Source organism: Tachysurus vachellii, chromosome 7 (assembly GCF_030014155.1).
Source record: "Tachysurus vachellii isolate PV-2020 chromosome 7, HZAU_Pvac_v1, whole genome shotgun sequence".
NCBI classification, from domain to species: domain Eukaryota; kingdom Metazoa; phylum Chordata; class Actinopteri; order Siluriformes; family Bagridae; genus Tachysurus; species Tachysurus vachellii.
In genome coordinates this window covers 8,390,809-8,460,527 of record NC_083466.1, presented here as the reverse complement: position 1 = coordinate 8,460,527, position 69,719 = coordinate 8,390,809, and the positions used below count along the sequence as shown (strand labels likewise).

Genomic DNA, 69,719 nt, shown 5'->3' with positions numbered 1-69,719 from the left:
GTGTGTGTGTAGGGGCCGGTGTTATCATGCAGACAGGTTTCGCACCCCCACATTGTAAACACGGGCCCCAGTCGCTTCCCCCGGCTTGTTAACATCATCTGCGTCACTCAGCTCACCGTTACTGTCAGAGCCTGGCTGCGCTTGCCGCAATCAGCATTAACCATGTCAGCCTCCTAATGGGCCCGCCATAAAACTGGCTGACAGGCCAGCCAGCGTCGAGCTGCGCCTAAGACAAACTGCCTTCCTCTGCCCGCGCCTCCCACCCACACACACTCACTAACACATACACATTTATACATACCGCAGATACATGCACACATAGACAACTTGCACTCCAGTTAGCTAAAACACACACATACACACACAGTGTCCTATCACTTCCTGGGCCAGCAGAGCTGCTTGCAGAATGGAATTATGATAACAATAACAGGGCCAACCAGATCCATTCTCCTGTCAACAAGTGGAAAACAACCGCTTGGCAATACTGCACTTTCTAAGCTGCCTTCCCCCCCACCTCGTTTAGTGACCCTAACTGGGTATGTGGCTGCTTTCCGGAAAACATTACTCCATCAAATCAATAATGCTCTAGCCAAGGTGGCTTTTTAAACTAACTTAATGCCATGCTTGCAGTCATTTTTCTCCACACCATCAATTCGGCTGTAGTTATTTTTTCAGACTGAAGCTTGTATCTGAATTGCTATTGATTGTTTCTATCACAGTATAGAGTTACATTCAGAAGGAAATTTTTAAATGGATTAGCATTTCAAAAAATAGAGCAGACTCTGTTGCAAGGTGTGCTGCAAAATGTATTTTCTGAATGACAACATACACAAAAAGTACAAAAACTGGTCTAAACAACGTGCAATCGATTTGCAGTATGTATTTCAGGAGAACATTAACCTTTTAATTTTTCATTTTAATTAATAAGTAAGACGTTTAACTGTAGCATTTCACATTATACCAATCCAGTGAAATCCTTTTGATTTAAATATTCAATTCCATTTGTATGTGTGTAGCACTTTTGACATTATTGCAAAGCAGCTTTACAGGAGGAATATTAAAATTCAGAACAAAACATGTTAAAGTTGAAATTTATATCCATCCCTAATGAGGAACACATTTTTTGAGGGCTAATTTATTTTGTTTTGAAACTGGCCAGTAATAGATATATAGGTCAAAATAATAAAATCATTGTCTATGTGTACTTTACGCTGTAGGCTGCTCAGTAACAATAAAGTTGAATCTAGTGTCATTTAAATTCAAATTTGTCACATACACAACACTAAACTAACCCGATGAATGCTTTTTAATTTTCTGTGTCATATAGAATAGAATTAATAAGATTAAGAATACACAAAAAATATAAATATACAAAAAGTTGAATACTAAAATACAAGGAAAAGGCAAAAAAAAAGGTAGATAGTAAAATATATATAGATATAAGTATATCTATATACATATACGTATATCTATATACAGTACATATACATGTATATATACATATACATATAAATTATGATCAGTGGAAGAACAGTCTGACTATTGAATACAGTGTAGATGTATGCAATTATAGTGCAAAAGTCCAGATGGAGAGCCTGAATGGCCTGTGGGAAGAAGCTCCTACTCATTCTCTGTGGTAAACATGATATTGTTGTATTGGCCAAAATTGTTTAAACACAACAGCTTATTAAATCACATTCACTCACTCGCTATCACGAAGATGAGATTTTATTGCCATTCACACTCATGAAGCTATACAAGAAATTATAAAAATAAGATATTATATCTTAAAACTTATCTGCTGGTGCAGTCTCATCTCTGAGAGACAAATTTGTGGCTAGGTTTGTGTCTGTATGTGTACCGCTTAGTATCCTTAAGCGTGGAATGTTCAGCAGATCAGTCAGGTGTTTTTTTTTGTACAGTATCAGCAATCAGGATATAAAAAAGGGAGAGAAAGAGAGAGATGGTTGGAAAGTTGCATGAGCACATCAGACACTGGCCTTTGTTCAGACGGCTCTCGGGGCACAGAGGCTAACTACCTCATAGCTCACAGCCAATAGTTTCTTTTTGGGCTGCTGCTCAGAGACGGAGGCTCTCCAGGTAGACTAAAACGGCCATGGCGGAGAATGTGCTTGACCTTTCCCTCCCTGCTCTAATCTGATTGTGCCTTCTTTATGTAATCAGCCGCTAAAGGTCACTGCGCTATTTAACATAGGACCCCTTTAGCTATGGAATTTGCCTTGCAGTAAATTACCTTTATTATGTTTTACTCGCATGTTGCCCATACAAAAGCGCTACTTAACTCCTTGGGTGTCTTACAAGTGATAACATTAATGGAGAATGGCTAACCTGAGAGTCTCAGCATGAGCTAAATCAAGTGATGGATTGGAAACTGACCGAAGTGATGAAGCTGTCATCTGAGAAATGACGGTTGATGAATCAAGCGCCTTGGAATGTGATTGTGTGTGTGTGTGTGTGTGTGTGTGTGTGTGTGTGTATACTCTAATGTATGGCAGTATATTTGAAAGAGTCATGTACATCTCAGTGCTGGAACTGAAAGAAAGTGTGGATATGGGGGGCATTTATCATTGCGCAAAGGGCAAATATCAAAGAATAGCATTCTCAGAGAGAGAAAGTAATAAAATGTCACACTCTGCATGGCACTTATTATCCGTATGCTTGAAAAACTTTTAAGTTAAAAAAAGTTAGACATTCTAGTAAGTTCCTCTTTTCTAGTATAATATATAAGCAGTAAACAATTTAGTAGGAAACATCCTGAAGTGTTTTACTCCTCTTTTACCACAGAAATCTGTCAATTACATTTCTTATTAAATAAACAACAATAGCATAGCTTTTCATTTCTTTACAGTGGAACATCCAGGAACAAGCTAGTTTCACTGACCTTACAGAAGCTGTAATCGGCTCGTGTTTTTTCAAATTAATTTTAGAAATTAAAATAATGTTGTAACAAAGAAGACTGTGTATGAAAACTCAACATTAGGGCTTTATCCACGGACACTCTAGACTCCTTTCAATAATGTAAAAAAAAAAAAAAAAGTCTCTTCACAGGAAACTTCTTAAACTGTATAAGGTCCAAAAAAAAAAAACAAGTTCAGACTGTTTAACAAACTAACATTCAACCTTTGATTTGTCAGAATGTATTAAAATTAAATAAAACAGCGATAATATCAAATGATCTTTTCATTCCTTTTGAAATAGGATAAAAATTAATGGAATAAACATATGACAAGCTATGGGTGTTAAAAAGCTTCTTCACTTTTCTTGTCCTTCAGGATTCTCCTAAGTTTGCGTGGTGATTTCATCCACATCCTGGCCTCAAACTACACGCTGAAACAGGGAGACTCTTTAACCCGCACACTATAATCCACCAGTTCTGAAAAACGTCCAAATGAGATCATTCATGTCTGTTTGCTCTAAATGGAAAAGCATCATTTTCTAATCGAATCATATTTCACCCAGACTAAAAGCTTCCTCAGGAACAATTAAAGATAACAAATGAACATTGCCTTATTCGAAAGGACCCGCCTGCATATGCACCCATAACTCTGGTTCGATTGTAAAACTGCCTATTTGCGAATGTGCTGCTAAGTTTAATATAATGTTGCTGTCCTTTTCATTAATCAACTGCTAATGAGATTGAAGTCTTACCACTGATCAGAGTTCTGCTTACTCAGATTGGAAAAACTCAATGGCTTAGACGTTTCTTTCGTTTTAAAATGCCTGGAACGAGATTTACAAAAGAAAGGCGACGACATTATATTCCACACCAAAAAAAAAGGGGGTTGTTTTAACACTACGTTACTATATTACTTTTTTTTTTTTTTTTTAAAAATCCACATTGCAGCACTTCATTTAACATAATTTACAGTATGGGGTGCTAAATTGAAATAAATTAAAAAACAAATTTAAAAAAAAATGCAGCGATATTATTTGCAAAATTTATATGTACACAAGCCTTTAAAATCTTTAAGAAAATGCTTGACTACAGCTTCTAAAAAATAGTGTAAATACACATTTTACTGTATGAGTTTAATATATTTTTTTTAAAACAAATTATTGTCATTTAACCTTAAACAATGGAAAAATGAACTAAAATAGCAGTGAAACTCCAGTAAAACAAGCCCTCTGGTGCTTCCCGTTGCTTAATTCCTTTTACTAAATCTAATTAAAACAGGGAAAACAAGGCTGAGATAATGTTCAGTGGTACAAATTAACCTTAAAATAATAATGTGCCTTATTCTGTGTGCTTCATCTCCTCTTGAAGTGTTTTCCCCCCGACACTCTCTTTAGGCTAAATCAGTTGCACATAAGTTCCCCACCACTTCTATGCGATCAGGCGTGGAACAGCAGTAGTAATAAAGGGAAAAGAAACAGCTAAATATGGGTTCTAACCTGCAGCTCTGGGGTTAGCTGACCCCATTTCTCAGTGGCATTATCCCACACCACTCTAAAGTACGGCTACTGGAGTGAAAGACAAGCAGTGCTGTAGGGCAGACTGGCATCTCAGATGGCTACAAAGATTCCATCTATTTTTCACCGCCTTGTAGTTTAAGCGTTTTCTTCCAGCGTGGTTTCGGCAAAAGGTTTAGAGGGAACTGCTGTTGAAACATGTTTAAAGGGTTCAAGTCGATTTTTGTCGTCATTTCTTCCTCATGCACATATGCTGGGAGACAGGAAAGAAAATGACTGAAAAATGATACTTACAGGAAAAAGGAGATAACCTAGGTACCAATCGACAATCGGAAATCGACATATGGAACTTTTTCGGTCCAGATAAACAAATGCATTATTTAATCGTCAGAAATCTTATATAAAATGAATCAGGATGCTGCTGGCTTTCAGTATGAGACATTATTTACCTCTGTTGGCATAACCTTACACAGAATTTTAGTTGTTGAAAATACTGCCTCAAATTTAAATGCTCAAGTACAAGGGCTTAGGGCATCTCAGAGTGTAGGAATGGGTTTGACATGACATACGCACCCCACAAACAGGCAGACATTTAATTATTTGGGCACTGGTATAAAAAAAAGTGTTAATAAGAAGTAACCTAACCTGTAAATAACTAACAAGACTTTGACTTGCTGCTTAGCCAAGTGATGTTAGATATTGCAGTCAGCTGCTGGAGTACTGACCTTAGCAAAGAAACAAGGCTAACCGTTCAATATTACCAGTAAATTTTACCATCAAAATATGCTTTTTCTTTCAAATTAGATGGACTCCCTGCCATTTAGGGAGAAAAAGAAATATTTTTTGCTTACTCCAACATAGCTAAACATTTTACTGAGGTAAGGCCTGTGTGCTATTATTCAGGTACACACTACAGTCTGCTGGCTTATCTATACAAGTATAATATAATTTTGGGGCTATTTATACAGTAACATGATTAGAATTGAAATGGAATAATTGCATTTTTACTTACACATGTGCAAGCATCTATATTCATTTGCGTAAATTCCTGTGACGAATAGCTTTACTACTTATACCACTGTCCACTACACATGAACTACACTAAAGAATGAGCTGGAGAAAAAACATGGAGTAAATATGCCTAGCAGACTAATGCTGTAAATGACATGGGGCTACAAATCATCATAAGGAGTTTCTTATATTAGACATGGCAATATTAAAAAGATTAAAAGTGCATTAAAAACAAATCAAATTAAAAGTTGATGACAGGCACAATAATTGAAATGAGCACTTAGATTCGGACTAATAGGATGGACTTCTTGTGTTGGTCAGAGTTCAGGTAAATACTGGCCAAATTAGGAGCCAGAGATCCGATTTCTCTTATTTAAATGGGATCGTGCATTAGATGGAACTGCTCTGGCACACACAAATGGCGCACAGCACAAGCAGATGATTTAATGTAATGGAAGAAATAAAGCATCACTAGTGCAAATTAACTTTTGTCAGCTGAGGTGATCTTGTTGGGTGCTAATGCTACTGAAGGTGGTAATTTATGCATTGGGAGGGTGTAGGGTTTAGGGTGAAGTGAAGTGCACCTCGCTGTGCTTCTACCTCCCGACTGCAGTCACAGCAGCTATAGTGCATTTTTGTCGGACCGAGTTTGAGCAGTGCCAAGCTCGAGGATGCCTATGTATAATTCATGCTGTCCATGTTTAACTCTCGGTCAGGCGTGGGTCACTCTCCGTTAATTAGTACTGAACAGCCATTCAAAAATGATCAGAGTTGTACAAGTCACCTGTTCTATGGGTTCAAGATGCAAACGTCTGCTGGGAATTTATTTTAAACTAGACTGTCTGCATCTAGGCTTATCTATGATATAGCAAATAAAAGTGCAGGTTTTTGCTCCAACCAGAAAGAAACCACATTGGATTCCACCTGTTTAATCAATTCATCTTGGTCTCAGGTGTGCCTTCTTATTTAGATTGTTAGCTCCCCGTCCCAAATATTGAGCTTTTGGTCTATCAGTCCACAGGTATCCCAATTCTCATTTTAAGCTCCATAAGGTTGCTCATGAGCTCGACAGCAGATTCTAATGATAGACACACACATGATAGCAACAAACCATTTATTTTCAATAAGAGCTGGTTACTTCAGGTGACATGAGCAACAGTGACCACTGCTGACAATAAGTGAGCTTGTCTAGCAATACAACAAAATTGAAAAGAGTTTAACTTTAGAAAGCATTTTCTTTAAGCAACTACTGTGAAGACAGTACAGCGTACTGTACTGTTCTCCTTCATCTCCTTTATGATGCATACAGTATATATATATATATATATATATATATATATATATATATATATATATATATATATATATATATATATATATATATGCATATGCTGAAAACACCAAATCTCCCACCAGAATGTTCCAATTTGGTAGAAAGAAAAGATATTTGGAAGAATAATTGCACCAGCCAATGATAAACTTTATTACTATTGCAACATGAGTAGGAACACCTACTGGTGACTTCATAGAACAGTGACAGAAAACCTTTGAATGTAGCATTACCATGACACGGTTTGCAAGAACCAATCACAGTGACTGGGTTTGTAGAGAACAAAAAAGCAACAATTTGTCACATAGCCTAAAGTTAGTCCATTATTTCATGTCAGTAAGTAGTATTAGCATTCCAACTTATGTGAAACTAATTTTAATACAATACTTTAAAATACCAAATATCATAAATACTAATTACCTGAGAGAGAACAATGAGAGAACAATAATTAAAACTAATAATAAATAAATTAGCATTATGTATCATTGACTTGCAATCCACTGCACAATCCAGGAGCAGTGTTCTATTATTATTATTATTGTTGTTGTTATTGCACTTAGTGGTCAAAATCAAAACTGCAACAATTACTAACTGCCCAGTGAGACAGGAATCACACTGCCTAATGCTCTCTCTGAACATTTTCAGTGGAGGATAAGCAGAGAGAAAGTTAAATGACAGGATTGGCAAACTATCCTAAACCTATCATATCTAGAATGCAGCATGGTCATTTATTCACCACCTTGGTCATTAAACAATGACCAAGGACAAGTTGTGGATATCCTATTTTATAAAAAAATTTCCCAAATATACCACATTTAATAAATGATGCTGCAAACACCATGTTTCACCATAGAGATGTTATTAGCCAGGCTTAAATTTCTCTCATTAGCGCTGAGAATTTCTTTTATACATGTTGCCAGAGACCTTTATATTGAAATCACATCACAAGATAAAATCTCTCAAGCCCTTCTAAAACCTGGGGAGTTGCGTATAGCAAAATCCATGTCAGATTTGAAATGAGCATATTCTACATGGATTGGTATGCAAAGAATATTTTCACAAGTGTTGGCCAATGGAAATCATGAATGTGTGATGAACTCAAGGGTTGGCTTTGGAGAGAAACCCAGTGCAGGAATGCGGTCACATCCAGTGAAGAAAACAAGAATTTCTTCCAGAGAGACATTTTTCTCAACTGTGAAAAACAGAATTAGAGCAACAAGAAAAAATTATGATTACTATTGCTGCTGAATTGACAGTTGTAAGACACAATATGCCTGAAGTAATGGAAAAGTGTCAAATAAACTCTTTAGATTATTTAAAGTCCTCATCCCAAATCCTTACTTTTTGACTTTTAAGAGCTCTTTTAAGGGTTAAGATGCTTTATAAATAACTTTTATCTTTACTAGGATCTTCTCTTTCATTTTTAAAGGAAACACCAACATTTGTAAGAATTGTCTTAGAATGATGTCACTAGGAGCAACTCTTTGCACTAAGAAATTTTATGAATACAGGCCCTGGTGTGTACCTTTCCAAACTTTGTCCAACCAATTCAGGTGGCAACAGGTGGATTTCAATTTAGTTTGAGACATGATAATTAAAGCAAACAGTATGTCATTGAATGCAAATCATTCCATTTTAAAATTATTAATAAAGGCATGCTTAATTAAAAATTGTTTTAAGAAAATGGCCACTCTGAAATGAACACTCACTCACTCACTCACTCACTCACTCATTTTCTACCGCTTGTCCGAACTACCTCGGGTCACGGGGTGCCTGTGCCTATCTCAGCCATCATTGGGCATCAAGGCAGGATACACCCTGGACGGAGTGCCAACCCATCGCAGGGCACACACACACACTCTCATTCACTCACGCAATCACACACTACAGACAATTTTCCAGAGATGCCAATCAACCTACCATGCATGTCTTTGGACCGGGGGAGGAAACCGGAGTAACCGGAGGAAACCCCCGAGGCACGGGGAGAACATGCAAACTCCACACACACAAGGTGGAGGCAGGAATCGAACCCCCAACCCTGGAGGTGTGAGGCGAATGTGCTAACCACTAAGCCACCGTGCCCCCCCTGAAATGAACAGCTTTTATAAAATTAACCAAACACAGATTTACAATTTTTTAGATTTGAAGCATTTGTTAGTTCATTTTTAACTTTTTAAGAGAAGTTGACATTTTAAATCACAATACAAGATATCTATTTTATCCTTGTTTAGCCATTTCCTATTTACTTATTACAACTTATTAAATGTTAGTTAGCACAGAGACACAAACAAGCCTTGATTTGAATATTGGATTTGGATTAAACTATTATCAAACCAATACAGATACTGTTTCAAAACTGTAGAAAAGAAGCGAGAGCATCTCTCTAAAAGATTTGTTGTGCTTTGCAAGTGACTTTAAAATTAACGTAATAGCTTTTGTTATTGACTTATGAAGTTTGTGCTGGAATTTATTCTATATTTCTATTACTGCAGTCTTGATGAAGAAAAGCTACACTAAATATGACCTATAGTCAAATAGATACACAACTGACAAAGCTCAGACATTTATTTCACAGGAAATAAATCAAACATATAAATCATAAATATCATCTGATGCCTGCCTGAGCACAGCTTTACTGTGGCCCCAGGCAGAGAGAACAGCATAAGAAAAAGCAGTCGTACATCAGTCGTAAAATGTCAATCACTGTATAGCACAGGCTGTTTGAAGATCATTTAAGACATTTTCATTTATTCATTTCAATAAATGATACCGGTGTTTAATTAGAATTGTACAATTTGTTTTATTGCTATTATAAAATTACAGTAGTGTTAAAATTATTAATAGTAGATCATATCGTAACATATAACCATATTATTAATATCCGGTAAAAAAGAAAAGAAAAGAAAAGAAAAAAAAGGAAAAAAAAAGGAAAAAATAAAGAATAGTGTATATATTACAAATTACAAGTCATTTTTACAAGTCGTTTATATAAATGCATTGATTCTAATATGCTATTGTTTCTATAGTAACAGCTAGAGAATAAATGTATTAAAAGAAGACTGTGAAGGTTTTTTTTAGCAGTTGTCAGCCCTAGCACGCTGAAACAAACCTTCAGTGTTTTACTACACAGGAAAGGACAGAGGCGTTTGCATGATTTTTTCTGTTTATTTTATTTAATTTTTTCATTTTTATTTTTTTAATATTCAATGTGAAAAAGAACAAAATAGAGAAAAAAACTGAGCCTGGCAAAGAAAAGTGTTTATACAGTTGTTATAAAGCAAAATAATGACAGGAACTAAAGGGTTCTGTCAATGTTCTATTATTTATTAACGGATATAAATAAAACGTTCAGCATTCATCCAACAAAACATTGTTTAATGAACACAAAAACTCTTAGTGTTGGCAAATACAGGAATAAAAAAATCTTTGATATGATTGATTAAATTCCTGTTACATCATCTCCCATTGTGTTTTAATCTTTATTTAACAAAGGAAAGGCAAAACAATCTGAAGAAAACAATGAGTCATAATGAAATGCTTACACCCTAAGAAAGAAAGCCAGGAGGAAGCTATGAAAGTCCAGCTCTGATCAAACTAATTCGACTCAGACATCTTAGGGTCTACTATAGATATTTGGCAACAAAGAGCTTAAGTAGTTTCAATTATAATTAGTTTTGCAACAGAAATGAATGCAATGAAGCATTGTTTCAATTAAAAAGAAAATATATATATATATATTTATATATATATTAGTGTAAATTATTGAAATGACCAAACTGACAGAAATCTGCTTTCTCACAGGATCTGTGCCAAATTGATCTGACCGGATGTCATCTTCATTCGAAAGATGAAGTGCGCTTCTGCCGCTCCTTAATGAGTCAGCAGATCATGCCAAGAAGGTCCTCATTACCTCATGGGTTAGAGAGAAATCCACTCAGTGCCTAAACTAAACACGCTTTCTCAATGCAGTCATTCAAATGTGTGCCCTCTGAGTAACACCAGTAGAAGAAAGAGCCCTTGGTGATTAGTGTTAAATATGTGCAACTTTAAAAAAAGGAAGTTAAATCCTTTCTTATAGAGGTATTTGCTTTGAGCGGAACAGCTCGGGGTCATAAGTTTACATTCTCCTTGCAATTTCACATAACAGAGGTTTACATCTGGTCTACAAGACACAATAATACCTGAACGTACACAAATAAGCCAGTTTAAAAGTTTACATACTCTAGATTCCCTAGACTCTAGTCCCTTTTTTTATCCCGAACAGTTAAACTGCCCACAGTTCTTCAGAAAATCCTCCAGCGCCTGCACGTTTCTTTTTTGTTTTTTTTTTGCTTTTCCAGCAACCTCTAGATATTTGACCCATTTCCAGCAAAGGTTATATGATTTTGAGATCCATCTATTCACACTTATGTACTTGTACTGTACACAGCCATTACAAATGTTGCAAGAAGGCACATCAAATGACACATTAAGAGCCAGGGATATGTGTAAACTTTTAAACAGCATGATTGGTGAAAATGGTTGTTAAGAAAATTGTAAATTGTTATTTTATATTTAGTCTTATGGGAAATATGAAAACATCTTAAGTAACCTCTGATGGGCAGCACTATATTAAAGTATACAGTAAGGTCGTTAAACAAAATGAAAACAATTAACAATTTCAGAATTTGCTCTGATATATATTACATGTTTTATTGCTTATCCATCACAGGATTGTGGAAGTCCTGGAGCCTTTACCAGGTGTTAAGGGCACAATTACACACACACACACACACACACACACACACTCACACACTATGGACAATGATGCTAGGTTTCTTGGTTATTTGCGCCACAAAATTCACGGTACAGAGCCTCAACCCCCAGAGGTGCAAGGGAATGCAAGTACTGCAATAAAGCTGTTACAAGAAAATACAGTTTTAGCTTTTATTATTATAATAACAATGCTGGCAGTTTGTAGAAATGTACACCTAAAGTCTTGCTCCATAGAAACAGATCTAGAAAAGCAATAATGTGTGTAATTGTTTATATGGACACATTTTCTGTAAGAAGACGTATATATAGTATATTAGGAAGGAAACTCCAGAGAATTATAACAGAGGAGAGACTGAGAGCTTTGTCGTTGCTCATTAACCTGACAAGCTGTCTTATTAACTTATTAAAAATTGTCACAGATGGCAAGTTTCGGTGGTATAAGAGGAATAAAACTCTTTGTAATGTGCAGCTTTAGAGAGAAAATAGTAACTCCATTTCACTAAGGACCAGCGTGATTATTTTCCTATAACATTGTGTCCTGTCATGTTCCTCTACACTGTATACTTTAAATGAGTTTTTTCAGACAATTTCTTGGACTTTAATACTCCTTCTTTAATTTCTAGGGTTTGTTTGTCCTTGGAAAATTTGTCAATTTTAGCTTAGTTGAGCAGTATACAGGACACATAATAGTGTAATAAGTATACAGAGTCATGACTCTCCTAAAGCTTCACAGACAATTTATTTTTATTTCAGACATTTCTACATCGTTATGTAGCACCTTTTTTTGCCGCTCTATTGAAATTATTTTCCCTCAAGCCTTCCTGTCTCATAAAAGTCACTACTTATTTTTGCTCATGTCAGTCCATATTTAGTCCCTGTTGCACTATGGGAAAGCAAAAGCAGCTTGCTCAGTGAGAAGGATAAAAGCCTTATGTGTTAATTAACCTATGATGAATAGGCCGTGCTCTTGCAAACAGTTCTCTTATGAGCCCCCAGTGTATTTCCTGTGCTGTGTGTGTGTGTTGGTGAGGTAGTAAGGAGATGTGCAGATAAACGATGTGTATCTGGGGGGCTCTCCAAAGTCAAGAATGAGCCATGCTTCAGAGAAGTGGGGACTCTCTCATCATCAGCATCAGCAGCAATAGCATTGACGTTGTCGTCATCACAACGACATATCTAAATCTGCTTAGTTAGTGAGCTCTGACTAACGAATTATCAGCCAGATTTGAGTAATAGACTCCTCATTTGGGCCTAATGCGTTTTGCATAGAGAGCAACCTCCTCTCATCAGTCTTAAAGATGAATCGGCTTCGCAGGCAAAATTCTAAAGATATTAGTCTAGCAACCACTGCATAAATCATAAGATTTTTACTAATGGGACCAAAGTTAAACACACTCCTATCCTCTTAAGGACACAAAGAAGATTATTATAATGTCAGGATTACAGATGTATTGAAGCAAAGGTTACTTTTATTTAGAGCACACATGGATGATGGCTTTTTCAAAATATTATAGATGTTTTTTCAATGTCCCTGAGCCGAATAACAAACTACACATACAGAAGAGTTTGTATAAAAATATTAGAGTCATTTCTAACCATGCCAAGTCATCGAGGGAAGATTTATTGCACTGACTTCAATAACCGGGTGTTTGAAGAAAGCTGACTCACAGTGTACAACAGGGTGGGACCATCTGAGCTTGTTTTCTGTTTTATGATATTAAAAAAAAAGATATGAAGAAACCCATCCTATTTCTATCAAAGCTCCAGTCAAATCTAATTCAATTTCTGTAACAGTAATATTCACTATCATATTTTTTTTTGTCGTTAGAACAATTGACCATGTTGTACAGAAAAGATAACAAAGGGATTTGCTTTCGGCAGGAGAATAAGGGAAGTGGCAATGTCAAGGCGCACGGTGGAATCAAAAGCCCCACTGCTTTCGTCTGCGTCTCTTTTGTGAGTCCTCCTCTCCGGAGGCCTGTCATACAAGACTACTCCTCTCCCCTTCATTAGACAGGCGTTCGCTTCTTGCACCCTATATGCGCCTCACCCCCCACTGTCAAATTAAGCATACACACACACATATATGCACACATGATCCCACGCACAGTAAGCCTCATGCCAAACTACTATTTGTGTGTGCCTGAACTGTCATACCAGCCTCACACACATGTGCAGGTAGAATGCATGCTTTCATTCTCACACAGCACATACATCGCTTTGTCATGCATGTAGCCTACATTCATGGTCGAAGGCACCGTCTCAGTATCAGCAGTGTTTGTATTTGTGTGCATGTGTATGTGAGTGTGTGAGCGTGTGTGTGTGTGTGTGCAGGTGCATGTGTGATGGCACTGGCTTTGTTTTGTAAGTCTAATTTGACAGAGCATTAGCTGGGGCCTCGGCGCTTGCCAGCTTGGATGCCTGTGAGGAGCCAGAGGTGCTTGCTTGAAGCCGCTCTGTGAACACAGTCACTTTGAACAAGGCCGCGCTCACCCCACACTCTCTCCTCTCGGCTGCGAAGTGGAGTATAAGGGGAGGTGGGGGGTTTTGTATAGAAAGCAGGACGACTGGCCTGAAAAAAAAAAAAACACAAAAAAAACACAAAAAAAATACTTGCTCTCTTCTCCGGAGTGTTCGATTCTTCAATCAGCAGTGTGCTTGAAGTTTGTCAAAGCAGAGATGACAGAGATGACCCTGTCCCTCTCACCCTCTTTCATTACGAATTCGGAGGGGGGCTGCCGGCCTTGGGCAGCTTCGGTGGGATGCTTTGCTCATTAGAGGAAGAAAGAGTGACTTGAAGCTCCATTAAACCACAGCTCTGCCTGAAAACAGGTGTGGAGGAAAAAGAGTCATCAGTGTTACAACAACCCCCCGCTGGCTTACTGAGAGCATGGAGTGGCCAGAGCAGGAGGACAAACAAGGGCCAGTGTGTGGTGTCTGTTTCCTGACACCACGCATTCAAGGCTAGGGAACAAAAGATGACACCAATGCCGAGAGAAGCTGGAAGAGGAAAACATCTCTGACCTTTAAACCTGGAACATTCTTTAAAATATGCTGGTGTGACATGACCTTGTTTTGGAAGGCAAGATCACGACCTTACACATTTTTAGCCTTTTTTTGGCATCTAGTGTATATTAACATAATCATTATAATGACCATCATCATAACATATGTTAACCTGACTAATATTACTAATAAAAAGTAAATTCTCATCTAAAAACTCTTTCTTTTCTTTTTTTTTTCATTTTATTAAAGCAAGTACTAAATGTGTTGCAGAGGGCTTCTACAGATAAGATCGCACATGATATAGGGTAAATAAGTGATATAGTTTTGCTATCTAGATATCATGCCATCAGTCCAGATTTCCTTTGGGATAAAGGATATATCAGTATCAGATCAGATGGGTTTGGCAAACGGCAGCGGGAATTTAACTGAAGGCATCACTGTGGTGTGAAGCAGCAGAGTTGAACAACACAGCCAGATCCTGCCAGAAATGTAGGACACATAGATGAATTTAAAAATAATCTATATACATCTAAAATCTAGCTATATATTTGATATATTTGACAACTAGAAATGTTTCAGTTTTCAAAAATCCCAACCACATACAGTACGATGATAGTTTTAACCCCGTTTAATGAATAGAATCATTTTCTTTTCATGGGAACTGCCAAAATTTCAGAGGTTCATTATATCCCCTCAAAATCACGCCAGGTGTACCGGACAGGACTGGACATTTCCAGCAATCTAGACCAGGTACCAGCATGGAAGTGAAAAGAAAACCAATTAGTCGTTCACTTTTCTGGGTTTCTGAGGAAGTCTCTATTTCTGGAGTATTGTTTGTCACCCTGCTCCTCTCTGTAGCTGTATCAGTGTCTGTGTGTATGTCCTTTTAGCTGCTTCTATAATGGAGCTCCCTGTTGGTAACGCACAATATGGCTAGCTGACAGTGCCATCTATTGATCAAGATTGCAGAATGGCACGAGCTTATCTTACACCGATCAGAGCTGTAGGATTAATGAGTTACAGAAAAAAACATGTCAGTGCTCTAGGATTAAATACAGTTACAAAAAATGTTGATTAACGGGGAAAATCTCAACAGAAAATACTCTCATTTATTATGTCCTGTCAAGTCCACATGGAAACATGTTTTTGAGTTTTTTGTTGATTTTTTCTTTTTTTTTTTTTTTTTGCACATTTAGCATACATATATTAGCAATGTTAGCATCAGTGTAGGGGTTTATGCGTAACAATATCAACAACTACACCTACAAGTAGCTTTAATAGCATTGCAGGAGCTGAGCTATTTACAACATAAAAGCTTTTCCATTGTAGCAGCATGGCAAAACTAGCTGGCTAGTAGAGTTCAATGCTTCCTGAAGACAGAAATGTGTAATGTCTTTTTAGTTGTGGGATATTATTGTTCGAATCATGTACATGTTTTGGTTTGGTGTGATAGATTAGCTGCATTATAAAAGGAGTTGCTTTTTCTCCGTCTGACAAAGTAGCTTCAGATATGATTAAGCTAGTAGCTTACAGTGTAGCTAGCTATTTTATCCAAAACGCTTTACAATAGCCTTACATGAATAACTATGCACTAATACCTGAATTGATCCGTAATTAAATATGAACTAATAATGAGTTTTGTACTAATGACAAGAGCCTAATCTTAACTATTCATACAAATTGCCAAATGATTGTGAGTTTGTGAATGTATTATTTAATACATAAGAAAAAAATCAATCTTGCTGTATAAGAAATACTTCAAATAGTTTATATCATTTGCCATATACAGCTGACTACACAGACATCACTGGATGTTGTTGGATTACTTTCATAATTCACACTGCTTCGTTGTAGTGAATGTAGTGAAAGAAGCTCTAATAATAATAATAATAATAATAATAATAATAATAATAATAAACAACCTCCACCTCAAAAATCTAAACCCGTTTTGCATTATTTTCCACCTATTTCTTTTAATTTTAGTACTAGTACATGCTCTGGGTGGCTCAGGTCACGGTTCCTGCTTATTAACCCACAAGAGTTACATTAAGACAGTAACATTCATTCACTTAGCAGATGCTATTATCTATAAGATTATTTTCTATAGTTTTAGTCTTGAAGCATGTTTGATTTAGTTTACCCCATGTCGTAATACATTTTTTAACAAACATAAGTAATTAGTTGGTAGTTTAACGCACTACACTTGCAAAGGAAGTTCCACAACACTGATTTCCATTTGGGTGAAGCACATTAGAACTTGAGTTTGTGTAAATGTAGTAAAGGAAAAGGACAATATATTCCTTTTTAAAACATGATCTTTTAAGATGTGTTATTTGATCATGTTTTTTGAGGTTGTGATGTAGTATATGAGTACTTGTATTTATATATTACATCACAAACAGTTATGTCTTAAACTGGTTAACCAAAATAACTAAAACGGTACATTTTGTATTTTCCAAGATGGCGCCGTGGACGGCAGCCCCGGCACGACTCTCTCTAGTACTTGATTCTGATTCTGATTCTGATTTTATTAGCTTTTTTGTCATTGGTATATTCCCAGTGTTGAAACAGATTATTCCCCAATAGCCTATATTCTGTTTTAACATGTTACACTTCCAACTCTCATACTTCTGAATCTGGCTCACACTCTCATGCTATCTTTTGTCCATGGACAAAATATTACAAATACAGACACTACAAACTAGATTTCCATTCTGGTTACTTTCCTAATCATTTTACGTTTTTGTTTTTTTTTTCTCACTCTGTGTGTAACTTTTTCCTTTTTTTCTGACATTTGACACTTTTTATTTTACAGATAGCTGGCCTTCTGAAAAAAAGTGTACACCTTTGACCATGTCTATTGATCAAACTCCTCTGACCCGATCAGACTCATCTGGACTGAGCAGAGATCTCTGCAGCAGATATTGCCTGGAATTGCAGTTATCTCTCTGAGCTTTAAAGTTACTTTCTCGCTGTTAACAGAAATATTGCAGAATTGCTCTGGCCTTGCTTGCATGCATTTAATCATATTGGGAACTCATGCATTGACAGAAGTAAGACAATTATATATACTTTTGAGTTGGATTAGAGCATTAGAAAATACTGAGGTTGCAGTAACAAAGATTTTTTTCTTATTGCAGGGGTTATTCAGTTCTCTGGGAAACTCATATCATCCAACAAGTATTGTACGAAGAAAGTCTTCTTTATGTTATTATACATTATTGTTCTATTGCATTTCAAATCTGAATGTCCTCTTTTCACTTATATAGATAAAATAAATAAAGAGAGAACAGACAAGAGGCTGGTGCAGGAGCAAGTGTTTACAGCAGTTTAAATGTACCGAATAACAGTAAATAACTCACTGGCTTTCTACAATAATTACTGTAACTAGAAATAGTTAAACATGTGAAACGTCATTTATTAATAAATTACAAGTTGGAGTTGTCAGCAAATTGCTGTGGTACAAACAAAAAAAATCAGTTTCACATCGGACCACATCACACCCCACCATTAACACTGATTATTTTCCTCTTAAACTACAAAATATCATGGTTTACTCTTTACTTGCAGCATATTAAGTGCTATGATTTAGGTAGATTCTGTGAGGTTGTGGAGGTTTGAATTTTTAGCTAATTGACACTGATAGCTTGAACATTTCCTTTTGTTCCTGAAATTTAAAATGAAAAAAAAAAAATTGAAAACATTTCATAGTTATTATTTTTTTTGATGTAATTATGTACATGCAAGCTAAATGTAATTGATTTGATAAATTAATTACATTATAGATGTATATTACATTATAGATTTATATAAGATAAATAGGTGAATCAACATAACCATCAATGTACATACATATATATTATTTCCCTCATATTTAGATTCGGTACCATGTATTATCTTTTATCAGCAGCGCTGCCCCTATAAACCATAATCCCTTAACATTACTCATCAAAAGACAAATTATTATTGCTGTATGCATCATATACGACATTTTATTCACATTCATATTCATTAGTTACCCAGTATTTTTAAATCAAAATGTAAAAACGTTGAGGAAAAAGCTTTTTAGAATAAATTAATAATAATGCTCTGACATTTTAAAGAGTGTACCAATGTATCAATTCTTGCAGGGTAAATGAAGGACATTTGGGATGCAGGGTGTATATTCCAAACTAGGTTTGGAAAGAAATCCGAAAGCATTTTTAACATCATGCTCTGCTTGAATATTGAAGGAAACAGTTTTCTGCAACATCCAATGCTTTTAAAATGAAGATAATTCTATGTACATTCATTTCCTACAACTTTTTCGGATTTTTTTCCTCTTAGCTCGTAAAAAAATTAAAAAAAAAATTTAAAAAAAAAAGTAAGCATGTCAAGAGCCACTTCTTAAAATCATTTTTCTCATGGCTAGCTCACTGTGAGAGTGTTCACTAATGTTTCTCAGCTTGACAGGAGCCATTTTGCACGGGCGAGGAGGCTGAAGAGGCCTGGTGACCCCTTTCCACCACAATTTCCCCACATCACACTGTGAGACTTCATTAATTCTGAGGGCAAATTCGACACTTTTTTCTGAGGCATTACCATCGTGGAGTGCTGTATATTACACAGCCTTGCCACATAAATGAAATTCAATAATAAGGTGTTTAGCATGAAGGCCACAGGACCGGCTTTTCACTTTAGCTATAAATTTAATGGTGTCATTCTTCTTTTGTGTGTCAGGAGTTTGACAGGAAATGACAGACAACTGTAACAAACCTTTACATTTTTTTTCAGTATGCTAGTTTATTAATAAACAGAATTTTACATGAAATATAAAAATGCTAAGCTCACATCTACCCCATGTCATATATGGCTTTTTTTATCTGGATATATCCATCATATTTGATCCCCTTCCTAATAAATAAAACTTAAGAGCAGAAAGATTTGACAATGCTTCTTATTCTGTTACAGACCTTTTTTTCAGAGGAGTACAAGATGCTTTGGGGAAGAATATTAAAAAGAGAAATGGCGCCACCTTCTGAGAATTATGCAGTCAAAGCAGCCCAGGTGAAGTCGATGTATTATGGTATAATTGATCAGTTTTTATAAACACTTGCATGTAGGGAAGGAAAAATAATACCTTCATTCCCACATAACTCTCCACTGAAAAGCCTCTTCATAGGTTAAAAAAAAAAAATCCTGTCATGTGACCTGTCTGTATTGTCATCAGGACACAGAGCCTATCAGTCTGTCCTGCAAAGATCAAATCTGAATTACCTGAGTTACATGTCCTTCCAGACAGGACAGTCCATTCCCTGTGCACTCCAATAAGCGATGTTCATCTGTCTAAGCATATCTAGAAACTCGTTGCCTTACCAGTACCTTTAAATGATACATGAAGTAACAGAGGGAGCTTTCTGGAGAGACAAATGCCAGTGACTCTCTCAGAAATGTCAAACATGACAGTTCGAGACATCTGATGGGTAGATCTGCGTGATCAATTTGAAGCGCTGCTGCTCGTATGATTGCTGGCAACGGCGGATTTGACCTGCCTAGGGGTCAAATGTCTCTCCACTGCAAGCATGAATGGAGCTGTTTACAGTCTGGACCTCTAGGTAGAGAAAAGGCATCGATAACCATGTTAAAGCCAGGACAATATATATCATCCCATAACGGTTGTGCATATATATATATATATATATACGTATATATATATATATATATATATATATATATATATATATATATATATATATATACGTATATATATATATATATATATATATATATATATATACACACATATATATATATATATATATATATATATATATATATATATATATATATATATATATATATATATATATATATATATATATATATATATATGCACCAATCAAACATAACATTAAAACCACCAGCCTATTATTGACTAGGCCTCCATTGTGCCACCAAAACATACAGCTCTGATCCCTCGAGGAATGGACTCAAAACCACAAGGAATTGTGCTGATGTTTCTGGTACCATGATTTTAGCAGCAGATCCTGTAAGTCCTGTAAATTGTGAGGTGTTGCTTCCATAGATCGGATTTATTTGTCTATTACATGTTAGCTTACCTTAAATATCATCAACACCAGATGCCAGCTTGCGAAGATGAGGTTGCCTGGACTTTCCACCTTCCTATTAGATAACAATATACAATGCTACTGTACATTACCTCTTCATTAAGACTGGACCTTCATTCCTTACACACATCAGTGAGCTGTGGGTGTTCATGAGCCGGTCACTGTGTCACTGGCTGTCTTTCTTTCATATATATGTTAGTACATTAGTACAGTATTTTCATGCATGGAGATCTTTGCACTCCTAAACACCAACATTGATCAACCACTAAATAGTTACTCCAGTGAAATTTGTTTTTATTTCAGGAAGGCACATAAGATCAAGGATGCTCAGTAGATTTAAAATAATCTTAAATTAAAATCTTTTAATTCACATTAATAGACAAATACTGAATGCAACACTTCGTTCAGTCAAACCTTATATAAAAGTCAGTCAGTACTAATTATACATGGGGATTTATACACTTTACAGTAGTTTCAGATCACTTAAAATATTTAAGTAAGAACACAATACGGTAGGTCTGGGCAATCTGATTATACACTATTAACATTGTCATTAATTACAGGAAAAACACAATATTCTTAGATAATCTGCTAATATTTTTATAACACTCACCAGCTACATGGTTAATAATAGTAATTAGTAGCTCATTCATTCATTCATCTTCTACCGCTTATCCGAACTACCTCGGGTCACCGGGAGCCTGTGCCTATCTCAGGCGTCATCGGGCATCAAGGCAGGATACACCCTGGACGGAGTGCCAACCCATCACAGGGCACACACACACACACTCTCATTCACTCACGCAATCACACACTACGGACAATTTTCCAGAGATGCCAATCAACCTACCATGCATGTCTTTGGACCGGGGGAGGAAACCGGAGTACCCGGAGGAAACCCCCGAGGCACGGGGAGAACATGCAAACTCCACACACACAAGGTGGAGGCGGGAATCGAACCCCGACCCTGGAGGTGTGAGGCGAACATGCTAACCACTAAGCCACCGTGCCCCCCGTAATTAGTAGCTAACAGGTGTTATATTATTCCATGTTAAATTCCTTTCTAGACTTTTGATTCAATTACCACTGAAATAATTTTCTTTTAATTGCATTATTATTCTGCTGGCGTGTAAGTATTGTGATGCATGTTATGCATCATGACAATATCTTAAAATCTCAGTATTGTGAGATTTTTAGATATTGTCATGATGCATGTTATGCATCATGACAATATCTTAAAATATCAGTATTGTGAGATTTTTATTCCCCATATCACCCAACCCTATCATATAATCAGTGTAGAACATTCACAGGCGTTTCTTCATTAACTCCTCACAGTTAGTCATGCAGATCTTCAGGAATGTCCGGCACCTGTTCGAATAATCATCGGGACAGTCTCGAAACAGGCTGACGTGAGCCGGTGTGATGAAGTCGAAGCTCTCCACATGGACCCCTTTCTCCTGAAGTGATTTCACCATCTTCTCTACATCTCTATACCTGATCACTCGGTCTGCTCTGGAGTAGAGGTACATCTGAGGCCAAGGCGCCGGACACTCCTTCATGGCATCGTAGTGGTTCTTGTGGAAGTGTTTGGTCACAGGGTATAAGACGACTCTGAGCAGGAACACGGTTACAGCAAACAGAGCCAAGAGGAGATAGCGCAGCAGGACATTGACCTTTGTTCCCAGTGTGGTTTTGAGAGCTCGTAGGGCACCGATGACATTCAAGTTTCCTGGTGAGCTGTCCATCACCGAGCCAACCACATACAGCGAGCTGAACTGCTTGTGGCTCTGCAGGAGCTCCACCATATAGCGGTAGAGCATGAAGCCACCGTTACTAAACACATGAAAGAAGATTGGGTTGTTCTCCACTTCATAGTCATACAGGATCTCAAGCAGTCTGTGTGCTGTGCTTCTGAGTTCCTTGTACCCAAACGATTCAGAGATGAACACCGTCTTTAAAGGGGCCGTGTAGCGGACAGTTATGCATCCCTGAATAGATAGCAAAAAAAAAAAAAACACATAAGACATTGATTATAATGCACATGTAGAAAGTACAACAGGACTAACTGAAGAGTAATCAAAGCTCACAGCTTACATGATCGTTATAAATTGAGCTGTACTTTGATAGATGCTTGTCTCGACAGCCAGCCCAGCCTAAAAGGATAACGACCGGTTGCTTCAATCCACGCCAGAATTTCTCTACAAGAATAGAAAAACATATACTGGTCATATTTCTCAACTTTACATTACAGTAAACTCAAAAGCTTAGTTTTCAGCACCGTATTAAGTAAAGGAACAGGAATTACCACAGAGCAACAAGAACAAAAAAAGGCTATTACAAAATAATGTGTTTAAATATGAGCTTCAAAAGCATTATCTGTTGACTTGACCGATTAATAATTAATACCTAACCTACACAGCACAAGCAGAGTTGCCATGGTTTTGGTTTACTATCACTAGGTGATTAGAAACGTTAAGCATCTCAATCAGGATGTGCTACTTATATGCGTCACGTTTTTCAATTAAATATTTCAACTTAAAACTCTTGGAAATCATGAAAATTTGAAATAATATTAATAATAATAATAATAATAATAATAATAATAATAAATAAATAAATAAATAAATAAATGTCACTGTGTTTTTGTGTACAATGCTTTTTTTCATGGAAAGAAAATATGAAGCTTCCCACAAAAGCACTCGAAATGTTGAGTGGACAATAACAGAGATTATTTATTAGTAAGTAAATAAATAAATAGAAGATGCATTAGGGTGTAACACACTATAAGCGGTACAACTGCACACGCAGCAGCGCTACTGTTAGCCTGCTAGCTGACACTAGCACATACAGTCTGACTCACCTGAGATCTCTGGCTCCGGAAAAACTATGTTGTAGTCCATGCCATCATCTCCCATATTGAGACTTTTATTATCCCTCTTGTCTGACTGCCATCAATATGAAATACGACATCGAGCCTTAGCTTCGCTTCAACCTCTCTGCTGTACAGAAGCACAGTAACAGGGACTGTGTTCCTTTCCACTTCCGGTTGACGTCTCAGGCTCTCAATCCCAGTTAGCTTCCTATTTTGCTTATAGTCCACTATATATTCTTCTGGTGATGTATATAATGTTAAGCAGCAAAATGAGTTAATAGAAATATCGAAATGTAAAAGAAAACTATGATACAATGGAAAAACAAACAAACAAAAATAAATGTAATTCCCGGTTACATACAGCTTTCTATGTGTGTTCATTGGCTCACGTCAGTCTTTTATAAACAGGTCCCTTGTTTTAACCCCGCCCACACATCAGTTTGATGCCCCGCCCACACATCAGTTTGTTGCCCCGCCTACATCACAGTTTGATGTCCCGCCCACACCACAGTTTGATGCCCCGCCTACATCACAGTTTGATGTCCCGCCCACACCACAGTTTGATGCCCCGCCTACATCACAGTTTGTTGCCCCGCCCACACCATAGTTTAATTCCCCGCCTACACCACAGTTTAATGCCCTGCTCCCACACCACAGTTTGATGCCCCGCCCACACTACAGTTTGATGCCCCGCCCACACCATAGTTTAATGCCCCGCCCACACCAAGTTTGATGCCCCGCCCACGCCTCAGTTTGATGTCCCGCCCAAACCCCAGTTTAATGCCCCGCCCACACCACAGTTTGATGCCCCGCCCACACCTCTGTTTGATGCCCTGCCCACACACCTGTCTGCTTTATATTAGTTTTATTTTTTTCCTTTTTTTACACATAGAATACAAAAGCTGTAGAAACTGCATAGATGACAATGGATGATATGTAGAGTGATTGTTAGCATTGTTTCTTATTACTTAGTTACTGCCAAGTAAGTCCATTGAGTGTCTGTGAAAATAAGGAGCTCAGCTGAAACTTAAGTGTTTTATTGAGGTCACAATATATATAAAATAAAACTCTGGTGTAAACAGAACAGTCAATAAATGCTTCTGGAAAAAGGAACATTTTTGTGTTAGTTGAACTAATACAACTGAATCCTACATATTAAGCCAAATTACATACATCATTTGTACAAAAAGAAATGAGGAACAAACTTTTGGTTTACACAGAAAAGCAATTTCAAGGAGAACCAAAACCCTGCGGTGGCTGTCCTGTGTCAGTTACCTGATAGGAGAACGCTTTTCCCATCAGAAAGCACAGCTCTCTCTGGTTCCAGAATAATAGAGGGCACAGGTATGCTGCTAACTCTGTCAGCCTTCACCTTTTTCTGCCCAATTCCTAAGCTCATGCCAGGCTGCTCTGGAGGAATGGCAGTGTCTGAAGAGATCTCTGTAGACACACGTCTGGCAAAAGGCAGCGAGTTGGCACTGGAACCATCAGCTTCACTGTCTGTCCAGTAGGATTCAGTGTCAGAAGCAAGGGATAGACGTGTTTTCCCCCAGCGACAGTTAGAATGCGTGACGTTGCCAATCCGGACGTCGAGTGCATGCTGGCTTGTTAGGGCTGTCTGATGAGAAGCGGTGCCACTGGTGGAGATGGAGGATGAGCGCTTATTCATTCCAACACACAGGATAAGGCGGAAAAGAGGAACATAACGCACAATGGCTAGTCGGTATTTAGGGTGTGTAATGGCATAGATTATGGGGTTGTGGATGGCAGAGGCTTTGGCGATTACCGCAGGGATGGAGTTCATATAAGGAGTAAAGGCATGAGCATAGCCAGCTGTTGCTGTGAGAGCCACCACAGAGTACGGTGACCAGGAAATCACAAATAAAAGGATGACTAAGAGGGCCACTTTAGCCATCTTCCATTCAGTCTTGATGCAGTCAAGCACCTTAGGTGTCTCACCAGAGTTAAGTCGTCTTACCTCTCTGCGGGTTTTTCGAATAGCTCGGAAGATGGCCAGGTAACACGCAGCAATGATGCTCAGAGGTATAAAGAAGACAAATATGAACAAAAGAATGGTGTAGGTGCGCACTGAAGGTGTGAATGACATGTAGTCCCAAGAGCAGGAGGTCTGCAGACCCTCTGGAACATATGCACTCCAGCCAAAGAAAGGAGGTAGACTCCAGCCCAGAGCATAGAGCCACAGCAGGGCGAGGACTGTACCAGTTCTGCCTTGACTGGCCTGACCCAGCAAAGCTAGAGGCCGGGTTATGACGAGGCAGCGGTCGACAGCTATAGCTGTTAAAGTCATCATGGAGCAAATCCCAAACAGGCCACCACAGAAGGCATACAGTTCACATGCAAGCTCACCGAACACCCAACGCCGGTGCAGGCTGGCCACAAAGAACACAGGCGACTGTGTAAGAGACATGAAGAAGTCAGACACAGCCAGGTTGACCACCAGCATGTTTCCTGGTGTACGTAGCGGGCGGCTGCGACAGAACACGTAAATGACCAGCGCGTTTCCTATTACTCCTGTGATCCCCACCATAAGGATGACCACCCCGAGAATATAGTGAGCGTGATCCGGGACGTCCACAGTGGGAAAAAGTTGCGTAAACTCATTTTGGTTGATGGGGTTTGGCCCATGGGACAATTCATGCTGCATCTTGTAGTTTTCAGCACTCAGAGACTCCTTAAACATAACAGTGCAGTTAGAGTCGCCCGGGTGGCAGAGATACACACTCTGAGTTGAATGAAGGTTCATCTTGAAAATTCACCAGGATCAGTCCAGTATATAATGTATATTTAAGACAATAAAAACAAAGATTTGGTGGAAAGTGAAAAAAAAAAACCTGCTTCAAGCTGAGCAAAATGTATTCAGCATTAGCTTTTTATAGGCATATTGATCATTACACGCAGGATGCTATTGATTCGTGTTCTACAGTCTGATTTTACCCTATGGATAAATGTTCTCACCATAGGATGGAGAATTAAAAATAGTAGCATGCTCAGAAGGAGGTTACACACCTGTCCAAAAAAAGACACAAGCATGCACACATTTGTTTACTTTTCATATGTGGTTTGCCCAAAATTGTGTGCATCATCTGGCCAATAATCAGACTCTTAGAGTAAGAGGAAAAAGTAGACCGTGACAAACTATGGATTTTAAGAGTCATTAAATGACTAACTGTCACTAGCATTTAGGTTCCAGTTGAAATTGAAGCCATAAAAAGGCACAAATGGAAAAACAATTTTCTGACCTAGAATGAAGCTAAATAGATCATTGGAGTGGCTGTGGTGAGCTGAATCCATTACAGCAGAGCATTTGTTCCTGCAATTAACATCCGTAATTTTTGTCTGTTAAGTGTGAAGTGACCTGAACAATAAAAGTTATCCTTGATTAACCAAAAATTATCAATCCTTGAACTTTACAAATGTATAATGAAATAAATCTTTACAAATGACATTTTAGATTTTTATTAGCCACGTTAAATGTTTATTGAGTAAGAATAACACTCAGCTAATTAGAAAAATGTAAATTCTAGACAAACTACAACACCATACTACACATGAATATGAATGACCTTTTATAATTAAGACAAATGTATTAGAAAGATTTTAGAAGCAATGATATTAATGATAGCAAGGATAAGGTTCATGAAAGGAGACAGACATAAACTAACCAAGAGGTGGCACCAAAACCCAGGTTATTGCTACAATGCCTGGAGAATAGCCAAGCTGATAATTTTACTTTATTATATATTATTAATACTTCAATTTTATCAGACATCACGGTTGTAGTATCTTCATTGCACATCCTCTCACACCATGTCTGCGTTAATGTCAGTACCTGAAAAAATTAACATTTTGGAGAACAAGAAAGTGATCTTAAAATCATAATTAACTTTTGTATGTGCAACATGACCTTTTATTTAGCAACATAGGAGCCCATAGACTTACACAAGCACTATTTAATTTAAAGCAATCAGCTTTACTGAAAAAATAGTCAGTGGTCTTTCTCACACTTTGATTTCTCACTTTCTTTCAATAATGATGCGTCATAAAGTATAGTTTCAGTGTTGGCCAGGCAGAATCCATTGGACCTCCGTACATCTGGAACGCAAAAGATCGTCAGAAATAATAATAAATAAATAAAATGATTGTTTGTGCTTTTATAGGAAGATAATCAATGGTAGCATGGAACAATTATACCGCAGCTCTTAATGAATTCTCCATTCTGATTGGTCAGAAGACCAAATGTGGCAGCTCTGACTTGCTCCTTCGTATATGTTTCCTATCTTATCTACAGTATAGTAACAGCTCATTTACAGAAATTTGTACGGCAGATTCTAAACGATTAAATAATGTGCTACATAACAACAGAAACTTGTGGAAATGTTAATATGGTGCAGTATTCTGTAAAGATTTTACTTAGCATTTATGAAAGAAGCCTCCACTGTTAACACTCTGTGAAAGTTAGAGGTAAAGTAACATGACAATCTGTATCTTTATATATATATCTATATATCTATATATCTATATATATATATATATATATATATATATATATATATATATATATATATATATATATATAATGTTAACGTTAACATTAATTTAATACATACATATTAACATTAAAATTAACATTTCATATACATATATATATATATATATATATATATATATATATATATATATATATATATATATATATATATATATATATAAAGAAAATAGAAATGCCTGCTTAACAAAAGTAATAACAGGAACTAGTCTCACAGAAGTTCCACAGCATTAGTTCAAAAGCAACTATAAATTATGATCTTTCACTGTTTATTAATTGAAATCTGTCATTCCTGTCATCACTGATTATTATCCCAGAAATATGAAGAGTTCTTTACAGATATCTGATGACTAACCTGCCTCTGTGACGGGACTGATAGGCTGAACCGAATCATAGGTGAGTATCATAGCCTGCTCAGATTGGGGTTCCTCAACTAATGTGAGCAATGCCTCAGACTGGGAATACTGAAAAAGACAAAATTTCATAGACAAACTGACTCTGAGTGTTTCAAAACCTTTATATTTAAACAGTTTCCATACCTTATTCAACATGCAGATTATACTGGTCAGTAATTTTTCCACCTCGTCCAACTGGCTTTGAGTCATTGTTGATTCCATGATTGTTTTACCTCCTAAGGGTCACACTAATAGAAGAAACTTTTTAAACATGAATAATTGTAGCATATTTTGATATTCATTCCATCTGCTTAAACGTGTTGGACTGTTCAGCTGAAGGGTGAAATTTGCAACTATAAACACCAGGATCCCAACTTCTGGAAATGATTATTTGAATTGCTAACTCTATTCCCAACAAGATCATAAACACACTTTACATTTTTGTTTGACTCTTTGCCCAGTTTTTAATGCCTTACCTTTGGCATGGAAAGTAGTGCGCTATAAACACTAGGACTTCACACGCCTAAAGATTTCTCTATGGATGGTTAGTGGTTCTTAAGTCCTTAAATGGATTTTTTTAGAATCCTTTCTGAGTAGGTTTTTACACAGAACCCTTAAGGGTGCTTACTGACTTTGGAAGGAGGAAAATCATTGGCCTTTTGTTCTGATGGAAAAAAAAGTGTCTCATGTGACACTAACTGGAACCATAAAAATGCTCTTATTTGTCTTATGTAGATTTACCTTAAATTAGCTTGACAAAATAAAGGCAGTGAAATCACATCTTAAGGTGCATTGCAAAATTATTCACCCCCCCTTGGTGGTTTTCCTCTTTTGTTGCATTACAACACGGGAATTAAAATTGGTTTGAATTTTATGTAATGGACCTAATAAAAAATAGTCCAAAGTGTTGAAGTGGAATGAATTAAAAAAATTTTAAACTGAAAAGTTGTGAGTGCATACCCACTTTGCTATGAACTCCCTAAATAAGGTCTAGTCCAACCAATTAAAAAAGTCTAACCAATCCAGTACAAAAAGTCACATAAGTCACAATAGTAGAAGTCAAAATTTACATAATCAGTTGATTAATCATGCAATCATGGTATCATACTGTATAATCCATCACTTGATCAGTATTAATTTTTGAAAGGCCCCTTTACTCTGCAACACAACAAAGCAAGCAACATAAAAACAAAAAAGTTATCCAAACTAGTCAGAGACAAAGTTATGGAGACTTATACATCAGTATTAGGTTATTAAAAAACTCCCAAACTTTGAAAATCCCATAAATAACCATTAAACAAAGTTATAAATTTGAACCTTTAGTCCATCATTGAAAAGGCTATGTACTGTATGGCACAAAACCAACACTTCCCATCGACCCTGAGCACCCCATTCCCACAGTGAAGCATGGTGGTGGCAGTATCATTTGTAGATCAAATCTTGAGGTGAATATTTTAGTCTGCCAAAGATTTGAAACAGAGGTTCCTTTTCCAACAGGACAGTGACCTGTGAATCCCAGACCTCAATCCAACTGAGAATCTTTTGGCATGATTTGAAGATCTCTGTACACCAAATCAATCCATCTAATTTTAAGGAGCTATAGCAGTTTTCAATGGATAGATGAGACATGCATAGAGACTCATAGAGACATGCCCCCCTCCCCAAGTGACTTGCAGCTGTAATGAAGCTCTATATACAGTACTATTGTCTTTGAGGAAAACAAACACATTTATGGCACAGGAGCTTTAATCTACATTCCACCATTGAGCAAAACGCCTACTTAAATCCTTTACATCAGATGGATTTTTTTTTTTATTGGAAGTGCATATTAACCTTTAATTTTTACATCAGATTTTTTGAGAAACCTGCCAAGGGCTACATTCTGCCTTGTAATGTACTAAAGAGTTCGATGAACTAATATCCATCTAGAGAAACTCCAAAAAACAACTTTTGCTGTAAAATCTGATCACAAATATGCAGTCAAAATAAATGTGAAAAATGAAACTCACCCAAGTCCACTTCATGCTGACTACATACACTTTTAGGATTTTTTTTGTTTAGTTTTTTTTTTTAAAGTGTATCAGTATACTAAATAGATTTTTTGTATGTGCTGTATCTTCATGTACATCTGCTGTGTGAAGTAGTGTGAAACACAATAACCAGTACTGTTTGGTAGAATTCACAATGCACCAGCCTGTAAGTGTACAGTGTAAATCTTAGTTGACTTCAGCTTGGAGGTATTCCAACATTCCCCTCCGTGTCTATGGAAAAGTGTGTTGAAGTGTATTGAAAGTTATATCCCAGTAACCCAGCTACTCATTCGGGTGAAAAACAATTTCACTCTAATTATTAAAAAACACACCACCAGGACAGCATATCATGTTTCTTATAAAATAAATATTTTTACTCTTATCATATGATTATTCTGATTCCAAATGATAAAAGTGCATTCAAAATGATATTTCACAACAATCCCTTTATAAAACACTGGCTTAAACAAGTCCACTTGGAAGTGCAAATATTTTAATAGCAGTCTGTCGGGATGAAAAAATGATACTTAAATATTATTCAATTACGTGTGTAATTAATCAGAAAAATATTTTTGGATAAATGACATTTTTAATATCAGTAATCTGTAACCATTATTACCGGTTATTATAACAACCGATTTAAATTACAGAAAAGGAATTTGATATTTCTATGAACAGGAGATGGAGTTTGATTTTTTTTTGACATTTGTGGATTTAAACAGATCTTAATCTCTCCCTCTTAATCCAAACTATATTAAATCACAAAATAACATAACTGGCTTCAATAATCAGTGAAATTGCTACACACTCACTCACACACACACTCAATCACACACACACTCAATCACACACTCACTCACACACTCACTCACTCACACACTCACTCACTCACACACTCACTCACACACTATATATATCAAAATTGTGTATCAAAATTGTCATGTCCACATAAACCTTTTCTCACATTTGCTCTGATGAGCTTCTTGTTACATAATCAAGAAACCAATATGTTGCAAATAAAATCTTTCCTGTGCATGATAGCCCTGTGTAGTACAGTACAAGTCTCTGCACTACTGCTGCCCCCAACGACTACACCTGGTATTACATTCCACACAAAAATAGACACACATGCTCTCTTAGATTTGTCATTGGTGAAGTAAATTAAGGTATTTTCCACAAAATGTTCCTAATCACTGCAGTAGCCTGTGTTATTTGGAGGTTCGGGCTCTTTTAGAAGGCGGTGCACTCCTTGTCCTGAGTACAGAAGTGTTCTCAGTGGTGTGGTGTTTACGTGTGTGGCGCAGCAACAGTTGCCGGTCCGGTGTTGAATACTGGCACAGTGGGCAAGGGAATGACTCTCCTGTGTGATGCCGCCGTGAGTGGAGGTCCAAACTTTTCTTTTGGATGCTGCAATAATAACAAGAGATGCAATTACACATGCAAGCCTGTATATATTTGTATGTATATAAATGACAGCCTGAAAAATATAAACTTATTTAACCATTTAATTTAAGAAACTGCTTTGGCGTGTTCAGGATCAGGGTCGATAAAGAGTTTATCCCAGGACCACTGGGTGTGATGACTTAATACACCCTTTTTTGCACGAGTACTTAGAGGCAATCCATCAACTAGCAAATTTTTGTTAGAGGTAGAAGGAAAGCAGAGAACATGTGAGAATATGCAGACAGAAACTAGGGACCACCGTGTTGCTGCTTCCCCATCCCTGTCCTGTCTATTTGCAAAATGTAAATCTACACAGTGGGGGGCACGGTGGCTTAGTGGTTAGCACGTTCGCCTCACACCTCCAGGGTCGGGGTTCGATTCCCGCCTCCGCCTTGTGTGTGGAGTTTGCATGTTCTCCCCGTGCCTCTGGGGTTTCTTCCGGGTACTCTGGTTTCCTCCCCCAGTCCAAAGACATGCATGGTAGGTTGATTGGCATCTCTGGAAAATTGTCCGTAGTGTGTGAGTGCGTGAGTGAATGAGATTGTGTGTGTGCCCTGCGATGGGTTGGCACTCCGTCCAGGGTGTATCCTGCCTTGAGGGCCAATGACGCCTGAGATAGGTACAGGCTCCCCGTGACCCGAGGTAGTTCGGATAAGCGGTAGAAGATGAATGAATGAAATCTACACAGTAACATGCCATCAGACCCACAATCACAGAATATATATCTAGGGTTTTATATCCCATTGGTTTCTAGGTTGGAAAAAATTTCTAGAACAGAACTGCATGTTCATTTCAACCTTACAACCTAATCTAATCTACTCTACAGCATTTCAGTCTAAATCAGCACACAGCTCTATTAGCGGTCTCACATGTTTGCCTCCTACTTGAAATGTTACAGTTGATTGATTTGAATAGATCTCATTAAGCACTACTAATCGTGTGGAAAGAATACAGCAGTGTTACAAATATTAATGAGTCTAGGAAATCTAGTAAATTAAAACCATCTTACTGTAAAAAACATCAAAACTCTTAAGATACTACGATAAGATAAACGTACTAAGATAAACCCTTTATTTATCTTAGTACGCTACAGCTGGCAGCATACTTCAGTAAACTTCAGGGAAACATAACCAACAGTCCGGTACTACAATGATTATGGTATCAGAGCCATCACAGATAAAAAGAGTTTCGGATGTTCTTTAACAAGTCGAGTAGCTTTTTATTGTATTTCAATCATATATCTGATGCACTACACAGTGAAATTAAACAATGTTTCTCCAGGACCATATAACACATCAAAAGTCATGCATGTGTGTGTGGGTGTGGGTGTGTGTGTGTGTGTGTTTACCAGCTGTAGGGGCAGTACTGGCAGCGGTAGGGCTTTTCCTGAGTATGTGTCCGCGAGTGTCGTCTCAGAGAGCTCCTATCGATGGAGGCGTATGGACACTGGGGACACTTATAAGGCTTTTCACCTACAGCAAGGAAGACAAGGCTTTTTTGTTTTTTACACCTACAGGGTTTAAATTCAATGTATAAGACTCTCTGATGTCATGGCAACTAAAGCGTCTAACTCTAAATGTGCTGGAGAGCTGTGATGCTGTTGGGCAATAAGACGTAATAACACGTAATTACTCAGTGGATGTTACATAGTCTCTTTTGTCTTTGTCACTTTTCTTCTTTTCTAAAACTTCACTCGTGTTTGTTGCATGTCTTCTGCACATCTCCAATGCATTTCTAGTAAATGTTTGACAACAGAGCACCAAAACTTGTGAAGAAAACTTGTGAATTTCTGAACACCGCTTCCAATTCAGCATCATCTGCACTGGGACAGTTCTGGGAAGTCGTGGTGGAGACTCACTTCACAGGAAGTTTCTGGCTACAATGTTAGAAGGTCAGACTAGTGGGGGAAACTTAAACGACCATCAAATCATATGTAGTGATGTGAACCTAGAAGCTGTCGAATGTATTAAATACCAATGAAATTGCATATTGAAATTTATGGCCACAGGTTTATGGCACTGGATAAGACGCATATCCCTATTCTTTCCCCCGATGGATGACATAGCCATCCGTTGATCTCCAGGCACTTGCTGATGAAAAGTATATGATTGTATGATCATGATTATATATATATATATATATATATATATATATATATATATAGTCAAAACATGAAATCAGCTACATCGGTAAAGATTTCAATATGCTAAATCTTTTTTATATTCAAAACTATTTTCTATTCTATTTTCTATTTAAGACGTTGATGCCATTATACTTCAATTTAAACTGTAATACAATGTAAGAGTATATGCTTCCAAAGTAATAAAAGCTGTGAACCTGTGTGGACACGCATGTGCTGGATGAGCGAGGCTTTCAGTCTGGTGCTGTAGTGACAGCGAAGGCACTTATAAGGCTTCTCACCCTGATGAATATCCATGTGACGCCGCATGGTCAGCTTGGTGGAAAATTTTCTGTACAAACACATGGATTTTTTTTAAAAGAATTGTTTCTTTGTCCATAACCTAGTGAAGCTGCGTCCATGTGTTCATGGATACAGACTTCTGTAAGTCACTCTTGATAAGGACGTCTGCCAAACGCCATACATTTCACGTGATTGACAAAGCTGTAGTTCTTATTAATGAAGTGTAAATCCCTATAAACTATAATGAAGCCATACAAAGATTTCTAGACATTTTGTGGGGAATGGAAAGACTGTGAATATAACATACTTATCACACAGCATGCAGCAGAAGTCTTTCCGTTTAGGGGTCTTTAATCCCGCACTTATCTCCTGCTCGGTGACGGTTGCATAGTCTCTTTTGTCTTTGTCACTTTTATTCTTTTCTACAACCTCACTCATCTTTGCTGCATGTCTCCATGACTCCACCTGCACATCACCCAGGCGTTTGGAGTAACTGTTTGTCAATGGAGCACCAAACTTTAGGGATGATGATGATGATCTGTGTGTGAATAACAAATGAACACAGCTTCAGCATCGTCTGAACTGACAGTTCTGCAGAAAAATCGGAGTCTGAAGTGTTACCGTGGAACGTCGGCGGCTGGTAGGAAAACTTATGAGATACTTACACATTGTAGGAAACGTCGTGGTGTAAATCTCCATCGGTCTGGGTGTGCTGATGAAGGATGTGCTTGTACGTCTTCTTCCAAGCTTTTTCTAACGAACAAGTGTGGAACGGGATACAAACAAATAGGATAAGATGGTCTTAATCTCATTGAAACCACTTCTATAGAGCTGAGTAGTTGAAACGGGAATTTCTGCCAGGTTGCTCTTAACGGAATACAGTGTTTAGATACGTATGTAGGGAAACATTGTTCTGGAATTGTCTTAGCAACATCACAACAATTTAAAGGTATAATGATGACATTTCTTCTTAATCAAATTCAAAAAATAAATATAAGTATAATAATTTATACTGTATAAATAAAAATATTGTATCAATCAATGTTCAAAGTACAAAGCATCTAAAGCACAATCAATAAAGTGAAAGCTCTTCATTGTGTTGCTTCTCCAGAGGTGCATTAAAACCACTATATACTGCTACAGTGAAACATGGAACGTTTTTTTGCCTTTCTTTCCTGTATAAATATAGCAAATGTATTTCATATTTATCCTGACATGTTTGCTGTGTCGCACACTCGGACGTATAACTCAGCCCTTAGAAGATAAGGTCAAAGTAAATCTATGTACAAGAATATTTTAATTCAATTTCTTGCCTGCTTTCTGAAGGAAATTTGAACAACCTTGCCAGCTCTCTCAGGAATTCTGACTAATGCTGTTCACACTCTCGATTATTATTGCTCGCACCCACATGTGACCTTTTTTGACAGACCTGGCTGTCAAAAACTCGTCTAATTCTCATAATTTACACAAATTAGTCATGGAAACCAGCCTGAACCTGAGCAGGAAATGTAATCAATGAACTCAATGGCCTTTGCTTTCACACATTTTTTTTCACACATTTTGCCTGAAACAGAGAACAGTTGCATGAAAGGTTTGTAATGTGAAAGCTGTCATGTGGACCAGGAAGCGCAATGCAGAACTGAACCATAAGACTACCTGTAAGAGATGGTGTGAATTCAGTTGCACTGGAACCGTGTTGTGATTCCATGAAATTTAGTTCCCACAACAAACGTGTAACATGAGTGACAGAGAAATGAAGTGGGACACAGAAGAGGTGACGTGCCTTACTGCATATAAAAGTACTAGAATCATTTTTTAAAATGGTAAGCCTGAAACCAAAAAAATACTGCAGAGAACAGTGGAAACCAGCACGCTCATTTTCAGACTCATTTTCATGCCGGCACGAACAACATCAGCCTGAGGAAGACGGAGGTCTTGAAGAGTGACTTCGAGAACAATCAACAACACCCCAGGCGTACTCATTGGGAATAAATACAAAAACATTTAAATATATCCGACATTAATCTTGAATTTTTATATTATTTTAATCTTTATATTAACCTTTTGTTTTATGTTTATTTTCTGTAAAGCTGCTTTGAGACAATGTCAATTGTTAAAAGCGCTATACAAATAAATTTGAATTTGAAAGTTTGCAAGTGCAAAAATAACAATTATATTGGCTTACCTGTGAAATCGCAATACAAGCACTTAAAGCCTCCCTGAAAGTGGCAGCGCTGGTGTACCTCCCATTCTTGCCCCGAGTGGCACCACTTAAAGCATAGTAAGCACTGTGTCCGAGAAGATTTTGTCCGAGCTTGGTTATGCCTCTTCTGGTGAGCGTCACACAAGTTTGCTCTTCTGAACATTCGGGAACAAAAAGAACACTTGTGGTGTTTAGACCTCTTCCTTCTTGCATGGGTCTTCCAGTGGCACTCCATATCGGCCCAGTCTCCCGCTGCCCAGCCACAGCGTGGGCATTTGAACCCCTGTTCACCGTCATGGCATTTCAAGTGCACCTCTAAAAGGCTATGATTAGCCAAGACTGCCTGACAAAACACACAAGAAAGCCCCATTTCCTCTTCAGCCTGCTTTTGTGTTTCAGATGTGGTCAAAAGGGGCTGTTTGTCTTCCAGAGAAGTCTCTAAGACGTCCTGTCCACCTGTAGGAACAGACAGGGGGACAGGCTGAGAGGGACATTTGGCACTAGAGATTCTGCACAAGCCAAGGGTCATTAAATGAGCAGACTGTGCCATTTCTTCATCATCAGCACAGGTGATATCAGCAGAAAGAGGCCCCTGGAGTCCGTGGCTGGAATCCTCCAGCTGAAAGACATTCTCTTCATCGCTGTGTCTGTCTTCATCAAACAAAGTGCTCACCTAGACAAAACGTACCATCAATTTAAAATGTATACAGTCATCAGAATATGTCTATGTTTTATGGTTATAGAGCTACTGCAATAAGTTATCACTCACCTCACACGTCTGGGCCACATGAAGGTTGCTGTCGGAATTGGCACTCAAACTGATATCGCATGGTGGTGAGCTGATGTTCTGCAAAATGCCATACATTGGGAGCAGGAACATGCGGTCCATGTCCATGTGGTCCTCACCATTTTTGGAGCCAGAATGGAGATCATAAGGAGAGGCATTTTGGTCAAGCTCGGTCAAGCTCTCCTCCTCCTTCTCCTGGCAGGAGAGGTTGTGACATGGTGATGATAATGTTGAAGAATGGCTTTCGGTGATGTGACTGCAGATGCTAGTCTTCAGACTGCTGGTAAACTGGCACACTCGGCAGCGAAACACCTCAACCAAAAAGGCCTCCACCAAAGTGGACAAACGAGGGTGAAAGCCCTTGGCAGAGCTGCAGTAAAACTGGGATGTGCTGCTTTCTTCTCGAAGACTCAGCGTTACAGGGTCTATAAGTCGATATGCATCTTTAATCCCAGCCATACTATGGCCTACTTACATAAAGGGAATACATATACACAGATCAGTGGTACATTAAACCAAGAAAGATGTCTAGAGACAAGAATTTTAGTGTACTTTATACTTCCTATACTGTTCAACATGGTATATATCATAACACGAGAATTAAAATGTCTGCTGTGAACTGAATTTAAAGTTACACGTTTAATATAAACTGAAATATACAATTGCTGGTTCTGTTCAGTATTATAATGTACCATATTAATGTACTGTTTACATGGTTACTGTGCTTGCACGTGGGACAGTTTAATTTAACAGTATACACATTCTGACTCATTTCATTCACCTCACCTGTTTCCTAACTTCAGTTCTTAGTTGTCAGAGTATATATCTGCCCTTAGTGCATGTCCTTATCATAACAGAAACTGTGTTGTTTTATGACAATACAGGACAGAACGGAAATTAAGGGTGGAAATGTAACTAGCTGACAAGCTAGCATGGCTATTGTTCAGGGGTCAATGCAAAATGCCCAAAGAAAGTTAAAACGTAAACAAAGAATAAACTCGGCAAATAAACTTTGGTATGCATTTTTATCCTAAACTTCTCTTCCATATATATTACGTATTCTTCGTGTGTATAAATATCGAAATCTCACTGACGGAATCTAGGCTGGCTTTTCGGAATTTATTGTTTATTTTAGACGGTCCCTAGGTTTGCCGATTCCTCACGTACTGCGCATGCGCTTACTGAAGTCGCGCTAGTTCCGTTTAGCCTAAATTGCCATTGCTAAAGATGGAAACCATGATTAACGATGCTGTAAACCATTTCGAGTAAGAGAGTTTTTGTTTGGTTACCTGTGAAATATAAACGTGTACTCTTGCGCAAAGAAGGTTTTAATATTTATTTGTTCGCGTACATTTAGCTCTTCGTTTCGGTTGTTATGGAAACGTTAGAAAATTGTAGCAATGTTGCTAGCTAACTTAAGCTAAGCGGCTAAATTAGCTCGGTTTGCTAGCGCGTTAGCAAGCAGCTGTTTTTTTTTAAATAAACTTCACATTGATAAAATAGGTAGATGATTAAAATCCCGTTGTTTGTATTGTATAATGTAATCTAATAATCTAATAATGTAATAATGTAATGGACATTAGCTAAGAATAATGTTTAGTAGCCAGCCAGATAGCTAGCTAGCTAGCTAGCTTGTCAACAATAGCGTCAACATATTGTTAGCTAGCTATCTATCAACGATAAACAATAGTTTAATATATTTATAATTATTTTATATAATTATAATTATATAACGACAAACAATAGTTTAATATATTTGCTGTGCAAAAGTAATCGATGCGCCTAATCGAATCTAGTAGTAACAATCGTTTAATTTTGAAGCGGTTAATATTTTTTAGTTCTGTGTTTGATGAATTATTAAACTTATACATTCCTTTCTGTTTTTTAATATTTTACAGAAGTAACAATGTGTCAGGTGAAGAGGAAGAGAATAGACTCGGGGCATGTAAGGAAAATGAAAGCATGGAGAAACACAAGCGAAAAAAACACAAACATCACAGCAAGCACAGAAAACACAAACATTTATCACTGGAGGAAAAGGAACACAGACACAAGCACAAACACAAGCATAAAAAGCGCAAACACAGAGATTCCTCCAGGGTGGACGACAGGGACGTCGAGGTCGCAGATGAAACTGTGGCACTGAAGAAGACCAGGTTGGATGACCTAGCAGCCCTGGAGGATTTGGAAAAGCAAAGGGCCCTGATCCAAGCAGAGCTCGATAATGAGCTGATGGAGGGAAGAGTTCACTCAGGAATGGGACTGATACTGCAGGGATATAACTCAGGGTCAGACGAGGAGATGGATGTGCTGGAGCGGACATGTAATAGGGATGAGCAGAGGGAGAATCTAGAACAGCTTCATATGCCTGGGGGACCAGAAAGCCAGTCTGCTAAAGACACAGAACAAAGTCAGGACAGTTCTATAGATGAGGAAAGAATGGGTACTTGGCGGCGTAGTAGAAGCAAGTCTGAAGAGGAGGCAACTATCCAACATAAATCGGATAGAAAAAAGAGTAGACCTGAGTCGGATTCAGATAACAAACACAAAACTCAAGGTCCATTCCCATCTTTAGAGAAGAAGCCATCCCATAACATGCAGCAGCCCAGAGGTGGTCGTACAAAATCCAGATCTCCTACATTATCCAGGAAACAGAATAACACCCATAAGGATTCCCAGTCAGGCTCTGCAGAGACAGAACAGGGAAGTAAAAGAGACTCTTCATCTTCATTTCGCCAGCCTGGGACCAGAAGTACTGACCATGCCAAATCACCAGAGAAGGTAAGACGCTCCAGTTCAAAAGACAGACATAGAAGATTACCTGAGCCTGACCGCAAACGGGACAGGGACAACCCATCAGCCAAGTCTCCTTGTAAGGAGGTCTCATCAGGCAAGGAAAACAGATCCCCCCACAGAAGGCACATCCACAGTCCAATTCGGGATAGATCCTCTCGCAGGAGCAGGGAACGCCATTCCCCTCAACAGCCTTCCAACTTTCGGTCTGCCCCTCGCAACAGATCTCCAGCCAGAAGGGAACGATCTCACTCTACTGATAGAAGACGGAGAGAATCTGACCGACAGAGACTCTCGCCCATCAGGTTTGAATCAAGCAGATGCGCTTATTTTTTATTAATAAGTTATACATTTTTAAGTTTATATTAATAAGTTAACTTATGTTTATAAGTTGTTTTCCTTCTTAGCATGGATCAATCATGGTATGCACAATGATATTGAAGAGATCTAAAATGATTAATTTAAGGTGTCAAACACACAGAATTTTTAATTGTTTATTTGACCTCATACAGTCTGCAATGAAATGCAAGTGTGAAACATACAAGAAACTTTTATACTCAACAATAAAGAGGTGCTGAGCCTCAAACCTGTCTGGGACAAGTGCAAAAATAACTAAACCTATTTGATTTCTTAGGAAAGGCCCATATGAATCACCCCAGTGTTTATGCTGCATTGGCACAAGGGGCGAAATAGTTAAAATGCATTTTTCTTCATTTTTATATTGGTCTTCCCTCATGTAAATGTGTGCCCTACAGGATGCGGTCCCGTGATGAGGCAGCTAGCTGCAGTGGGCCGAACCCCTCTCTCGGCTCCAGAGGAAGGCCGAGCCGTTCTCCCAGGAGACGCACCAGCAGATCTCCTCTTCCCAGACGAAGGTCTGTGCAAGATGACACTCAGTTTAATTCTAGTGTAATAATTTTTTCTCCTGGGTTTATCACAACAGTTTTAACCTGGAGGTATTTTTATTTGTTTGTTTTTTTTTTTGTTTTTGTTTTTTTTTTACTTTCACTGCTGCTGCCTTAGGTCTGTGGAGAGGGGCAGGATGGGCTACAGGTATCAGGCACGCTCAGGATCTCAGGAAAGGAAGAAGAGAAGCAGGGAGAAGGATGATAAGTTTAAGGGCAGTCTGTCAGAAGGCATGAAAGCCGATCAGGATGAATCGGATGAAGACGTGTAAGTGCATAAGACCTGTCAGTTTTGTATATTTGGTGATTTCAGGCATTTATGCATTTTCACAAAGCATAATTACGGATTTTGTTTGCATGTAGTTTGGAAGATTATGATGTGGATGAAGAGGATGAGGAGGCACTGATAGAGCAGAGGAGACTCCAGCGCTTGGCAATTGTACAGGTAATATACATAAATAAATACCAGGACTGATATAGCTGTAACTGTCTTTTGTTATTGGTGTTTGTGAAAGATGTACACCTCCATTTTCTCTTTTTATAAACTGCCATACGTTTTCTAACCATATCTGATGAAATTTAAATGTATTCAAAATTAAGTATTCAGTCCTAAATTTGAGCTCAGGTGCATCCTGTTTGATTTGATTTTCTCTAGCATTTGAATGGAGTCTATCAGTGACAGTTTCAGCTGATTGGACATTGTACAGAAAAGGCACACATTTTCGTGTGTACAAATCGAACTGTGTTATTTAAACAACCCTTAAAGTTTTTAGTACTCCATATACATCCATAATCAAACTGCATCAAGACAGTGATCTAGGGAAGGGCACTTAAAGGACTACATGTAGCAACAAAGTTACTGCACATCAAATGCCAAATGGGTGAAAAAAAGATGGGCAATACCATCTTCATGGTGAACAATGGTAATTACAGCATAGTGGTATTGGGTGCTTCACAGTGATGGGGAGACTTGTCAGAATTGAGGCAAGAATGAATACAGCTTTATACAAAGCCCCAAGTGTCTGAATGGAATAGCCAAAGGTCAGAGTAACTCCCTTCCAAAGGTCTGTTTATAACAGGTCTGAATAATTCTGTATTAGATTTAAGCTTTTGATCGATTAATTTAACACGTATTTCTCATTTTCACTTTCAGTTATGGCTTAACATGTCACAGAGTGCTGAATAGTAAGAGTGGATTTATCCATTGCTCAATATAATGTGCAAAAACACCGTCTGACCAAAAATGGTGCTGAGGTGTGCAGAGTAACTTTAATGTACTCGTGGCATGTTGTCTCGCATTCTAAAAGCTCATCTGAAATTTAGCATTCAGAGATCATGGTTTTTAGAATTTAGCCTCCAACCAAAGCAGTCCAGACCTACAGTAGACAAGCTCTAAAGTCTGCATGCAATTCAGAATACTGGCAGGCTATTCATCTGCAGTAAAGGGAACTATTCAATGCTGAAAACCTTCTGACCATGTTTATGTCCCATGCAGAAATATAAGGAAGCATACGAGGACAACAGCAAGTCAGAGCCTGCTAGTCCTCAGAGTAGCTCTCACAGCCGCTCTCCCTCACCAGAAGATGTTCTAGAGCGAGTTGCAGCTGATGTAAAGGCTTATGAGCAAGAGAACTTGGACACCTTCGAGGCCAACATTAAGGCAAAACACAATCTGCTCACTCAGGAAAAAGACGGTACGTTTTATTGTGTAGTTGATGTTATCATAACACTCTAGATGGAAAAGATTCAAATTGCTTTCCTTCATGGTGTTCTTTGTCTCCATTTCATTAATTATTTTCTGACACGCAGCCACTTTATTGGCTGTTATCTTGATTAATTGATGGTTACTTGCTATTTTGAAAAAAAACTTCCCTGACAAGGATAAAGTTACTGAAGTAAAAGTGCTTTGTAGTCTATTAATAATTTCTGTCTGCAGAAATGTAATTGAATATCACTTTGGTTTAATGACACCAACTAACTTGATAGTGAACCTCAAATAACGTCTGAACCCACGTCAGCATTTGAGATTTCCCAAGATTTTGATCATAAATGACGTTTAAAGAACAAAATACACCAATTATTAACTGTGTTGTTGCATGATATTTCTGATTATTTTTTGTAGATGAACTTTAATATTTTTTTTTCCTCCCTTTTTTTTCTCTTTTAGGGGGTAATCCAAAGAAGCAATCAGCTCCTGACATGTTTACAGAGTCAGATGACATGTTTGCTGCATACTTTGACGTAAGTAGCCAGGAAATGGTTTTGCATTGCATGGGTTTGAGACTTTCCATGCCTGAGTGCTTAAATAAAGTTGTCTGTGTAAGGAGATCTGCACAGGTAGAATTGCATAGTCCTGCAAAAGATCTTGTCTTTCCCTTATTGGCTTTTTGCTGTGTAGGTAAGTTGAACTCCTTTGTGCTCCCTCCTGAGTAAGGACTGCAAGAACAAAATGTCATTACCTCTCTGGGTAATCTTTATCACAAAGCATTTTCTTATAGCACTGAAAAACCCTGTGCTGTGATTGAAGTCTACTTTGTGCTGCTTAACATACATGATTTAGAATAAAGATGCAGCACTTTAGTTGTATTCAAATTGGATTGTAAGATTAAGAACCCAGATTTTCCAGTGATATTCAAAATGCAACAAAATCTGTAGTTTTTAAACTTGATAGCACAATTCTTTTCCCCTTACTGTTATAAGATTTAAAAAGTATTTAAGGGCCTTTTTACACCTGGTCACTTCATGTGTTTTCTCTGATCCGATAGCTATCTGATTTGTTAAAACTGTTCCATTTACATTAAGCCACATAAATGCGTCTCTGCGAATCGGATATCAATCTGACCTTTCTACTCCCACCCAAAATGCAAATATATTTGACCTCATTTCCGGGGGAATTGAAATGGAACACGCTTTGGTGTATGCGGTTTTCAGAATGCAATCAAAAAGAAGACGAACAAACTTACGACGGTTATGCTACAACGTTACGACGGTTATGCTACAAACAGCATTTACTGTGTGCTGCATTTTTGCTGGCAGCAGCAGCGCATTTTAAGACCCAACGAGACACCTGGGTGAAAGATCACTTGCGAGTGACGTACTTCCTTTTGGGAGGAGTATAGCGCTGATATATGTGGCTTGAACAACCACATTCATTTCCACCTGTCCAGTTTCATCTGAAATGCGTCCCAGACCACCTCCTGAAGTGGTTTGAACGATCGGTTTTATATCCTTCTCGAAAATGTTTCGGAGGGCATTTAAACCTGGTCTTTTTCGATCAGATAGCTATCCGATCACCGAAAACGCATGAAGTCACCAGGTGTAAAAAGCCCCTAAGTTACCTTAATAAGAAAAATACAGACCAAAAAAATATCAGATATTAAGCTTTCTGACATTTGCAACCTGTTCAAAGATGGGTCTGTCTGAATATGGCCTTGGTCTGTCTTCATGTTTACTATTTTTCCATTTTTAGAGTGCAAGGTTGCGTGCAGCAGGCATTGGGAAGGACTTTAAGGAGAACCCCAGTCTCAGAGACAACTGGACAGATGCTGAAGGATATTATCGTAAGTGATAATTACAGTATACGTGAGTCTTTGCTTAGTTGCCTGTCTATTCTACAAAGCAGAAAGTGCTATCATGCGCTGAGTAATCATGTCTTTTATTTTCCTCTTGTTTTCAGGGGTGAACATCGGAGAGATGTTAGACAAACGATATGATGTTTACGGCTACACCGGTCAGGGTGTGTTCAGTAATGTAATCCGTGCAAGGGATCTGGCCCGAGCTGGTCAAGAAGTTGCTGTGAAAATCATACGCAACAATGAGCTCATGTAAGACAACTCATCGTTGTATATTGCTTAAACACAATTTGGGTGTCGCAATCACCTAGAATTGTGAAATGACTGCAAATATATGACACAGTAGTTTAGAGCAATGAGTACCTTAGAAATTTTTATTTGTACTGAATGTGTCCTAAGTGCACTATATAATAAATATTTTTATATAAATTAAGTGATTTTTATGTATTTTATGCCATTTCTCAGTAAAAATTAAGCATAATGGTTACATCATGCTTCAGACCTTCAAATATAGGAATATTCATTTAAAAAATATTTCCTCCTTATAGGCAGAAGACAGGCCTTAAAGAGCTTGAGTTCCTGAAGAAGCTGAATGATGCAGATCCTGATGATAAATTCCACTGTGTGCGTCTGTTCAGGCACTTCTACCACAAGCAGCACCTGTGTTTGGTGTTTGAGCCACTCAGGTGAGGTTCTTTCCCTTTCTGAGGTCATTTTCAGCTGAGCTGTGTGTTACTTTCCATGTTAAAGATGTCAGGGTGACATTATACTTATGGAATATTAGATTAGCATCAGCAGCTGTTTTTTTTTTTTGTTTTTTTTACGTTCGCAGCAACTAACATTATGCACATTATATCCACATATATTTAAGTTGTAAAGTTTCAGTATACAGGGCGATCCTTCATTTGATGGAACAGTTTAGCCCTTCAGAAACTTGGAAAAGGTTTGGGTGTTTTTTTTAATAGTGAAAAAATGTTGTGATTTGGTTCCAGTATGAACCTGCGGGAGGTCCTGAAAAAGTATGGCAAAGATGTGGGTCTCCACATCAAGGCAGTGCGCTCCTACAGCCAGCAGATCTTCCTAGCTCTCAAACTCCTCAAGCGCTGCAACATCCTTCATGCTGACATCAAACCTGATAACATCCTGGTAAAGTTCATGAACAGTGTTACCTTGCAACACAACACCAAGTGTTTGTGTCCGGTAGCATTTCATTTCTTAATTGCATTCTCTTTGAGCAGGTGAATGAGTCGAAAACCATACTGAAGCTTTGTGACTTTGGCTCTGCATCCCACATCGCTGAGAACGACATCACGCCCTACTTGGTCAGCCGATTCTACAGAGCACCTGAGATCAGTAAGTCTGTCTTTGTGGAGTGTAGGCAGTAACGACATGCTGCATTAAAAATCTACTTTCATTCTGTATGTATGAAGCAGCACAATACTAGACATAAATTATTCATCAAGTGGGCTTCAGTGTGAAGTATAGTTTACATGCGCATCTTGCATATTCTTAAATTCAGCCTCAAGTTGTTTTTACTCTTAATTATATAGGGGTTTTTGCTTTTGTTTTAGTGGTTTATCTAGATTTAATGTTTAATGGATTTTTCTCTAATGTTTAATGGACATTCTCTTCCAGTCATTGGAAAACCGTACGACTATGGAATCGACATGTGGTCTGTGGGTTGCACACTGTACGAGCTGTACACAGGAAAAATCCTCTTCCCTGGGAAGACCAACAACCACATGCTGAAACTTGCTATGGACCTTAAAGGGAAAATGCCCAACAAGGTAATGTGATGGACATTTGATTTGAAAACAAATATTGTATTAAAGGCCAATTAAGTTTTATCATCTTAAATATCTTATGTGCTTTGCAAATAAATGATTTTCATTAATATTGGAACAATATCTGAACAGATTAAATATTGTTAAAATATTCACAGATGATAAGGAAAGGCTTATTCAAGGACCAACACTTTGATCAAAACTTGAACTTCTTGTATACAGAGGTAGATAAAGTTACAGAACGGGTAAGCATCATTTTATTTACACTTATTTGTTCTGTTGCAATCAGTTGTTAAACATTCCCCGTGCTGTTTCTCAGTGTGTCTTTTAGTCCTGCTAACTCTCTCTCTGTCTCTCTCTCTCTCTCTCTCTCGTTTATTTTATTTTATTTTTTGTTCCCTCTCTTTTTTTTTTCTTCAGGAAAAAGTGACGGTGATGAGCAGCATCAACTCCACTAAGGACCTGTTAAACGACATGATTGGGCGTCAGAGACTACCGGAGGACCAGCGGAAGAAGGTGGTTCAGCTCAAAGACCTGATAGATCAGATTCTGGTGCTTGACCCAGCCAAGCGGATCAGCATCAACCAGGCCCTGCAGCACCCCTACATCCAGGAGAGGATGTGACTGTCATACCCAAACTTCTGAGGATACACAACACCAAATCCTTAAAGTCTGCCAACAAAGTGATGGTTTTGTATTTGCAGGCATGACTGAATAGATGAAGAGGCATTTTAATGTATAAGTAAAGTTTTTTTTTTTGTTTGTTTGTTTTGTTTGTTTTTTTTTGACTTTCTGAACCCAAGTTATCTTACTTTTAGCTTTTAGTTCATGTTGCCCTCATAAAGATGTGCCACCAGCCCCTGAAATTTTTAGGCTCACATGCAGCAGGTTAAATCTATTTTTTATTTTTGTTTATGTTCATGCAATAATTGATAGAATCTGAAAGCAACAAAAATGACTATACATTTACTGGTGTTCCAATAGTCTGAGCCTCCCCTAACAGTGTACGTGATGATTTAAGTTCAGGATAAATGCAGTCTATATCCGCATCTCCCTCAGGTGCTAGAGCGACAGCGCCCACTGGTGCACAGGCCTGTAGGTGTGCGTCTGCTGAAATCGGAGCTCTTGAGCCCTACCTGAGCCTGTCTGCAGGGAAGGCCTCCTCTGTAAAGGCAGGTTGTGTTCCTCTATCAGTACACTGAAGGTAAGCTCGGCCGGCCAAAATTGTTAGTATACGGTGCCTCTGTTATACATTTTGGCTGAAAGTCTCATGAAAAAAACAGTATGCTCATTTTCTGGCATCTTTTGCATGTAGAGACGAGGAACGGTCTAAACCCATCATCCTTCCACAGAGCCAAAGTTAATTCCTAAAAACAGTTCTTGTGTAAACAAGTTGGGAAAGGAATTCCAAGGCAGTCACTATTGCTGTTAAGGGTAAGGGAAAAGGGGCAGTCTGAAATATTTGAACTGAACAAGCACCTTCAGTGTACTGCCTCTGACAGTCATGTATTGTTCAAATGCACTGTTTGTGACTCTCAGTGGATGCATTTGTTCTATCTAATGTTCTCGCAAGGGGTGCATGTGTTCTAAAATGTTGTGCACTTTGTATGAGCTTTTTTTGTGTACTTCAGCCTGTGTTCCTTTGGCCTGACGTGATCGTGTTGTCTTTTGATACAGGGATATTCCTCATCTGCTCTATGAATCTGCTTGTTTTGAGCGGTAATTGATTCTTTACTTCATATTGCTTTATTGTTATAATTAAGACACAGAACTAGCTCATCCAACTTGTATATTATCCATACCACGTCCTGCATGTTAAAAAATAGTTTGCATAATTGTAAATTTATAATTGTGTGTTTATCATAAAACAATGTAAAATAAAAATGTTTGATGTGGAGAAAAAGTAAGAAAAATATGGTCATAGACCTCCTGGTTTGTCTTGTGTGCACCCAATGGCAGGTAATTATGGTTTAAGATACCATACACTTTACGTTTAAGTTTCATTGACACTAACTGCTGTTTATGATGTTTCTCCCACTGTTCCCTTGTGGTTGCTGAGAGAGAGATTATATTCTCCAACCAAAGGAGGCTCTTCTCTGTGCACCATCCTCCAGCCTGCCTCTGCTCTCAAAGAGACAAGACCTCCACAAGACCCCTATTCCAGGTCACTCCTAAAGGCATGTGTAGCTCCAAAATAGCATAGACAGAAATGACCAGTCTAATGATTGAAATGGAGGATGTTGAAATTTGATTTGTTTTTGAGTTCACTTTCTAGCACCTTTCACACACCTTTTCAAGTCCCTTTCACACTACTCAGTATTTACCACAGATTTTTTTTTACCCTATACGTAGTGTGAATGTGTAGTAAGAAAATGGCATGTGCTATTCGTCTAGCCCTGCAAATGTTCAGAGTAAACATGGAATATTTCATGTCTCAAACAGGTTTTTATTTTATTTTTCAGTAAACAATAATGTCTTGAATATGAACGAGGATCAGCAAATAAGTCATTAATTGTGTAATAAGTATTAATGGTAAATATTCAAGGGCGCTGATAATTACAAAACGTACAAATTTCCCCTAATGATATTATTTAGTACTGTATCTCTAGTTTATAGCAATTAAAGCGACCCGTAACAAGTAAGTGGACAGACTGATGTTTTAATCATCACTTCGGATTGTAGTGACATTGATGAATGACTGTTGCCACATTGGGGGGAAAAGATACTGGTTTATTTGTTCTCTGTATTTTAGGTGCTGTCGATTAGAGAAGACTCTTAAAGGGACTCACATCTGACCAAAGGTTTTTGCTTTAGAGAGTGATCTTTACTAGTTTTACTTTATTCAACATTTCAGCAAAATGACTTGTAATTTGGTTTTAATCTCTGGTTTTAAGCTTTAAGTCTCATTTGTCAGCCATTAAACACAACCTGAGCCATTATTCTACAGGTATACTTGTTACAAAGTGTTGTTACAGCTACTTGGCTGGCAGTAGTAAAGAAAAAAAAAAAGAGTGGTGGATTCAGTGAAGTGAGGTGGCTTTTGGTTAACGGGCATCAAAATCAGCCAGCCCATGCCACCTAGTTTTATTTCAGCTGTATTACATTTATAGGAAGTTTGTTTTCTGAAACATTGGTGATTATATAATAACAGTACATAATAAATTGGTGGCATAGCCAAATTGAACAACTGAAAGGTAATACCCTTTTTTTTGTTTTCACTGACCCATGTCTTTACACATGATCCTTAAAACTAACCTGAATTTGTCTCTATTTTTAGGGTAAGTCAACATTTACATCCCGTTCTGATCACTAAACAACCTACAAAGAGGATGTCCTGACTAGTCGTGCACCCTTTTGCTGAAATCCCTTTTTAAAGAGGCCCATCATCTCTTCAATTATTCATAAACCACCAGTTTTCAAATGAACTGTTCAAATACTGCATTCATATTCATTTGACAGATGCACTGTGTATAATGACATGACACCATGAATAAACAAAGAAAAACACTTTTAATGCTCCTGTGGTCTTTTTTTTTTTTAATAGGATTTTGATTATATTTTGAGCAGCTCTGACCATAGATACAGCATTACATTTCCTAAATGACAAACATCCAACAGTGATGAATAACAGGGTTATGTTTTCAATTTAGGAACTGTTGACTTTTTAGCTGACGTAGAGCTTCTCTGTGTCGTTAAACTGTTGGTCCTGTTTGGCAATGTGGGTTTTTGTGGGACCTTCACATTAACAGAGAAATTTGGGAACCCAGTTTCAGCTGTTTTGCATTTGCCTGACATGCTGTCAGGACATTTAGGCAAGGTGGGATGTGGCAACTTGCCTTTGCTTCCTTGTCCTGGTTTTGGGCAAGTATGATGCCTGCACCTGCATGAAGAGTTGGGAGAAACTGTAAGTTTGGTAAAACTACACACAACTGAGTTGCACTCTGCATCCCTTGATACCGCTGTCTTGCATCCTGGAAAGTCACTTTTTCTTAAACGTTTGCTGTTTCGTGTGTTAGCAGTAGCTGGACGGGATCTAGCTAGTTTTGCTTTTTCTTTCTGCACGGTAGCAGCCTGAAGCTTTTCTATCTCCATCAGTCGTGCTATTACAGAATCGAGGCAAGTCTCAGTCACATCAACATTTTCAGAAGACAGACTCTGTGTGGCGTCCAGGAGTGATGCAGGAAGAACCTCTGGGTAAAACGCAGTTTCTGTGGAATAATGATCCAGGTCCCCATCAAAAGGTTCTGGCTTCAAGTCTAATTCCACAGCTGCTGCCCATTTTGACATTTCAATGCTTTCCTGCTCTTGATCTGAAAAGTCACTGTCCGTGTGGCACTCTGACGATCCTGACATGTTATTCAATGAGTGTGTGTCACTTACACTCCCTTCTAAAAGTCCAGCTTCAGAGATGTTTGAACTTAAACAGTGTAAGACATCTTTTTCCTTATTTTCTCTTTGAGCTTCAGCTTGTCTTGCCCGTATGGGGGTCATTTTCAGCAAAGAGTTTTTCTTCTTTTTATGGCTCTGCTCGTGTGTTTGGTCTCTCAGATCCTGTCAGTGGTAACAAGAATGACCAATCTTCTTCCACCTGTGTGTCAGCATCCTTAGCTTGTTGTTATGATGATGTCTCAGACTATAGAAGATAATAAATGTACCATAATTAATTGAAGAGCCAGAAATTGAATCTCTCTTTCCTGAAGTCATTTCTCAACAGCCAGGAACTCATATCAGACTTGACATCAGATCCCAGTAGTGCAGAAAGCAAGAGGTCTAATGTTGCAGGATAATGCAGTTACATGCAGTTCAACTACAGGTTAAGGAAGGATTTTGTTGAAGCCTACAGGTCCCAATGCCAAACCTTGTCAGAAGCAACGGTGTACTTTATTTATTTATTAAATACAAATCAAATTTACATTTTAAGATGGGAGGCAAGATAAGGAATGAAAAGGCCTTGAGTAAAGATCGCTTTGTTAGCTGGACAAATGGAAGTTAAAAGGCACAGTACATGTTGCTGGGAGCAAATGAGCCTAATATTTCAGAACATTCTGTACTTGAACCCATAATGAAGACGCCTGTCATCAGGCTGGGAGTGTCTTTGGTGGGTGAAAAGAGACCTCTGTATCTACTTACACTTTGCCGGATTCTGGCCAGTCACGGCAGATGGCTGGCTCATTCACCAAATCGACACTTCTGGCTGATGAAGCTTTCTATAAAATGTTTAATGCAAGTTTTGAGGATTAGATGCTTTGCTACATTTCACAGTCAAACCAACCCGAAACAGCCGTCAAACACAGGTTCCTCAATTCGCTATAATAGAAAATTCACCACACATTAAAGCAAACTATTGGAACCTGATACCTTTGGTGCACTCAGTCCTTTACAGAGGTGTAAATATTCAATTTGTTGTGTTAAGCATCTGATTAAGAGATCCTGTAAGGAGAAAATATAATAGTGCATTAGCATGCATTTGTCTGCATGCACATGGTGTGTAGTACCTGTATGCACTACTATACACGTCTATGCTGGAGCAAAATATTTTATTTATATGACATTTACATAATATTTCAATTTTCCTTTTTAAAGGCATTGCTTTACACATGCACAAGACATATGTATTAATATTGTTCACTTACTGAAAATAATGAACCCAACTTGTTATTCTAGGCAAAGACACACCTGTGCTGAAACATTGAAATGAATTAAGAAAAAATAATATTACTAAATGCCCTGACCTTGAGATGGTGATGGAATGGTGGGCATTAGTGGTCTGTCCTCTTGGATGAGTGCTCTTAATCTTTTACACTGAACACAATCAACAAGAAGCTCCTGAGGCAGCTGGACATCAGGCTGTTGAATGGCCTCTTACGTCATTGGTTGTTGATAAGTGGGCGGGCTCATGGTAATCCTCTGGGATTATTATGTCCCGCCCATATTTCCTGTTTCTGGCCTATCACGCCCCGCCCACTCACAACGCTCTTGGCCTATAAGCCACGCCCATCTTCTCCACAGAGTCACACTAAAGTTTCGTTAGGGATCTATGGAAATTCATGATTTTTAATAAATACACGATACACCAAACCTGATAACCTCTTCCTCTTTATTTTCATGGTCCACCATCTTCTGTATAAATATTATTAAATTGACTGCCAGAGACGCTTTTCACACTTCCTGTTGTCCATCTTGAAAACCATGGCAACTGACCGGACATCAAAAACTTGCCACAAAGTAGACAATAGAGTCGTGCTAATGTAGACAAAGACTTCCATTACTTTACTGCAAGCAGCTATATAAATAAAAAAATAAAAAATACATACAGTATATATTTTCCTATTTAATCTTTTTTTCTCTCTAAATCTGGCCACAGTATTATATATTAGTATTTTCTTTTTTTTATTTATTATTTTTTTGATATTTCTTCGGCTCATTTTGGGTTAATTATTTCAGACTGTTGACATTATTTTCATTACTTAATATAAAAGTTTTTTTATATAGTAGCACGATTAGTGATTACTAGCCAAAATAAATATAAATCCAAAATTATTATCATTATTTTATTTTTTTGTCAAATTTGAATAAGTGCAATTTAAACATTATTAACCCCCTGTAATGTAAATAGTGGAATGTTCTAGTCTTGTTTGCGGGGCTCGGGCGATACTATTTTTTGTCATTTAGAGGGGGTGACTGTCAGCAGAGTCCTGGTGGCTTCGTTGGTGGCTCTTCTTTTATATCTAGTTAGGTAGGTTTTTTTATCTATGTACGTGCACAAAACGTCTTTCACAATGTTAAAGCCATTCAAAACCATTTAAATTCGCTGACTTAATATCTGTTTTTCGCTGTCTAGCATAGCTCGCTATCTACATCGCTCTAGTGTATTAGATGCAGATCTCCGCTGATCTTCAGTGCATTTGGTAAACGTAAACTATCCGTGCGTATGAGTTGTAGATCGTTTGTTTTTGTAACGTTCACTCACCTATGGTGGTTGACTTGACCTCATTTGCTCTTCAGGCAAATCTGATAAGCGTGTATTGAAATAACTGTTAGCATCTTACATTTTATATAAACACGTAACACTACGTTCAAAACTAAATTTCAGTAATAAAGCTAGTTATGTGGCTAGCTGTTGTTTAGCAGTTAGCACCCTGACTCTGTCTAAGCCAGTGGAAGTGTAATAAATCCTATTTCATCTATTATTTGTTAAGATAAATTATTATCCCAATACTGCCATTGTTTAACATCACTGGTGGTCGTTTATAATACAATTTTCCCTCTATTCTTTTTTTCTTTCTTTGTTTTTTAGCCCTTTCTCCTTGGTATTTAAAGACAAAACTGGTAAAATGTCCAGCAAAAGGGCAAAGGTGAAGACCAGTAAAAAGCGTCCTCAGAGGGCCACTTCCAATGTGTTTGCCATGTTTGACCAGTCACAGATCCAAGAGTTCAAGGAGGCCTTCAATATGATCGACCAGAACCGTGATGGCTTCATAGATAAAGAGGACCTGCATGACATGCTGGCTTCATTAGGTAACGTCCGGCCCGTTATCTGGTTACGGATAAAATACACGGCAAGGGAAGGAAAGGAACTCAAATTATTCACCCCCAAAACCAGCAGAAATGTCCAGAATTATTAGGAAATACTATTTCCAAATAAACCAGAATGTCCTTACGGTAAAATCATTTGTAAAACATTTAGTATTTCACCAGAATTGACCCCACTCCCTTTTACACACTGCAGTGTAAATAATGGAAGTTTCTAGTCTTGTTTTCAGGGCTTGGGCTGTTCCATATCGGTACAGCCAAAATTCATCAGAGTTTTATGACCTTATAGATGGCCCTTCTTTTGAGTTTTTATGTTTGGCATTACTGCCTCACAGCAGTAATTAACATATTTTCCCGCTGTTTGTGTGGTTTCCTCCGTGTTCTCCGGTATCCTCTTACCTCCCCAAAACAAGCCAGCAGAACATGTGTTCCACCACGTTCTAAGAATTTCCCAGGATAAGTGTCAGGAGGAAGCACTTACAGATGGTTATATTATGTTTTAGTACTAAATGAGAATGAGTACTTATGAGACCCAACACTTTAAAACATTTAAAACAGACTACTTGGGGAAACAGTTGGCTTGCAAAACATTGGTATAATTACTCATAACCTGAACCCCTAATAAATAAAATAAGGTAATTTAAGCAGCAGGGGCATGGTGGCTTAGTGGTTAGCACGTTCGCCTCACACCTCCAGGGTTGGAGGTTCGATTCCTGCCTCCGCCTTGTGTGTGTGGAGTTTGCATGTTCTCCCCGTGCCTCGGGGTTTCCTCCGGGTACTACGGTTTCCTCCCCCGCATAAATAAAGGCTTGCTGTGTGGTTGGTAAGGAAGGAATTCATTTCTCATCTTTATTCAAAGTGTCATTAGCTGGTACTGGACATCGGGGAGCTCAAGACAGAAAATAGCAACTGATGAGTATGTTCATCCTAAGCACGTTCAGCCATTTGGCTTTGCACAGACAGCAGTTACTTGCATTGTGTAGCTCAGAGGAAGAGCATATTTCCACATAATTTGGTTATTAGCAACATATAAATTGGAAAAGAAAAAGGACAAAAATGAACCTTATTGATACAACCTGTTTTTGTTAGGTAAGAACCCCACAGATGAATATCTTGAGGCCATGATGAATGAAGCACCAGGTCCCATCAACTTCACCATGTTCCTCACAATGTTTGGAGAGAAGCTGAATGGCACAGACCCCGAGGACGTCATCAGAAACGCGTTTGCTTGCTTTGACGAGGAAGGAACAGGTCATTCTTTTAAATAACAATAAACATTCTAGATCAATGCAGTGGACATAATACATTTTGGCAGAACTAGAGCTTTCTGGTTGTCACAAGTGTAATTATGGCATTTGGCAGACACCCTTATCCAGGGTGACGTACAAAGTGCTTTGAACAAAGGTCTTTATCAATATATACATAAACACTGGTTCACTCGGTTACATATTTATGATACCATTAATCTAAAGCTCTCTCTCTTTTTTTTTTTTTTTTTTTTTAAGAATACATAAACAAACATGGGAAATAAGTTCTAGTTTAACTGTCAATGTTTATTTTTAATTAAATTGAATAATTCTGTTCACCCAACGGTTTAAGGTGGGGTATGTATTTATGCAAGCCATTGTAAGACTTGTACAGCGTTTTCCCATCTTTCAGGTTTTATCCAAGAGGAATACCTCAGGGAGCTCCTGACCACCATGGGTGACAGATTCACAGAGGAAGAAGTGGACGAGCTCTTCCGAGAAGCTAATATCGACAAGAAGGGCAACTTCAATTATGTGGCGTTCACGCGCATCTTAAAGCATGGTGCCAAGGACAAAGACGATTAGGAAGTTACCGGAAACCCCATGCAAATTACACTGTTCATAACACTGCACATCATATTTAATTGTTATAGTAGGCCAGTTCACATGTTGGCTTTAGTAGGAAGGCACATAAACACTAAAAATTAAGACTGATAAACCTTGTAATATTGTCTTAATGTACTTATATATTTCTAATCACATAGGAAAAAACAGTGGCATACTCAGGAGCAAAAATGAAGCTGTAGCAATGTTACAAGGTTGAGTTAAGCTTACAGTTATTTCTGAAGAATGAAAACACCATTGCTGTATGGAATTATCTCCACAATAATTAATTATGCACTTTTTGATGCTATTTAGATTTTTAAGATATTTGAGAACACCAAGGTTGGTTTGTTAACAGTGCACAGCTGAAAACGTTACAGAGAAGACTACGGTCACTGCTACTGCTCAAAAAATGTTAGTAAGGGTGCTTACAACCAACCAATAGAATGTAACTGCTTGGTAGAGGCAGCTTCCATGATGTAACTACCGTACAAGCTCATACATCGTAAACTAGGCTTTTAGTCATGGCTTTCTGTTGTGGTGCAGAATAAAGAAATGACAAATGTATGCAGAGTTTAAAACAAAACCATTATAGCAACAGTAGACATCTTCAGTAGACAAATAGCTAGCAACATCTTCATGAGCTAGCTATTTATTCCCCTGTGATTCATTTCAGGTTTTATCAGAACAGATATGGTCACTTTTGATTCACGTTCCCTGCACTGAGAAAACATTTCGGTACCTAAGACTTGCATGTACTTGCGGCATATCTAGTTAACTCATCTCAAAGATGTTTTTGCAACTCAATATAAAGAGCCTTTGCAATAATATTCCCTAGGCCTGATATAACTAAGTATCCAGTTCACCAAGGTGAATAAATTTAATTTCCCAGACACTACATTTCAGGATCTACTGCTTAGATGATGTGTATAATATTGTTTATTTGTCCTTAATCTGTGTACAAATAAATGACAAATCCATCTCTTCTAGTCTCTTCAGCGTGGAAATGTAGCATAATGTGGTCTTGACTGACTATAAATAAGCAGTTAAGCATGTCTCAAATCTGCTGGGATGTTATTCATAAGACTATAACATTCTGTGTGTGATGTAATAACCTGTACTTTTGCTTATATGCCAGGGTTCGTTGTTGAGAGTAAGTTTGATGTGTGATAATGTAAGTTATACAGCATAGCATTATTGTAAGTGCTGAAAACTGAGCTGTTAGTTTTGTGTGTGTGACTCAACTTGTCACCCTTAAACCACTGTCACTTCCTGTCGTGCGAAGACGAGTTTATGTTCATGCACGCACGTATGCGTGTGTGTGTGGTTTTGTGATCCAATCTCAGCCAGTGGTATCAGCTAACCCTTACCAAAGTAGAACATTTTGTTTTTCTGTACGCTTAAGCTTCAAATAGTATGTAAGTAAAAAGACATGGATCCACATCTAAATTAAAAAGCATAAGCATATACATAGAAAAATGAGAAGATGAAGCACATCTTTACACCTGAATAATCACTAGAGTCTAAAGTGTTTGATTTAAAATAAAATGAATATACTGTATATACAACTTTTCTGGTTAAACAGATAACAGTCCTATTTTGTCAAAGGTTGTCAAAACGATGCTGTATCTGCTGTTATATTTTTCTAGATATACCTGGCTAAACACTTGAGTGCACATCAGTGCATTTCTCCAGTTTGCTGTTAAGGTTAACTTGCTTTTAAGGTATGATTTTATAATAATAATAATATTGGTTCAGACTCTGTGACCTGGTCACTGGTACACTGACTGAACTCATTATCATGTTTGTCTATTTATCTTGCCGGAAGTATTTACTGAGTACTTGTTATACGATAAGCAAATCAAGGTCATAAACGGTTGTATGTTGTCAGCAACTATACTCAGACAGGCTGATATTAAAATCATTTTTGATTCGTATTAAGGAACACAATATGTGCCAAGAAAACATTCTCCACACCATTACACCACCTCCACCAGTTTGAACTGTGACACAAGGCAGATTAACCCAAGTATTTATTTTGACCTTCTATATTATATACTTTTTTTTTATATATATATTATAAGGTTATATCTAGGTTGTGAGTTTTGAGATATAAGACATTAAAGTTTAGACATTTCAGCTAGCAGAACCTACACTTTAGTGTTATAACAAATTAAACTTATATAAGTACTGATACATTTATAAAGTGATTTTTGATCAAAAAACAAAATGAGGAAGCAGGTGTTTTAGGTTCAGAAATATACAATAAACATTCAAATGAGAATGAGAATGTTTTTCACCTCTTCTGTCTGAACTACAGAGGAGACTCTACCCACAAGTGCCACAGGCATTCGAAAGCTTTATGTCATGTTCACAACGGTTTTCTAACCACAATGTGTACTATTCTCATAGTGTGACCAGGCTTTGCACGAAACATTCAACAATGTAAACAAATAAGTGTAACCAAGGGATGTTACTTCTCCTTCTAAAGAAACATCAAAATTTTGTTCGATTGTGTGTTTATGTATTCAATTAGAATTGTGTGTGTGTGTGTGTGTGTGTGTGTGTGTGTGTGTGTGTGTGTGTGTGTGTGTGTGTGTGTTTCTTTGTGTGTGTGTGTGTGTGTGTGTGTCCAAAAAACAAGCTGAAAAGATTAGTTAAAACTGAAATTTAATTCTTGGTATAAAAAAAAGTGACTTCAAACATATATACACATTGGCTCAGTTTTGCATTACAGTGATTTCCAGGTAAGACTGTGAGGATTAAAAAAAAAGGAAATACAGAATTTTGGAATACAGATCTTGCAGCAATAAAAGTTGAGACACCTTGAGTCCTGAAAGTCAGACAAATAAATCAGTTGTACATTTCACCTAGATGTTATTTACATAGCTTTGAAGGTACTCAAGCCTTCTTTAATACAACATATGACAGAAAATAATGTAATCACTCTGCACATTCTGTGTAATTATCCCTCATTAACAAGCTTCTACAGATACACTGCTTCTTTTCACTGGCCTCAGTATTTGGCAGAGAAGAAAAGGATCCTGCATTCAGTCTTGAGGCACCTTTTTTCCTCAGAAGCAATCTGTCTCTTTGCATTCACAGATTCATGAACTTTCTGGTAAGCTTTTGAGAACTCATTCCTGAACTCATGCTAATACTGTCCAAAGGCTGAGTTTACAACGAGAAAGCCATGGTGCTTTCTGAATCAGACATGACAGAAGGTCGAAGTGAACCTCCATGTTTGCCGGATTTGGATGTTGTGCATCCATACTTTCTGTAAAGCTTTTTCAGGTCTTTTCGGAAGCGCACCCCAATGAAGGCATAAAGGAATGGGTTGAGGCAGCTGTGCATGTATGCCACACTCTTCATGACCTGCGCGGCGATGTCAAAGCGCTGGGCCTCGGTGCAGTCTGTGATGGTGGTGTTTGCTGCCTGTGCCGCCTCCACCACCAGCAAGCTATTGTATGGCAGCTGAGAGAAGATAAACACAGTCACAACTGCCAGGATGACACGCAGAGCTTTGTGCTTCTCAAAGTTCTTGGCCTTGAGCAATGTTCTAATGATGACAGAGTAGCAATAGATCATGACTAGGAGTGGAATGCAAAAGCCCATGCTGATCTGAAGAGCCAGGACCAGGATCTTGGTACGGTTGTTTTCATTGTTCCAGTAGACCATGGTGCAAAAATGATTGCCCTCAAAGTCCACTTTGGTTCGAGCAAAAAGAAACTCAGGGATGGACAATATGATGGCCAGGACCCAGACAAACACGCACACCACTTTGCTGCAGGTCAAACGCAGCTCCTTGGAGTTCTGTGCCTTGGTGCTCTGCACAATTGAGATGTACCTGTCCACACTGATGCAAGTCAACAGAAACATGCTGCTGAAGAAGTTGATCTTGTACAACGCCGATGTGCCCTTACACAGAGCCGTGCCAAATGACCAGCCCTTCATTGCATCGGCCGCCCATAAGGGAAGCGTACACACGAAGAGCAGGTCAGCTAAGGCAAGGTTCAGCAGGTACACATCTGTCATGGTCTTCAGTCGGTTCTTTAATTGTGTGTAGATCCAGAGCACCAGCCCATTCCCAATAAAGCCCAGGATGACGATGAGCAAGTACAAAGGGGGTTCATAGAACATTCGGAAGTGTCGCACAAAACTCTTATCGCAAGGGCTGTCAAAGTCATAATCCCCATTCCCAGAACCACTGCCGTAATCTTCCTGCAGATAAAAGAAGATCAATGACTCGATAATTCATTTCAAATATTCAAGTAATCAACATACAAAGAGAGCTGCAGCTTTAAATGTAGATGGTGATTTTCAGCATGCAGCTTTAGATGCTACTTACTGTTGGAGTGACTGGCGAAAAAAAGCTAGCCAAAGTGGCAGTCATATTTAACATGTTTATTCTCTGAAGTTTCTCTGGAAACTTTTCAGAAATCTAAAAACAGTAAGAAAACATGTAAACATTAATAGCTTATTATTTCAAGCACCACATAGCAGAATAATATCAGAGTTTAAATAAATCAAATTTTTAACTTAAGCATCTTCAAGCAATCAAATAAGATTCCCTTGTAATTATTTGTATATGTATTTCTTTTCTTTTAAAGTTACTGTTAAATGTTACTTACAGGTACAGAGGTGTCCCAGAGTTCACAGGTTAGAAGGTTGCAGCTGCGTTTAGGTCTGTTGTCTAGCACTCTGTGTTTTGCAGAAGCTTTTAAGGCCTCAGATTAACCACACTGTGACGCACATGTATTTTTTTTCTTCTCTTTTCCTGTGTATGAAGTTTGGTCATAGTTGAGAACTTACTCACATACTGATATCACTATATTCAAATGAATAATTACTGTTACAAAGCAGGGAATGAATTATGCAGTGTGTTATGCTAATAAATATTTATCTAATTAATACTTAAGTGGTTTAAAAGTACTTTAGTATAATTAGTATTATTATTATTCTTACACAGTAGATTTTATTAATTGGATTGTTAGATTGAGTTCAAACTCATTAGACATTTTAGGTTAGTTATCCTCAATGTAGAAGCACAAGTGTGCATTTTATTCAAACTAGATTGTGTGTATGACTGTGTAAATGAAATGACTCAAGTATCGCACTAATCAAGATTATAGCGATAAACAGTATATAGCGTCATTCAGTAATCTTCCAAGCATGATTCCATATACAGTGGGTACGGAAAAAAGTATTCAGACCCCTTTAAATTTTTCACTCTTTGTTTCATTGCAGCCATTTGCTAAAATCAAAAAAGTTCATTTTATGTCTCATTTTATTTCTCACTATGGCAGAGTGGCCCGACAGAAGCCTCTCCTCAGTGCAAGACATATAAAAAAACACATGAAGGACTCCCAGACTATGAGAAATAAGATCCTCTGGTCTGATGAGACCAAGATTGAACATTTTTGCGTTAATTCTAAGCACTATGTGTGGAGAAAACCAGGCACTGCTCATCACCTGCCCAATACAATCCCAACAGTGAAACATGGTGGTGGCAGCATCATGCTATGGGGTGTTTTTCAGCTGCAGGGACAGGATGAAATGTCCCTCTGTATCTCTGCCAAGTACAGAGATATCCTGGAAGAAAACCTCTTCCAGAGTGCTCAGGACCTCAGACTGGGCCGAGGGTTCACCTTCCAACAAGACAATGACTCTAAGCACACAGCTAAAATAACAAAGGAGTGGCTTCGGAACAACACTGTGATCATTCGTGACTGGCCCAGCCAGAGCCCTGACCTAAACCCAATTGAGCATCTGTGCAGAGACCTGAAAATGGCTGTCCACCAACATTCACCATCCAACCTGACGGAAAAGGATCCGCAAGGAAGAATGGCAGAAGATCCCCAAATCCAGGTGTGAAAAACATGTTGCATCATTCTCAAGAAGATTCATGGCTGGACTAGCTCAAAAGGGTGCTTCTACTCAATACTGAGCAAAGGGTCTGAATACTTATGACCATGTGATATTTCAGTTTTTCTTTTTTTAATAAATTTGCAAAAATTTCTACATGTCTGTATTTTTCTGTCAAGATGTACATTAATGAGAAATAAAATGAACTTTTTTGATTTTAGCAAATGGCTGCAATGAAACAAAGAGTGAAAAATGTAAAGGGGTCTGAATACTTTCCGTACGCACTGTATACAGTGAGTAGCGCTGTTTGGATTGAAATCTGATTAATTAGCAAACATCAGACATTTAAAGCCTCAGGTTAATTAGGCTCCATGAATTTAGCCTACTATTACTGAATAATTCATAATACTGAAATAAAGTGTTCAGAGAGGAAGAAATACAAGCATGGGCTTTTTGATGGTGTTCTGGAATTTTAAGGAAATTTGCATGTAAATCATTGCATAGGCAGGTTGAACATAGGCAGGTTGCATGATTTAGCTTAACATTTAGAAACCATTCTTGGGGGAAAAAAAGTAGTTGTGTAGTTTATGAAACAATATATGGCATTACCATTGTTTCCCAATCCAAATGACTCATGCATCATATAAATAATGTTTACAAAGGAAAAATTATTTTATTAACAAGTGCTGTATTAACCGCTGGAATCACAGTTGATTTTAACTTGTTAACAAGACCAGAGAGAATGAGAAGCTTGACCTTTGGCCTAATGCCTCTTGTTTTTTGAATATCCGTATCTATTTACGTATTGTTTTTACTGTTTCAAAAGGAGCAACCATGCAAAATGCGCAATTGTCACTTCTGTCTTCTCCTTTTCTTGTTGTTGATTTCTCTGGTCAGTCATGCACACACACACACACACACACACACACACACAAACACGCACGCACACTCACTCACGCACACATGTGGTGCTAACAGATTCCCTTTTGTGAAAATATTTACCCAACATTGGAAAGTTATTCTCCTTTAAAAAGTAAAAGATTATAATGGGTTGTCTTAAGCACAGTTCATAATGCTAGAACTCTGCAACAAAATCATATAACATAAATCAAAATTCACTTGAGCCTAGTTCCTCTGTAAAACCTGAGCTGTTTTGCATTGAAGACATCCTGTTTTTCTTGTTACACTGTAGACCCGTCTAGACTCGTGTCACTTATTTTTGTCTGCTTCATTACGTTATATCCTGAGATGAAGCATCAGTTCCTCTCTTAATATATTCACATTATGTTTCACAAGGTTCAAGCAACCACACTTTCTAATGTGTAATATATAGCAATGTACTTGAACGTAGAGACAATAAACTGGAAGCCCAAAACACACTACTGAAATTTTAGTAGCATCAAAATCTGCTGCTTACTGCTGCTGCTGAATGCCTCATTTCAATGAGCCCCTTTTCGGTAATTTTACAATTCACTATACAGAGTCACACTTTTTGTGGCCTACCAAGAGCTTAACAGGAGGCAAATATCACATCCTGGATTAAAGCATTAAAAAAACATTCAATAGCAGGTGACCTCAGGACATATAATTGAAAACAGGACAAGACACAAATTTAGTTTATTTAGGAACTAATCTGTTAAGATGACTCATATGTGCATGACATCCAGCTTTGCATCTGAGGAACTTTGATGTCAAAGACAAGCAGTTGGTCTGAGAAAAACAGAAACCCTGTTGAACATCCTGGTGTTTTCATTTTTTTTTTTTTTTTTTTTTTTGCAAAATTCATATTAAAAAGGGAACTGAGTTATGGGTGTAACTTGTGTAACCACTCACCTTTTGCTCTTTCTGTTTTGCCCACAGATGTTGGATTCTGTAACAAACCACTGAAATTTCCAACACTTATTAGGACAAAAGTATGTAGACACCCCTTCTATAGACTGAGATCATGAGTTTTAGCTACACATGTTACTCAGAGGTTCATACAATCAAGCACATAGACAAGCAATCTACATAGGCATTTGGCAGCAGTATGGAAGAGTTCAGTGGCACTGTTATCTGTTGCTACCTTTGCTGTTAAAAGCCCACTCACCTCTGCCATGTGTTTGGAGTTTGCCTGTTCTCCCTGTGCCTTGGGGCTTTCCTCAGGGTAGTCCGGGTTCCTGCATTGTAAGCTGATTGGCATCTCTAATTTACCTGTAGTGTGAATGGTTTTTTGAGTGTGTGTGATTGTGTTTAAAGATGGACTGGCATCCTGGGATTGACTCCAGGTTCCCTGTGGCTCAGTAGGATAAGAGAATGGATGTCTGGATTGATCGATCTATCCAATCTATTACATGCGATGTTATTGTAAAATGTTTAAGTGTTTATGAACACCTTCTGTGGCTCAAAAAGTCACTGAAGCATGTAGTGTGTAAAAGTTTTGGTGAAAAACAAAACACATAGAGGTGTAATAGCTACGTGTCCAAAAATGTTTGGCTATCGTGTACATATAATTATTGCTGGAGTGAGGAAAATGTTATACTGTACAGTGCATAGTTGTTAGATATGTTTTTCTGCAAATTTCATGCCATCTGGGACACATCTAGAGTTCACTAACAACAAAACAGACTGACTAATTCACTTTCACACAGTGCGAGGCAGACATTATAGCTGTCTTGTCGTTTATTGTATTGTTTGTGTACACTGTATCTTGTTGTGCTCTGTCCTTTGTCTTGCACTGTTTTCACAAGGTTACACAAAGCAACTTCATGTGAATTGGCTAATACTTCATGTGAATCGGCTACCTTTTTATCACATAATCCTGTGTTGTCTTACTGTATATAGCTCTGTTCTTTATGAAGCACCAGGGTCCGGAAGGTACATTGTTTCATTTAACTATGCACTTCCTTAGCTATAGATGGTCAAAATGACAATAAAATTCTCTTAACGTGACTTAATAAAATTCAGTCAGGTTGCTATGTGCTTTACTGGTTCCTGCGGAAGACCATAAAAGACAGCAAAATTTGTTGAATTTAAGGGGCTTTCAGAAGTGGGTTATCATCCTGCAGCCAAACCACAAACACCGCCGACAGTGACATGCCCTTATCACAAACTCTATCATACTTTAGACAGAAAACCATGGGTGCAACAGTTTATGGCATGTGTGTTACTACACTGATGTCACTACTAAATTATGATGATAAAAGTAAGACAGCAAGATAAAACAGAACTTTAGATTGATAAGAATATGTAACATCAACAAGAAAGACTTTATGTTATAATTAAAATGAATCTCCTGCTTATGCAGTTGTACATTATGACCATACAATACACAGTTATAAAAGGAATTCTTTTTTCCTCCATAATCTAGTGTCATCCAGATGAGGATGGATTCCTTCTTGAGTCTGGTTCCTCTCAAGGTTTCTTCCTCATATTATCTCAGGTACTTTTTCTTTGCCATCATCACCTGTAACTTGTTTATTAGGGATATATTTAAGTCTTTAATTTGTATCCTGAATTTATATATTTCTGTAAATCTGCTTTGCATTTAGGGGGGCATGGTGGCTTAGTGGTTAGCACGTTCTCCTCACACCTCCAGGGTTTGGGGTTCGATTCCTGCCTCCGCCTTGTGTGTGTGGAGTTTGCATGTTCTCCCCGTGCCTCGGGGGTTTCCTCCAGGTACTCCAGTTTCCTCCCCAAGCAAGTGTGTGTGTGTGTGTGTGCGCCCTTCGATGGGTTGGCACTCCGTCCAGGGTGTATCCTGCCTTGATGCCCGATGACGCCTGAGATAGGCACAGGCTCCCCGTGACCCGAGGTAGTTCGGATAAGCGGTAGAAAATGAATGAATGAATGAATGCTTTGCATTTACATTTACAGCATTTGGCAGATGCCCTTATCCAGAGCAACGTATAGAAGTGCTTAAGTCTCTATCATTGGATACATTAACTCTGGGTCACTAGGTTACATACTTAAGATACCATGAGTCTAAAACATTGTCAAAGTTGTTTTTTGTTTGTTTTTTATAAACATATATGCAACAAACAAGGAAGGAAGTGCTAGTTGAAGTGTTCCATGAATAAGTAGGTCTTCAACCGTCATTTGAAAAGTGACTCAGCTGTCCGGACCCCTAGGGGAAGTTCATTCCACCATCTTGGTGCCAGAACAGAAAATAGTCTTGTAGCATACTTGCCTCTTACCCTGAGAGATGGTGGAACCAGTCGAGCAGTGCTGGTAGATCTGAGGATGCGGGGTGCAGTGCGAGGAGTGATGAGGGCTTTGAGGTAAGAGGGAGCTGGTCCATTTTTGGCTTTGTAGGCAAGCATCAGTGTTTTGAATCTGATGCGTGCAGCTACCAGAAGCCAGTTGACGGATCGCAGCAGCGGGGTGGTATGCGAGAACATAGGCAGGTTGAAAACAAGACATTCAGCTGCTTTTTGGACCATTTGCAGAGGACGTTTTGGATTTTGCAATTTGCATTGCAGTAGTCCAGTCTTGAAATGGCAAGAGATTGAACAAGTACCTGTGCAGCCTGTGAGGACAAAAATGGCCGAATACTTCTAATGTTGTAGAGAAGGAACCAACATGAGCAAGTCACATTAGCAACATGAGAGGAAAAGGACAGTTGATTGTCCATGGTTACCCCAAGGTTGGCGAGCTGTGGCTGAAGGGGAGATCAGATCGTCATGCAGGGATATTGCAAGATCATGACCTGGGGATGAATCACCTGGGATGATCAACAGTATCATTTTTGCTAGGATTGAGCTTTAACTGATGAGCAGTCATCCATGATGAAATTTCTGCCAGACATTCTGAGATCCGATCAGAAGCTGTGGTATCTGATGGTGGGAAAGAGAAGATAAGTTGTGTATCATCAGCATAGCAGTGGTAAGAGAACCCATGTGTAGAAATAACTTCACCAAGAGAGTGAGTATACAGGGAGAAAAGAAGAGGACCAAGTACTGAGCCCTGTGGGGCACTAGTGGAGAGTCTGCGTGGAGCAGATGTCACCCCCCTATATGTTACCTTATATGAGTGTCCTTCCAGGTAGGAAGCAAACCATTCCCAAGCTGATCCACAAATTCCAAGACTCCTGAGGGTGGACAAGAGAGTCTTGTGGTTGACCGTGTCAAACGCTGCTGAAAGGTCAAGGAGGATAAGGACGGATGAGAGTTTGGCTGATCTAGCAAATGTAGTTTCTAAAAGACATCCAAAAGGGCTGTTTCTGTGGAATGAGCTGCTTTAAGGCCAGACTGGTTGGGATCTTGGATGTTGTTCTGTGAGAGATAGACAGACAGTTGAGTACAGACGATGCATTCAAGAATTTTTGAAAGAAACAGGAGAAGTGATACCGGTCTGTAGTAATTGATGTCTGATGGATCCAGAGCAGGTTTCTTTAGGATGGGAATAACCCTTGCTCACTTGAATGTAGTTGGTACCTGACCAGATGCTATGGATCTATTGGTAATAGTGGTAATGAAGGGAAGAAGGTCTTGCGTGATGGTCTGGAGCATAGTGGAAGGGAGTGGATCCAATGGGCAGGTGGTAGGATTGCAAGACTGAACTAGATTTGTAAAGTTCGTCGAGACAAACTTTGATGTTGGCTTTGACGGTGCAAGTATTCGCAAAGGCCGGTGCTTTTTGGAGGCGAGTGGACATAAGGGTTAGTGTTACTTTTGGAGGCAAGTGGACAGAAAGATTGTGAAAGCTACTGGACCGCTAGGGTGCCAATACTTTTGGAGGCGAGCGGACATGAGCATGTGACATGATCCGACAATACCCATGAGGCAGTTCCCCTCATTGTGCTGAGTGTTTTGATATGTCACATGTCCATGTTGTGCAAATTTTTTATTTTCACGTGATGACACGTGACGACACGTGACGTGACGTGACCATAACACACGTGAGGCACTTCCCCTCATTGGGCTGAGTGTTTTAATATGTCACATGTCCATGTTGTGCTAATTTTTGATTTCGCTTATTTTGGGGGCGGGGCTACACGTGACGTCACGTGACGTGACCAAAATACACGTGGGGCAGTTCCCCTCATTGTGCTGAGTGTTTTGATATGTCACATGTCCATGTTGTGCTAATTTTTGATTTCGCTTATTTTGGGGGCGGGGCTACACGTGACGTCACGTGACGTTACCAAAATACACGTGGGGCAGTTCCCCTCATTGTGTTGAGTGTTTTGATATGTCACATGTCCATGTTGTGCAAATTTTTTATTTTCACGTGATGACACGTGACGACACGTGACGTGACGTGACCATAACACACGTGAGGCACGTCCCCTCATTGGGCTGAGTGTTTTGATATGTCACATGTCCATGTTGTGCAAATTTTTGATTTCGCTTATTTTGGGGGCGGGGCTATACACGTGACGTCACGTGACGGGACCAAAATACACGTGGGGCAGTTCCCCTCATTGTGTTGAGTGTTTTGATATATGACATGTCCATATTGTGCTCATTTTTGATTTCGCTTATTCTGGGGGCGGGGCTACACGTGATGTCACCAGTATACCCGGTGGGGTGCCAATACTTTTGGCAAAAAGTGGCTACTGAGGGTTTGGACATTTCATGTCAATACTGCAGTCATTATGGGATTCTACTTATTATTATACTGCATAGAACACAGGAGAGAAGCCGTGCCTGAGCTCTGCGCACGCTGCGTGTGTGAGAGCTTAGAGGAATTTTAGGAATTCCCCATTCAAGTCTATGGGACTATGGGACGTCGACTATGGGGAAAACCGAAAGTTCCGTCGGAACGCCGAGTCCGGAACTTTGTCCGGAGTAACGTCCTAAAGAACCTGTCCGAGTTTGGTGTAAATCGCTCGAAAACTTGCGAGTTATAAACCTCCAAAATTTATAATGGAAGTGGATACGAAAAAAGGCCACTTTGAGCTTCCGTACCGGGAATGCCGGAATTCCGATCGCTTAGAAAAGTAGTAGCAACAAACTTCAGACCAGGGTCTACGACATATCCGAATTTGGTGCATGTGGCTCGAAAGCCCTAGGACGAGTTACTCTTGATAAATTTGTGGCTAAGAATAATAATAATAATAATAATAATAATAATAATAATAATAATAATAATAAGCTTATAAAGGAAATCAGAATGTTGGCTTCTACAAAGCCAACATAATGAGTTGTAAAATCTCTTCTGTTACTACAGTTGAGAAATGCGATAACGAAGGAGAAGGGGTATCCTGACTGTGAGACATGCAGTTGGGGCAGAAATGTTGCTCTGCAACATTGTCCAATATTAAAAGTTGAATTGAATTGAATTAAATGGAATAGGGGGGGGCACGGTGGCTTAGTGGTTAGCACGTTCGCCTCACACCTCCAGGGTTGGGGGTTCGATTCCCGCCTCCACCTTGTGTGTGTGGAGTTTGCATGTTCTCCCCGTGCCTCGGGGGTTTCCTCCGGGTACCTCCGGTTTCCTCCCCCGGTCCAAAGACATGCATGGTAGGTTGATTGGCATCTCTGGAAAATTGTCCCTAGTGTGTGATTGTGTGAGTGAATGTGAGTGTGTGTGTGTGCCCTGTGATGGGTTGGCACTCCATCCAGGGTGAATCCTGCCTTGATGCCCGATGATGCCTGAGATAGGCACAGGCTCCCCGTGACCCGAGGTAGTTCGGATAAGCGGTAGAAGATGAATGAATGAATGAATAAATGGAATAGATCCATATACCAAAAATGCATTGAACAGCTCAAACTGATTTTTCAAATGACTTTTAAAAAAATAAAAATACTGCATATGCGTATTTTATTTAATGGAGCAAAGTGTCCTGCATGTGTCTGGTAAAACAATGACAGCCACATAAATAGTAATGGCTACATTCCATTCTTGAACATTTGAAGTGATCACAAACAGATACAACTGTCAGTGTTTAATTTATATTTCAGCAGTGCAGTGAATGTCTCAGACCCAATACACACACGATTTCATGACCTTTGCATCCCTGTGCAAATGCCTAGATTACTTCTAGTTTTATCTTTACTGTGAAACCAAACAGTAGAGTTATCTTTTTGCCATTTAGCTGCAGATTAGTCATATGCATCCACTGTTAACTGA

At 38.4% G+C, this 69,719-nt stretch overlaps 8 protein-coding genes across 14 annotated transcripts; 2 read left to right on the top strand and 6 right to left on the bottom strand.

The window, feature by feature from the left end:
- Positions 1-20,919: 20,919 nt before the first annotated feature.
- On the bottom strand, positions 20,920-23,875 carry tmem53 (transmembrane protein 53). The gene is made up of 3 exons (XM_060874040.1): positions 23,504-23,875; positions 22,738-22,841; positions 20,920-22,631 (listed from the first exon to the last, which is right to left on the bottom strand). The coding sequence occupies exons 1-3, from the start codon at positions 23,556-23,558 to the stop codon at positions 21,948-21,950; spliced, it is 843 nt and encodes a 280-aa protein (XP_060730023.1). The 5' UTR covers positions 23,559-23,875; the 3' UTR covers positions 20,920-21,947.
- Positions 23,876-24,782: 907 nt separating this feature from the next.
- On the bottom strand, positions 24,783-26,279 carry opn4.1 (opsin 4.1). The gene has a single exon (XM_060874039.1). The coding sequence runs from the start codon at positions 26,277-26,279 to the stop codon at positions 24,783-24,785; it is 1,497 nt and encodes a 498-aa protein (XP_060730022.1).
- A 1,202-nt stretch (positions 26,280-27,481) lies between these two features.
- LOC132848123 (PX domain-containing protein 1-like) lies at positions 27,482-30,613 on the bottom strand. The gene is made up of 4 exons (XM_060873613.1): positions 30,487-30,613; positions 28,622-28,725; positions 28,438-28,546; positions 27,482-27,628 (listed from the first exon to the last, which is right to left on the bottom strand). The coding sequence occupies exons 2-4, from the start codon at positions 28,697-28,699 to the stop codon at positions 27,522-27,524; spliced, it is 294 nt and encodes a 97-aa protein (XP_060729596.1). The 5' UTR covers positions 28,700-28,725; positions 30,487-30,613; the 3' UTR covers positions 27,482-27,521.
- Positions 30,614-30,854: 241 nt separating this feature from the next.
- On the bottom strand, positions 30,855-38,305 carry si:dkey-154p10.3 (zinc finger protein ZFP2). Of its 3 annotated transcripts, none has more exons than XM_060874037.1 (8): positions 38,149-38,305; positions 37,345-37,829; positions 36,558-37,248; positions 35,038-35,125; positions 34,680-34,910; positions 34,288-34,421; positions 33,299-33,422; positions 30,855-31,914 (listed from the first exon to the last, which is right to left on the bottom strand). In XM_060874037.1, the coding sequence occupies exons 2-8, from the start codon at positions 37,819-37,821 to the stop codon at positions 31,716-31,718; spliced, it is 1,944 nt and encodes a 647-aa protein (XP_060730020.1). In that variant the 5' UTR covers positions 37,822-37,829; positions 38,149-38,305; the 3' UTR covers positions 30,855-31,715. The 3 variants fall into 3 exon arrangements, with proteins under 3 accessions (XP_060730020.1, XP_060730019.1, XP_060730021.1); XM_060874036.1 differs by having other exon boundaries at positions 37,345-37,832; positions 38,149-38,288; XM_060874038.1 differs by having other exon boundaries at positions 34,680-34,865; positions 37,345-37,832; positions 38,149-38,288.
- Positions 38,306-38,514: 209 nt separating this feature from the next.
- On the top strand, positions 38,515-49,925 carry prpf4ba (pre-mRNA processing factor 4Ba). 5 transcript variants are annotated; one of them, XR_009648732.1, is made up of 17 exons: positions 38,515-38,627; positions 39,261-40,460; positions 40,911-41,030; positions 41,179-41,328; positions 41,424-41,505; positions 42,556-42,754; positions 43,228-43,301; positions 44,530-44,620; positions 44,737-44,884; positions 45,181-45,318; positions 45,625-45,778; positions 45,871-45,985; positions 46,268-46,419; positions 46,575-46,661; positions 46,837-47,620; positions 47,732-47,850; positions 48,094-49,925. XR_009648732.1 is itself a non-coding variant. In XM_060874034.1 (15 exons), exons 1-15 carry the CDS (start codon positions 38,590-38,592, stop codon positions 47,038-47,040), a joined length of 2,952 nt encoding a protein of 983 aa, XP_060730017.1. In that variant the 5' UTR covers positions 38,515-38,589; the 3' UTR covers positions 47,041-49,925. The 5 variants fall into 5 exon arrangements, 1 of the variants encoding a protein (XP_060730017.1); XR_009648731.1 differs by having other exon boundaries at positions 47,732-49,925; XR_009648729.1 differs by having other exon boundaries at positions 46,837-47,850.
- A 124-nt stretch (positions 49,926-50,049) lies between these two features.
- On the bottom strand, positions 50,050-51,786 carry LOC132848122 (protein FAM217A). Its single transcript, XM_060873612.1, has 2 exons — positions 51,547-51,786; positions 50,050-51,049 (listed from the first exon to the last, which is right to left on the bottom strand). The coding sequence occupies exon 2, from the start codon at positions 50,905-50,907 to the stop codon at positions 50,050-50,052; it is 858 nt and encodes a 285-aa protein (XP_060729595.1). The 5' UTR covers positions 50,908-51,049; positions 51,547-51,786.
- Positions 51,787-53,079: 1,293 nt separating this feature from the next.
- On the top strand, positions 53,080-56,783 carry LOC132848391 (myosin regulatory light chain 2, smooth muscle minor isoform). The gene is made up of 4 exons (XM_060874033.1): positions 53,080-53,152; positions 53,714-53,934; positions 55,039-55,200; positions 55,609-56,783. The coding sequence occupies exons 2-4, from the start codon at positions 53,751-53,753 to the stop codon at positions 55,779-55,781; spliced, it is 519 nt and encodes a 172-aa protein (XP_060730016.1). The 5' UTR covers positions 53,080-53,152; positions 53,714-53,750; the 3' UTR covers positions 55,782-56,783.
- A 1,669-nt stretch (positions 56,784-58,452) lies between these two features.
- Positions 58,453-60,515, bottom strand: ccr9a (chemokine (C-C motif) receptor 9a). Its single transcript, XM_060874032.1, has 3 exons — positions 60,431-60,515; positions 60,148-60,240; positions 58,453-60,020 (listed from the first exon to the last, which is right to left on the bottom strand). The coding sequence occupies exons 2-3, from the start codon at positions 60,199-60,201 to the stop codon at positions 58,977-58,979; spliced, it is 1,098 nt and encodes a 365-aa protein (XP_060730015.1). The 5' UTR covers positions 60,202-60,240; positions 60,431-60,515; the 3' UTR covers positions 58,453-58,976.
- Between the last annotated feature and the right edge of the window lie 9,204 nt (positions 60,516-69,719).

What these genes read in the sequence shown, in the direction of transcription:
- tmem53 (XM_060874040.1), bottom strand. Translation starts at nt 23,558, where the DNA reads ATGGGAGATGATGGCATGGACTACAACATAGTTTTTCCGGAGCCAGAG. An exon ending in TCCGGAGCCAGAGATCTCAG is followed by an intron (nt 22,842 to 23,503) that starts GTGAGTCAGACT and finishes CTATTCTTGTAG; the next exon opens with AGAAATTCTGGCGTGGATTG. An exon ending in GCTCAATTTATAACGATCAT is followed by an intron (nt 22,632 to 22,737) that starts GTAAGCTGTGAG and finishes CTATCTATTCAG; the next exon opens with GGATGCATAACTGTCCGCTA.
- opn4.1 (XM_060874039.1), bottom strand. Translation starts at nt 26,279, where the DNA reads ATGAACCTTCATTCAACTCAGAGTGTGTATCTCTGCCACCCGGGCGAC.
- LOC132848123 (XM_060873613.1), bottom strand. Translation starts at nt 28,699, where the DNA reads ATGGAATCAACAATGACTCAAAGCCAGTTGGACGAGGTGGAAAAATTA. An exon ending in TAATCTGCATGTTGAATAAG is followed by an intron (nt 28,547 to 28,621) that starts GTATGGAAACTG and finishes TGTCTTTTTCAG; the next exon opens with TATTCCCAGTCTGAGGCATT. An exon ending in CAGTCCCGTCACAGAGGCAG is followed by an intron (nt 27,629 to 28,437) that starts GTTAGTCATCAG and finishes TTTGCGTTCCAG; the next exon opens with ATGTACGGAGGTCCAATGGA.
- si:dkey-154p10.3 (XM_060874037.1), bottom strand. Translation starts at nt 37,821, where the DNA reads ATGGCTGGGATTAAAGATGCATATCGACTTATAGACCCTGTAACGCTG. An exon ending in CTTGTATTGCGATTTCACAG is followed by an intron (nt 35,126 to 36,557) that starts GTAAGCCAATAT and finishes CTTGTTCGTTAG; the next exon opens with AAAAAGCTTGGAAGAAGACG. An exon ending in TGCTGCATGCTGTGTGATAA is followed by an intron (nt 34,422 to 34,679) that starts GTATGTTATATT and finishes GTGTTTGTACAG; the next exon opens with AAAATTTTCCACCAAGCTGA.
- prpf4ba (XM_060874034.1), top strand. Translation starts at nt 38,590, where the DNA reads ATGGAAACCATGATTAACGATGCTGTAAACCATTTCGA. An exon ending in TCAAACCTGATAACATCCTG is followed by an intron (nt 45,779 to 45,870) that starts GTAAAGTTCATG and finishes CTCTTTGAGCAG; the next exon opens with GTGAATGAGTCGAAAACCAT. An exon ending in AAGGGAAAATGCCCAACAAG is followed by an intron (nt 46,420 to 46,574) that starts GTAATGTGATGG and finishes AAATATTCACAG; the next exon opens with ATGATAAGGAAAGGCTTATT.
- LOC132848122 (XM_060873612.1), bottom strand. Translation starts at nt 50,907, where the DNA reads ATGACCCCCATACGGGCAAGACAAGCTGAAGCTCAAAGAGAAAATAAG.
- LOC132848391 (XM_060874033.1), top strand. Translation starts at nt 53,751, where the DNA reads ATGTCCAGCAAAAGGGCAAAGGTGAAGACCAGTAAAAAGCGTCCTCAG. An exon ending in TGACATGCTGGCTTCATTAG is followed by an intron (nt 53,935 to 55,038) that starts GTAACGTCCGGC and finishes TGTTTTTGTTAG; the next exon opens with GTAAGAACCCCACAGATGAA. An exon ending in CTTTGACGAGGAAGGAACAG is followed by an intron (nt 55,201 to 55,608) that starts GTCATTCTTTTA and finishes CCCATCTTTCAG; the next exon opens with GTTTTATCCAAGAGGAATAC.
- ccr9a (XM_060874032.1), bottom strand. Translation starts at nt 60,201, where the DNA reads ATGTTAAATATGACTGCCACTTTGGCTAGCTTTTTTTCGCCAGTCACT. An exon ending in TTTCGCCAGTCACTCCAACA is followed by an intron (nt 60,021 to 60,147) that starts GTAAGTAGCATC and finishes TTTTATCTGCAG; the next exon opens with GAAGATTACGGCAGTGGTTC.